The following is a 68,808-nucleotide window of genomic DNA, read 5'->3' on the forward strand; positions in this document are numbered from 1 at the left end:
ACGCCTTTCAGGGAGGCAGCTGCTTCTGGGAGAAGACGAGAGGGAGGAGCTGGAGGGTAAAAAGGGAAACACCAAATCCTCAGGGTCAAGGCCTTTTCAGAATTTGAGGGTGTGGTCTGTCTTTAACGCCAGGGCCCCTAGAATAGCACGGGGCCTGAGGCAGGTGCTCAATGTCTGCTCTGTCAGGGAGGGAACCCCCGTGGGAAAGTCAAGGGGAGCTGTGGGAGTCTCATGGGAAGCTGGCCCTCTCCGACTGTCATCTACACAGCATTGCTCCCACGGAGCCATAGAAACGGGGCGGCCCCAAGTGTCAGCAGCAGTGGGGACAGTCTCCCTGACTTACTTGACTGCTAAGGGTTTCACCTCTCTAGGTTTTTTTTTTAAAGATTTTATTTATTATCATTTTTAGAGAGAGGGGAAGGGAAGGAGAAGGTGAGGGAGAGAAACACTGATGTGTAAAAGAAACATCCATTGTTTGCCTCTCACACCCCCCACCCGTGGACCTGGCCCGCAACCCAGGCCAGGGACTGGGAATTGATCTTGTGACCTATCGGTTCACAGGCCAGCACTCATTCCACTGAGCCACGCCAGCCAGGGTGGCTATGCTTCAGTTTTAATATCTGTAAACTCAGTCAGTTTCTCACTCAAGAACACTGCACTTGCCCTTGTACTTGAAGATGGATAAAGGAACTTTTACCAAGCACATCCATTCACACAAGTCATCTCATTTGAATCTCACAGTCATCCTTGGAGGAACCTCGATCCCGTTTCGTGGATGAAGTCACTGAGGTCTGGAGAAGTCAACTAACCTGTCAAGGTCACAGAACTTGAAAGCATTCATGGCCTTGGGATTTCAAACTAGGGCCAGCCAGTCTCCAGGACACAGATCCCAGATGGGCCGGCCCCTCAGCGACTGGCTTCTCACCCAGGTTGGACAGCACAGGCCTTCGAGTCAGCCCCATAAAGTGGCCGAGGACGGCCCTGTGCCCCTCTCCCCGCCCGGCAGGGGGAGGGCTTGTCCCCGTGCCTTTAGACACGGGTAGTAAATCAACCGCCACATTAATTCTGGGCCATCAGCATCTCTCCCCAGAAGAAAGTCGGAGGCGAGGAGACTAATGTCTCATTGATCGCTTCAATTGCCGGAGGGGTGGGAAGATGAATGTAACCCCATCCATCAAGGTGGAGCGGGGCCAGTCTGAAGGCAGCAGAGATTACTTTCTGGAGACAACGGTTCATCACTCTCTGGACGAACGCCTGTGAAATTAGGACTGACCTGCCTTGTGAGGAGATAGACACATCCATCAGCAAAGAGAACATCAGGGAAACAAGCAGGTTCCCTGGCTTTTTTCTGCTTGTGCTTTCCCTAATACTTTGTCGGTTGGTTGGTTTGTTTGTTTATATATACACTTCGCCACAGCAGACCAAGATCCACCCTGGCCCGCAGGAAGCAAACATTTGTTGAGGGTGACGGTTGCCAGGTGCCGTCCTAAGTGTTTTATAATTACAATGCAGCAGCTTCCGCGGGTGTTCTTATTAGCACCTTTTTTCAAAAACTTTTTTTATTGTTGTTCAAGTACAGTTGTCTCCATTTTCCCCCACAGCTCCCCCCGACCCCAGCCATCCCCTCCTCCCTCCCTTGACCCCACCCCCTTTGGTTTTGTCCATGTGTCCTTTACAGATATTCCTGAGTTAGCACTTTTTCATGGATGTAGAAATGGACTCTCAGAGATGGTGAGTGACTCACCCGAGGCTGCTCAGCTAGCGAGGGGTGAAATCAGAGGCAGTGTGGCTCTCCCGAAGCTGCCTTCAACCCCACATGGGGCCTGCAGGTCATTCAGCCTGAAAAGGAGACCCCTGTGCCCTCCTTCCACTCCACTCCACTCCCTCCCTGGCCCACCCTTTAAGGAGCCCTGCTGGCCCCAAGGAGCGTAGACCCCAGCTGAAGGGCGGGAGCATCTAGAGGCCTGGGTCAGAGTGTCTGGACAGACAGCTGAGGCTCCAGAAGGGGTGGAGGGGTGGGCGGCGGGCGGTGGGCAGCGGCGGTCTCAGCACGCATGGGGACTGTCTCTGAGCCGTCAGAACTGGGACATCTGGAGCGTCCAGCTGCAACGCAGGCTGCGGTGGCCACTGAGCGCCTGTGGAAAGGTCACGGCCGCGGGTCAGGAAGCTTAGGTTAGGAAAGTCTGGAGACCACAACAGTGTGATTTCAAAACCTAGGAAGGAACAGGCACACCCGAGATCCTCAGAAAACAGAAGTCTACCGCTGAAGTCTGATTCTTTGCTTCAGCCGGGGGGCAGTTGCGCCCTCCCCTCCAGAGGAAAGAGCCCCCAGGCTGGTGGCGACAGCGCTGCCAACGCAGAGGTCACTCCGGGGGGCTGCAGTTTCTATCCTCCGTGGCCGGAAATAAGTTTTCTAATGAATGCCGCTCTGGGTCCGCCAGAGATGGCTGCTCTGTGGTGGGGCTGTTGGCGGTTTATTTCTGTGATCGATGCTGGTGACATTTAGAGTCTGTCAGGGAGCTAGTTCACGGACGCCCCACGAGGGGGGATGAATCAGCCCGGAAATGCCATTCCCCGGTCAGGGCAGGGTCGGAGAGGAGTCTGGAGCGTGGCTGGAAAGGCCCAGGTTCTTTACAGGCTCTTGTGGGGTGGGGGGTGGGGGTTGGGGGGGGTCATGGGAGGGGCTGGCCTGTCCTGGCACTATGTGGGGGGCCTGTGAGAAGGGCCAGGAAGAGACACAAGCTAGGAGGGGCAAGAAGGTTTTTCCTGGGCTTTCTCATGTAAAGGTATTGCACCGTGTTGCCCGTAGATTTTACTGTCTAAGACACGCGTGAAAGGAAGCTTTCTTCCTGCCATTCCCGGGGTCTGCAACGGGCTCCCCAAACTACCTCTTGTACCTACCAGCAGTCCACCCGTTCACCGCAAGGCTGATCTCAAAAGGGAAAAGGTTTTTGTTTTTAAAGATTGTATCTATTTATTTTCTTTTAGAGAGAGGGGAAGGGAGGGAGAAAGAGAGGGGGACGAACATCCACGTGCAAGAGAAACACTGATCGGTTGCCCCAACCGGGGACCTGGCCTGCGGCCTAGGCGTGTGTCCTGACGGGAGATCAAACCTGGGACCTTTCGGTTTGTGGGATGCCACCCACCCCGCTGAGCCACACCAGTGAAGGAAGGAAAGGGAAAGCGTTTTGGATCCCCCGCCTGGAAGCGATCCTCACCCCGACACCCGCAGCCCTTTGTACGTTACCGTTCAACCGTGATGTTCAGCCATTTCAGAACACGGCTTTCCTGAAGCACGAAATGGACAGGGCTCAAAGAGGTAGAGACTCCTGCCTGGGACAGCCAGTGAGGTGGCAAAGCTGGTTCAAGGCACACTTTGGGGAACTGGAAACTGATAAGCCTTTAAGGAAAGGCCTGAGTAAAAAAGGTTACAAAACCAACCTGGTTGTTCTTGTGTGTATGGGCAAATGACTTCTGCCAAGAGTGCCAAGATCACTTAATGAGGAAAAGACAGTGTTTTCAACAAAAGGGGTGGGGAAATGGGACATGCACATGCAATAGAATGAAGTTGGGTTCTTACCTTAGACCTTATACAAACCTGAACTCAAAGCGGCTCACAGACCTAAAGGGAAGCGCTACAACTGTAAAACTCTTCGAAGAAAACAAAGGGCAACCTTCACATGCAGGGTTTGGCGATGATTTCCGAGATATGACGCTAAAGGCACAATAGATACATTTGACTACAGCAAAATTAAATTTTTTAAAATCATAAGACACTTCCAGCAGAGTGAAAAGGCAACCCATGGAATGGAAGAAAGCATTTGCAAATCATGTATCTGATGAAGGGTTACTATTCACAATATATAAAGAGCTCCTACAATTCAACAACAAAAACGTCGAACAGCCTGATTAAAAAATAGGCAAAGAACTGAATAGACATTTCTCCAAAGAAGATATGTAAGTGACCAAAAAGCACCTGAAAAGATGCTCGACATCACTAGACAAAGGGAAATGCCAATGAAAACCACAACGAGATTCCGCCCCCCACACCCGCTAGGGTCAAAAGGGCGAACCAACAGTGTTGGTGAGGATGTGGAGAAATTGGAACCCTTGTGTTGGTGGGAATGTCAAATGGTTTAGCCACCGTGGGAGATAGTTCGGTGGCCCCTCAAAAAATTAAACAGAGTTATATGATCCAGCAATTCCACTTCTGGGTATATATCCAAAACAATGGAAATCAGGGCCCCAAGAGATATCTGTGCACCTGTGTGTATAGCGACATTGTTCACAATAGCCAAAAGGTGGAAGCAGCCCAAGCGTGCATCAGCAGACGAGTGGATAAGCAACATGTGGTCTGTGCATACGTCAGAATATTATTCAGCCTTAAAAAGGAAGGACATTCTGACACGTGCTACAACCTGGGTGAACCTGAAGGACATGATGCTAAGTGAAATAAACCAGTCACAAAGACAAATAACATGTGGGTCCCCTTAGATGGCGTACCTCGAGTAGCCAAACTCTTAGAGGCAAGAAGTAGAACGGTGGCTGCCCGGGCTGGGGGGGGGGAATGGGAGCTGTTTTTTAATGGGTTACAGAGTTTCAGTTTGGCAAAGATGACAAGAGTTTTGGAGGTGGATGGTGGTGCTGCAGAGCAATGTGAATGCACTTACTGCGCTAAACTGTGTATTTAAAAACCGTCAGGTCAGTAAACTTTTATGTTGTGTATGTTTTACCACAATTGAAAAAATAAAACAAAACCGGTTCATGTCCTACAGGGCAATTAAATCATCAGTCTTCGGTGTTACCTTTACTATTGGGTATAAATGGTTTACGTCCTTACTGGACTTAATCTGCATGTGACTATGTAACTTGAGGTCTTAATGAGGGGCAAATAGCCAATGCTGGAGGGGATGCATTCCCCCAGGTCATTAAGTAATCCTTGGGTGGGCTTGTGAAACAAAGGCTAAATGACGTCAAAGGACAGACTGTCCTCCGGGGGCCTTATTTCCAGCATAGGGATGGTTAGTATTATTTTTTAATATCACAGTCATTTATGCCATTGTTCTTCCAACTAGTCCCTTGAGGGAAGGGGCTGTGTCTCACTCATCTTTGCCACCTCCCTGGCTCTGGTTTGGTGACTAGAACGGAAAGAAAGAGCAACGTGGAGGCGCCAGTCAGGAGGAGCAACAGATGCGAGTTTCCACGTGTCCGTGGCCACGACCAGTCCCGTGATGTTTTGATATTCGCACCCATCGCATGAGGACCTTGCACCTGAGTCCTCAGCGCTGTGCGGGGCACTGGGAGGCGGTGGGGGGAGGGGGTCAGTGCTGCCCCATTGGGTTTCCTTCCAGCTCCAGAATGCGTGGACTCCAGTTTGGTCTCATCATCCACACAAGAAAGGAGTTACTCAAACTGCTTCCAAAGGAGTCGATGCAGACACGTAAGTGGGATGTACAACGAGTAAATGAAAGAACCTCTTTCAGGCGCACGCGACAGACAGAAGCATTTTTCTTCTTGCTTTTCTTGGAAGAGCCACACTCGATGATGCCGTGACTTCTGTGGCTCTGGCTCCTGGACTGGGGCATTGCTGTTCTGTAGCTTTGCTAGAGAGGGCACAGCGGTGGTTTGCTGGTGGCAGGAGCGTGCCATCCCACAATTGGGGATGGGAGCGGGTGGGGGGTGGGTTTAGTGGGCTCCAGAGGGAGAGTCTTCAGCCTCCCAGTCTGCCTTGGAGAACAGAGCAAGTTGCTGTCTTATTATGTATTCAAGAGACTCTTATTGCTGTTTTCAATTAATTTCTTGACAGCTCTGGCTGCTCTTCTTCTTGTTTTTCTTATGTGGGTCCGGGTGATCCATTAGGATTGTGCAATGATGCTCCCAGCTGGGAGCTCTGGGGAGCTCTGGCTGAAATTAACTTCAGTGCTCTGCAGCGAGGCTTGCTCGGCAGGAGGCAGCCACGGCTGCTTTTTTGGCAGGTGCTGCTGGGCCACGACTTTTCCCATGGTGTGCAAAGTCCCCACAAGCCTTTGGAGCCAGGCTCAGTCTCATCCCCGTGTCCCTCTGTGTTCCTTGACTGTGGGTGCCACCAACTTGCAGGCTAATCCATCTATCCGCCCCCTGCTGGCCCAGCTCGGCTCCCCACTTGCACCTGCTTGCACAGTGTTTCAGAGAGAACAGGCCCAGGCTGCGCTGGAAGACGGTGTCCCAGACCCTCCAGTATCAGTGCGCACTAGTCACGGCCACCAAAGGGGCTGCAGTCTGGCTGGCTGGAGTCCCGGAGGTGCCTGGTGGTCTCCACTCTCTATGCCTGAGTTGGAGGTGCTTCTGGGGGCTTTGGTGGCAAATGTTTCATGCCTGGGCTCCCCCAGGCCACCTCCCGTCCCCTCTACTTCCTCAGCTTCAGCAGAGGAAGCCAAGAATCTCTTCTGAGCACCACAACCGTCTTCTGCTGGCTGCCAAACACCCCTGCTCTGAAAACGATGACCAAATACCATGAAAGCCAGAGGTGTGGCTTCTCTGTCTGAGCAAGTACTGGGTGATTTAGGGAGAGGAAACAGATGCCCAGGAAAAACAAATAACTTTTCCAAGGATGCCAGCCAAAAAGAGAGAGAATGACTCTATCTGAGCACAGTCCGCTACTTTATAATTACTTAGAAGTGACATTTACCGCCCTGGCCACATGGCTCACTTGGTTGGAGCGTTGTCCCATACACCAAAACTTTGCTGGTTTGATTCCCAGTCAGGGAACCTACCTAGGTTGCGGATGTGATCCCCAGTTGGGGTGCCTACGGGAGGCTGCCGATTGATATTTCTCTCTCTTTACCTAGTTTTCTGTTACAAAAAGAACACACGCTCAAAGAGAAAACGCTGAAAATGTACAAACAAACCAGCAAAACCAACAAATAACCTCCCACCCAAGGTTGTCAGTGATTCTTACTTGCCGGGATGAAATATTAACATTGTAGCTCCTTCCTTCTTGGTCTTTTTTCTCCCTGAGGATGCGGACGCACACATGTGCAAAATGTAATCACATTGCCCCTTCTTTTTGGATTCCAGCTTTTTCCACTTGACAGTATAATGTTAACATTTCCCCACATCAAAACACAGTCTTCGGTCCCGTGCCCAGTAACACTCTCATCCAAGGCAGGCTCCGCCCAACTTTGCTTTCTCTTTGTCCGGTCACATGCCTCCTTTCTGGGGACCCTGAAGATCATTTCCAGCAGATCAGGCTGGTGTGCACCCCAGGGACTTGCTTTGTGAGTGACACATACCTACTTTGTCCGTGGGTCTGCCTGACTCCGCTCAGGGCAGGCCTGTTCTCTTGTTCAAAGCTCGTGCTGGAGAGAGAGGGATGGGGAAGGAGGGAGAGATCATGCAGCCGTGGTCGAGCGCCCTTCCCAGAAGGACGCTCCCGAGGGTGGTGTGGCCTGTGGGAGACAATTCTCGAAGTGATGTTTCATGGGCGTGTACATATGTCACTTAACCTCTGTCCAGGATGGCCTGGGTGAGGTGACCTCCCAAGAAAGGCAGGGCCTCCAGGGTTCAGCCCTGGCTTCTTTGCCAAAAGGTTAAACAAACAAACAAAAAAGGCAGTTTATTCCATGCCCAGTAGGGGTGGGAAAGCTGCATGGGTCGTACCCCTTCCCATCACCCACTGCCCACGGCTCTGGCGTGTGAGGCCTGCTGAGCGACCTGCCTGGGGGGCTGGCGTCGCCACTCGAGTTGGTTTCTGCGATGGCAGCTAAGACCCACCTGGGGCCTCCCACCGGAGCTGAATCTCCGGTGATCCCCAGCCTGTGGCAGTTATCTCAGCGATATTTTCCTGTGTAAGCGGATTACTTCAGAGCAGAGTCCCCGGTTAGAATATACGTGGTGTGAGGGCCAACACGTTCCCATCGGTACCTGTGACAGGCATCAGGTGGCTTCTCCACGGAGCGGAGCGGACCCCCACGTGTCTCTGGGCAGCCGGGACGATCAGGCTGTAGAACGAAACCCTTCCCCTCCTCTGGGTTAGTGTATGACCACAGGAAGGGATTCGTGCCAAGTTCCCACCAGATTGAATATTTGGCTGGGATGGGTGCGGGCAGATGGAGGAAGCTGAGCCTAAGAGAGCCAAGGGGGCTTTTCCTGGTCCTGCCATTTTCTGATTTAAGACGAGATGTGTCTCAGCACGCACTGTCACAGGCCACCTCCCTCCTGTCTGTCCTAATCCAGCTTGGGACTCTTCCCACCTCTGGGCAGGACAGCTTGACACGGGGGGTTGGGAAGCCCTCCTGCCCGAAGAGCAGGCAAGGAACCGTGACCCCGTGCCACACAGTGGGCCTGGGCCCTCGGGTCGTGTGTCCCTCAGTCACCGGCTTCTCAAGACCGCCCCTTCACAGAAGCCAGCTGTGTCCCTCCAAACCCTGCTGCCCTTGTCCCCAAGAAAAGGCATGTTTACTCATCAACTCCAACGTGGGGGCAAAAAGAAGGAAGTAGTGAACAGCCCTATGTTGGGGAAGGTCCCCAATCTGCCATCAAGAGGATTATTTGTTTTTAATTTAATTGCTTTTATTTATTTTAATGAAATGTTTCAAATGCATGAAAGTGCGTGGGTTAAAGATACTATTAAAGCCCTCACCACATACTCTGCAGCTCCAGAAATGGAAGGATTGTTCTCTAACGAGAAGGGAGCCATGTGGCTCCTGAGCGGGGCCAGGGGCTCCCGGGGGGCTCGCCGGCAGGATGTGGCTGCCGTCTCTTACAGGGGAAAGTGGCCGGTGCAGATTCATCATGCATGTGAAGCTTCGTCCATCAGTATTCTCACAGCGGCTCCTGTTACCACCTTGTTCAACCACTACACTGTGGGTGAGCCCCCGGCTCTGCGTCCTGACCGTGGGCAGGCGCCCCCGCAGCTCCGACGGACGCTCTGCCGCTCCGTCAGCTCCCCGTTCAGACCATCCCGAATTTTTTCCCCAAGTGTTTCCATGGCTAATCCTGTGCGAGGCATCATGGAGCTCAGAGGCTCTGCCAAACACCATTTGCTTCCTCCTGGCAACTCACAGACCACAACCCCCACCCCGGTTAATCTTTTGGGTTTGTAACAGCAGAGCGCAGAGGCGCGGGAGGGCGGGATCAGGCCTTGCGCGTGTCTTAGCTTTTCCAGGTGGTTGGGCTCCTTGGATGGGCAGATGAGAGAGACACACACCAGGCTGGGCTGCCTTTCAGAGGGTTGGCTCCCTGAGGGACCAGCCTCACCAGGGACCTGGGCTGTGCTCCACAGCCTGGTGGGCTGGGACCTTGACCCGTCTGCAAGCTGCACTTGAAGAAGCCTTGCCTCAGTAATTATTATTGGAACAACCGTCTGGGTGCGGCCCACGAGGACCCTGGCAGTAGTGCCCCCCAGAGCGCCCCTGACTATGTCCTTCTCCTGCTCAGAGCCCGTCCAGGGGCCCTGGTGCTTTGGGTTTGGTTAGAAGTCCATGTTTGAGGATGCAGGCCTTCCAGGAGCTCCTGCTTGCTCTCAGGCCCAGTCTGGTCTCTCCTTCTTGCATTGAATTTTTGCTCTAAACAAAACTGAACTGGGCTTATTTCTGCACAACACCCTGACATACCCCTCCCCTCACCAATCAGCTCTTTTCATTTCCAGGATGCTTTTCAACTTTCCCCACCTCTCAATCTGCCCACTCACTGACAGTGTTCTGGGCTCAGAAAGACACCAGCTCTGTTATGGGGAAACTGTCACGCTTGGCCAGGTGGCAGTCCCTCAAGCCCAGAGTCTGCGCCTCTCCGGTCGTGTGCAGTACACGTCCATCAAGTGAACGCAGGGGCCTGCAGCCGTGACTCAGCCCCAGGCCCTGGCTCCTACCCTGGGCTGACCTCTGCCCTCTGCTGGAGCCCCTGACCCACCTCCCAATTCTCAGGGGCAGGCCCCTAAGTGTCCTTGGCTTAGTCCCTCAAGCACCAAGGACTGCACACGTGTCGGCCGGGACGGGCTGGTTGGGTGCGGGTTCACACTTTGATGGGAGGCACATGGAAACAGTGGCCACAAGATCCTGTGAGAGGAACTGGAGGAAAAGTGCCAGAGGAGCCCACAGGAGGATGCTGCCCACCCACTCTGGTGGCTCTTTTTCAGCTCCTTCCCCAGACCCCCTCAACCTCCCCCGTGCCCCTCAGGCCCTCTGCTCCCACTTCTCATTCTCTAGGAAATGGCAGCCACATCAAAGTCTCTACTTTCCACTGAGGACTCCTAAGTATTCAGCGGCAATCTCTCTCTGAGGGTCAGAGAGGTTAAGTAACTGGGCCAAGGTCGCCAAGCAAGGAGCGGCAGAGAAGAGGCTGTCTCTGGGAGCGTGCTGTGCTTTTCCAAATCTGCTCTGTGCTCCTCAGCTCCACTCGTCACCTTCTTTGCCCTGTTCTGTGTCCTGGAGGCTGACCTCTGGGGACAGTGGCATCGATGGGGCCAGTGTCGCTGGCTTCCAGCTGGGCTTGGCTGCTGGGGAGCTTTCAGGAGACCAGAGGAAGGAGGAAAGTGAAACCAGGCGTTGATTCCTCTGGCACCTTCCCAGGGAGGTTGCCTAGGTTGGCTGTCCCTTGGCCAAGGGTCACAGATCCTCTTGAGAGACCTCTCTCTACAAGACTCTGGCCTGCTGGCCCAGGTGATTGTCCCTGCCCCCGCCCCTAGCCCCCTGGGACCTGGAGAGTAGAAGCCCCTCCACCCTGCGGTTACTGGCCCCAGCTTCCTGCACCAGCCCTTGTGGTTAGCCTGCACTGTGCCCACACCTTTGTAAAAATCCCCCCACAACCACGGTACCCCGATTCCGATGGGCCTCCTTTCCCTCCAACTCTGGGGCGTCTGCCCGCTCACCTGGGACTAATTAGGTTCCAAGGAGGCTGAGCCGCCCTGTTGCCTGTGGGAGCTCCTTGCCCCGCCCTGTTTGCCGTCTCTGCCACTTCAAAGACACCGCTGGGCTCCCGGGGAGGGGATGGCTTTGACATTTACAGGGGAACCGACAAGTTAATGAGCCAGAGACTTCTGGTGCCTAGGGAATCGTCTTATGGGAAAAAGAAATCATCCCAGACTGGAATGCCCAGAGATTTATTGGAAACATCCAGCCAAGGGCACAGACTACCCCTGTGCTTCCTTATGATGCTATCTTGTGACTGGACAGGCAGGGGGCTGTGCGTGTGTCCTTAGAGAGGAGACCCTGGTCATGCCACCTCCGATGAGGGGCCTCACCTGAGCAGGATGGCGAGGGGACTGGGCTCTCCTTTCCGGAACAGCCCCCCAGGTCTTCCAACAAGTCAAAGGCCACATCCTCTGAGAAAGTGAACTCACGTAGAACGCCACAGCTGAAGTGGGAGCTTTTCTGTCAGACAGGGCAGGGAGCCCTTTGCTGGGCCTCACGAGCCATGGGAGGTCCCCCTTCCTCCAGCACAGTCCCTGAGGCACAGCGTCCAAAAACCCCTTATTTGTAGAGGAGGAAGATGAAGTCCTAAGGGGCTGCGTGGCATCTGGCTTGGGTGCCTCTGGAAGCAGAGCCCAGGGCTGAGTCCTGGTGGCTAGTGGTTTATTCCGGAGGTGATTCTGGAGAACAGGAGGGAGCAGTGGGGGGAGGGCGGGCAAGCAGGGAATGCCAATAAGGAACGTGTTCTCTCTCTTGGTGGGGGCTGGATTCCTTCAGGGCCTTCCAGGTCCGAGCACTGTCCACTGGTTCCCTTCTCCCGGGTTCAGGGCTCCCCCGGGTGTGGTGGGCATTAACTCCTTGTGCTTGCAGGCTGAGGTCCTGCAGGGTACAGAAGGCCTTGGGGCCCCAAGGGGGAAGCAAAGTGGCCTTCTGCAGGGAGACCCTGTCAGCACAGGTGTGTCTGAGAGCACGTGGAACTTCCTGCCCTCTGCTGCTCTGAGATCGGAGATGGGCCCAGGGCACAGGACGTCTCTGTGCCTGCTGGTGGAGCCTGCTTCCAGGGACCTCCCGAAGTTCAGAGGGTCCATGAGCTGGGCCCAGCCGCCCAGGGCTTCACAAGCGAGAATAGCATTGGAGGTTTGCACACGCGTACGAGGATGCACACGATCCGACACACGCACAAAGCCACAGACAGTGTCCCCGTCTCTCTCTCTCACACACACTCTTTACTTGACTCTTAGCATTTGAAAGGATTATGGAAACGGAGACAAAATGAGAAAAGCAAAGACTATCTGTTCTGAGTTGCCTGCAGCCCGCGAGTCAGCTGGGTCCCTTGTGTCTGGGCGGAGACTCCGAGGCGGGCAGGGGAGTGGGGACGCTCTGTGTTGGGACAAAGGGAGGCTTCAGAGGACTTGACTGGGGCTGATGTCCTGGGGCGGCTGCTGGCTGGCTGACTACAGGGCGGCCTCCTGTGTGCTTGGTTAGTGGGGCCATTTGACTTTCTCTGGTCAGTCCCAAGTTGGAAGCAGGACAAACATGAGGGAAGCTGTCGGTTATCATCAAGTCCTGGCTGTTTGGGGCTGACTGTTTACAGGGGTGCTGTTTGGCTTCCTGCGAGTGTGATGCTAGCTGGCTGCCTCCCCGGCCGGTCACTGTGGGTAAGGGGCTGGCTTCCTGGGCTGGCAACGGGCCAGAGTTCTATTTTTATATGTGGTCTGGCCATTGTTCATTTGCATAGTCAGTCTCTTAGGATCTTAAAAGCTCCCAAAGGCAAGAATCGCCTCTCCGGCAGGTATAGCCATCGGGCCTCTGGGAACAGGTCTTGCCACAGGAAGCTCACCGCCTCCAGAGGGCCCGTCCTGTCTCCGTGGGGGTTGTGTTCCTCACACTGCACTAATGTCGCTTCCACACTTGTCCACACTTGAGTCCGGCGCTCACACCCTGGAACAACACAGAGTGAGCCGGCTGCTGTCCCTCCCAGCCGCCTTTCTCCTGCGGACGAGGCAGTGCAGTCTGGTGGTCAGGGGCGGCGTTTGAAGTCAGGGTGGAGTCAGGTCCTGGCCCTGTGACTTGGTGTCTGTTGGCCCGAGGGTGATTATGGGGCGTCGGGTCCTCCGCTGTAAAATGGGGCGATGATGTTCGCCAGGACCGAGCAAGAAACAGATGGGACCTCACACGTAGACAGCTCCATAGCAGGTCATGGCAACTGAAGGGGCCGCCGTACTGCCTCACAGGCTTGGTTACCCTGTTTCAAGACCTGCCCGCCTGCTAAAAGGGGCCTGCCGTGGGCAGGGGACAGGGAGGGTCCTGGGTCTCTGCCGTCTGGGGCTGGGGGGTCTGGGAGCCCATGGGTGACAGGGTGGTGGCGGGAGGACAACTCGTGGGCAGTCTGGGAGGAAGGTGGTCAGGAGATTAGCAGGCTGGACTCCGGGGCGGGACCTGGGGGCTGGCAGAGCAGGTGGCACAGGAAATTATCCTGTCCATCTTCCAGTAAGGAAGAGGTTAATGGGCAGTGGTGCTGAAGATGGGGGGCGGGGAGTCCAAGGGACAGGATCAAATGACTGCTGGAAGCAGGGAGATTCAGGAATTGAGCAAGCTCCTGGGTTCCCGCTACTGAGTGTGGCAGTGCCACCGCCTGAGTGGGCAACCCTGCACTGTGGCTGCCTGACGCTTCGGGCACCTTCCCTGGACGCGGTCAGAGTGGGCTGCACCCCGGTGCCCTTGCAGACGGGGCGGCTGCGAGAGGCCAGCTCTGTGATCCCACAGCCCACATGAGGCTCGGCCTGACGCAGCAGCAGGATGAAAGAGGCGCCACGTGGGCCTGGGTGTCAGCCTCAGATCTGGCGAGGGGCAGTCCTTTGCTCCTTCACTCGCGGCACAGCTCTGGGCGATGTCCTTGGGCGCTCAGCTCCTTCAGGACTCCGAACAATTCGACAAGCTGCTCAGTAGTCTTTGTTCTCTTCCCTTTTTTGTCTCCCCCAGCCAGACTGGATGCTGCTGTTTTGCAACTAAGAACCCTGGGGAATGTAAGCGGTTTGAAGGGTGCAGGGTGGAGAAAGGGCTAGAAGGTGGGGCACATGCGTGGGAGGTGCCAGTGGCACCAGGGGGCTGCAGGCTACAGGGTGCCCGGGTGGGGACACAGATTTGCCATCCCAAGCATCTGTGGGCCTTGAAGTTCATTTGGGTGCATGTGGTGGGATAGGAGAATAAACCTAGGGAGCAGCCTTGTTGAAGGGATGGAGGGGGACAGGGGAACCCCTGGAGGGGACCGAGGGAGGGGGAGGACCTGGAGAAAACGATGACAGGAAGAGTAAGAGAGAAGAATGCAGAGGAGTCGGCGTCTCTGTCAAAGGCCGCAGCAGTGCGACAGGCTGAGGACTCACCTGGCTGTTGGCCTGTAGGAGGTCAGGTCAGCTTAGAGGGAGTGGCTTCACTGGCCTGGCGGGGACAGAAGCCAGTCTGGAGTGGGTGTGGGGGGAGTAGAAGAAGGCTGCCGTCTGTGTTTCTAGAAACTTACTGGGTAGGGAAGGCGAGGAATGAAGTGCGGGATAAAGGAGAGACACGGAAGAACCGTTGAGGCCGAGCGGAAGGAGTTGCTGTGCACAGAGAGCTTGCTGCCCAGGGCCTGCACCTGCCAGGGTATGCCCTGCACCCATGAGAGTGGCCCCTGCTTACCACACACACACACACACACACACACACACACACACACACACACACAATCCTGGGAAAGGGTGACACGGGCACAAACCACAGCCGAGAGGGAGGCCCGGGCCCTTTGCCCAGCACTTCTAGCTTCTCACCAGCTTGCTTCTCCCTGCAGGGACACAGGTGCGTTCTTAGCACCATTTTTTCCCACTTTTCACCACTTGGCCTCTGACCTCCTTCCTCTGTTGCTTAGCCCTGGGCCCCCCTCTCTCCCTCTTTCCCTTCTGCAGGACGTCTGTCAGCCGGAGAGTAACGCTGACCTGGCCCCCGTGGCTGATGCCCTCCCGTACACAGGCACAGGGGGGCTCTCCGTTCTAGAGAGAAACTGGACCCACTAACCATTCTCTCTTTTTTTTTTTTAATTTTTATTGTTATTCAATTACAGTTGTATGCCTTTTCTCCCCATCCCTCCACCCCACCCCACCTGAACCCCCTCCCTCCCCCACCTCCACCCTCCCCCTTGATTTGGTCCATGTGTCCTTTATAGTAGTTCCTGTTACTGTTCTCTTAACTGAGTTACTGGGTGCAGATGCCCTGAAGCTCCCCAGAGTCTCTTCCGGGGTTTTCGCCAGGTCACTGTCTACCCCTCGTCTTCCTCTCGTTAAACCGACCCGTCCTCCAGCACCAGCCTCGGAGAGAAAGAAGATGCTCGCAGTGAGGGTTATCGGTCCCGTCCACAGCAGAGCCTCTTGCCCCCGTCCTCCGGGCCGCTCTGTGGGGCAGCCCCTCGCTGGCAAGGGCAGGGGGAGATGGGAGGTGGGGGGATGGGTGTTGAGAAGCAGCTGTTGGCTGGCATCGTCTGGTGGAAGGGGCTCTGTGTGAGGTGGGTGGTCTGTCCCTGGACTCCGGGGAGCACCCCCAGGCACCGCCTTCTCCCGCCCTAGCAGGGGTGGGGTGGAGGGAGTGGGGCGTGGGAGTGTGGGGGCTGCCTGCTTCTCCCGCTGTTTGCCTGGCTCTGCCAGTGTCGGGGTGGGCTGTGCAGACTCATCACTTTGAACATCACTTCCCAGCAGGATTTTGTATTAAGGCAGATGGGCCCATCTTTTTTTTTTAATTAAAATGTGCCAATAGGTCACCGACTTGCCATGCGCCAGGCATTGTGCTAAGCACTTGCCCCTGCATCGTCTCACTCAATTCTCCACAGGCGGCCAGAGATCCCTTCAAAGTGCAAATCACATCCTGCCCCTCCCCCGCCACAAGCTGGAGAACTAGGCCTGCCTCCCATCCAGCCAGGCCGACCAGGCTTGGCCCCACCCCCTCCCACTTCCCCTGCATCCCCACCCAGCCCCTCCCCTGCTCACAACTCCCGCCAGTTGCTCCTGGTGCTGCTCCTGCCACAGGGCCTTTGCACTGGTTCTTCCCCCAGGCTCCGCCCAGATCACTCCCTCACTTTATCAGGCCTTTGCAAGTGTCTCTCAGGCAGGTCTCACCCCATCTAAAATATCACCCATCTTCACGTTCTGTGACTCTCCTGCCTTTGTCTCTGCCACCACCCAGCACACCTAGAATCAACCTGGTTTTGTTCACAGCTCCACTTCCAGGACCAAGAATGGTGCCTCTGATAGACCAGTCATCACGAAATAGCGAATAAATAACTGAATGGAGGGGGGCCCACAGCACCTCACGGTGTCAATGCTACGATTCCGCCCAGGTTACGGATGAGGAAACTGAGGCCGAGAGAGGTTAACCCTGCTCTCAGGGCCATGGAGCCAGTGAGCCAGGTGCGATCAGAAGGCAAAGCGCCTGCCTGTGGGTGGGGTCTAGCTCTCTGCACTTGAAGCAGTGTCCCCACATGGGAGCCCTCTTCCCCAGGCACTCGAGAAAAAGGCATTTCATGGTGAACCTGAGCGGCAGACGTCACAAACTGGGTTTCTCCACTTGCTGTTTCAAACACTTGTTACATATGAAAGGCCTTGAAAAATCCTGCAGGAAAAACCTTGGTTGGACTTGGGGAATCAGTGTTTCCAGAAGCTTTGACTGTGGAAGTCTGTTTATTTACCTGTGTGGGTGCCACCTGTGAACATGTCTCAGGAAAGACCTCCGAAAATCACGGGGTCTGTCCTTGTGCAGAGAAGGCAGATGCCTGGTGGAGGGTCCTGGGACCTCTCTGGGTCATCTTGCAGGGGGAGGGCCCAGGCCAGGGGCCCGAAGTCAGCGTCCCAAGCCGGCATCAGACCCTGCTGTGTTTGCTCACCCACCTCCTGGCCACAGCCCAGCACCTACCTGTGGACTGGCTCACCTTTCTCCCTTTGGTTTCTGTACTTTGTGTTTGTCCTGAGTCTGTTAGAAAGCAGCTCGTCATGCATGCTTCCCAGAATACTCGTCCTTGTTTCTCCCTGTCTCCTGTCTCCCCACTGGCATTGGAACCTTCTAGAAGGGCACTGCCTCGCCCACATGTGTCCCACCAGAGGCCCACATTCCGCTGAGCTGACTGGTTGCCCAGACAGCTCTTGTTGGCTCCGGTGCAGGGAGGACCAATGACCCTGTTCGCTTGGTGGTTTGGCGCAGGCAAGGATGGATGGCCAGGCTGCAAAACCCTTCATTCATGACCAGAGTCCTTTCCCTGCCCTGGCAGACAGGGGCGCCCCGGAGGCAGAGGGGACACAGCAGTGGGGCATCCATGACGGCCTGGTTCAGCGTGATTTGGGAGGTGTAGAGCACCTGCCACGGGCCCCAACGCATCCATTTATATCGGAGTTGATGGTGATTTGATGTCATTAGGGATTCAGGTCTCATCTTTGCGTCTGAGATCATCTGAGGATGGGGAAGGGAGGAGAGGAGGCAGGCGCCCGCAGGCAGCCCACATCCGACCGGGTAAATCTGCAGGGGGAGGTGCCCAGAGCCTGGCCTTGCTGGTGGGTGGACGAGGCTGCGTCGCAGGAAGCGCGAAGCAGTGAGTGGAGTGGACGGTCACCATGAGAGGGGCCACGCAGGTCTCTGTCGTGCTGCTCCTGGTGGCAGCGTCCGACTGCGCCGTGATCACCGGGGTAAGTCGGCTGGCGTTTCCCGGGGTTTCTGGAGGGTGTTGGGGTCCCCATGGGAGTGAGTCGGGGGCCTCGGGGGGCAAGCCGAAGGGAAGGGGGCTGAGCCATCCCCTGCCAGTGTTCCTGCTGTTCACATGCTTTTCCCATTACTCAGACCTCGCCCTGCTAAATGGATGTGCTTCGCAGAAGCTGTGTGTTAATCAAATCCTGTTTTCTGTGGATTAGGAGAGCGTTGAAAATTCTGTGTGTGAACCTTTGCTGACACGAAGATTCCTAATAGGTGCAATAACCCCTTATAAAAGGGATTAGCATCTTTTAATTTATCCTTTGTGCAAATCTGGGTTTTCACATACAGTCTGGTCCATGTGTTAAGTTCAATTCACCCGTGCGTTGGCTTCACTGAAGGCAGGGACCTTATTAGCGTCTGCTGAGCGCGGTTAACCTCTGCTTTCTCTGCTCTTACCGAAAGCTGTCTTGAAACTCTGTCCCTTCCTATGCTCGTGTCTTCACTCTGTGCCCCGTTCTGGTGGGAGCCAGGACAGCTCCGACAATCGGCTGAGTGCACCCAAAAGCAAGCGTGGGGCCACCCGGAGCAGCGCGGCCTCACGGTGGTGGGTGTGCGTACACACCGGCCCGCACACATTAGTGCCCCAGACACACAGGTTGCGAGTCTCTCCCAGAAGAGCCACTTTACTTGGGGCTGCCCTCAGAGGAGCACACGCTGTGTCTCCGTGGTGGAACCGTTCTTGTTCCAAAAGAAAGTGAGTTTACCTGAGAGCTTTGCAGATGAAAGCCACTAGGACAAGAAAGGAAATTCACCTGCATTTCCACCTCCTCCAACTTCCCCCCTGGGGAGTGAAACTGCAGGGAAATGCCCAAGAACTCCTGGAATCAGCTTAGTTTTCCTGTTGAGAGGAAGGAGAGCCACTTTCTTCTCCTTGTTAAAGGACAGAGACTGGGTTTCAAAGGACAGGTATGAAAGGCAAGTGGATGCTTTGGAGACCCAGAGTGGAAATGAAATTGCTCGTGCAGGATCGTTCCTAGTGCAGCAAACCCCGAAGCCTGGCCTCCTCCTGGGCTTCGCGGGTCGGGAGGGGAAGTCGAAGGGGAGAAGCTGGGTCACCCTGCCTCTGCCGAGAGGGGTGGGAGCCAAAGGTTGACCCCATGCCCGGGTCACCTCGCACTGTGAGCTGGGACATCTGACCCAGAGTGGAGGCAGGAGGCAGGTCTGAGAGGTGGGAAGTGCCTTCCTTCAAGTTATCACTTTGAAAAGCACTGTGAGAGCGAAACCTGGTGAAGAGGAAATGCGTGACAGACAGGACATGGGAGGAGAGGGTAGAACCCACGCTGAGGGCAAGTCAGGACCTCCCAGTGCCTCCCCCCCCTGCATCCCCCGCATCTGACTCTCGGTAAGAGGCTGGTTTCTACCATCTACACTCCTCTGCTTCCCAGACCGACCCGCCCCACATTCAGGCCTGGGTGGTCCTTCCCCCCCAGAGTGGGACAGTGATACCCTGCCTCTGGGAGGAGGGTCGGGTGGGGTCTACTCGGCCCTGACCCTGAGCTTTCAGGGGCCCTCTGGTGTGTGAGACATGCGCTCACCAGCCTGGAGACTAGCACCGCCAGGTGATGGCCGCCTGCAGCTCCTCAGGGTGATGAGCAGTCCACACCCCCCACACAGCTCCCCCATGCCACTCCCCCATGCCGCTCCCGGGGCGGAGCAGGCGGGCAGTGTCAGGTCCTGCCACCTGCTGCGGGCAGCAGGGGGTGCCCCGAGGCCTGTTGTTGGGAGAGAAGAGTGAACCCATGCCCAGCTTTGCAATGCAGCCCCACAAAGCTGCAGAGCCCTGGAGGTGGAGGGGTCGAGGGGTCAAGTGCTTCTCTGTTGCGGCCCCCTGAGTCAGGGTCAGCTTGGAGCTCGGTTTCCCCTAATCCAGGTTTCTGTTTGAAGTGGGCTCACGGGGCCTTCTTCACACACTGTCCCTTCCAGACACTCACAGGGCCGCTCAGCCCCAACCTGGGAGCTTTGCCTGGAGGGGTTCACTCTTGTTGAGAGGGGCAGCTGCTCCCTGGGTACCAGAGCCTCAGGTGGAGCTGGGCTTCTGGTGAGAGTGCGGGGCACCAACGTGGGGAGGGCAGGCACTCACTGGGTGCTGCTGGGTCCAGGGAAACTCAGCACCAACCTCCTGGGAAACTGGGGCCCTCAGGGCCTCTTCCCCCACTCCACGAATGTGAGCTAATTCAATCCCACCAGTGTCAACTGTGCCAGAGAAGCTGTCTCCTAACCTCTAGACTTGTCAGAAGGGGAGGACTCTCCCTACTGAGTGGCCTCTAAGGAGCTTGCAGCAGGGTGGGGGTGGGGGGGTTCTCAGATCCAGGTTTGAGGCCCCACTGAGCCCTGAGCCCCCGCTGAGAGGGGATTTGGGGCAATAATGCAAGGTCCCAGGTGTCCTGTGGGGCTTAGGGGGTGGGTGCCACTTTCAACACCTCCCCTCAATAGTTTTTGGATGTTCTTTTTTGCTCTGGTTTTTCTTGGGTGTCACCAATGAGCCTTAATGGCCCCTTTGTCGCCCCCTGCAGGCCTGTGAGCGGGATGTCCAGTGTGGAGCCGGCACCTGCTGTGCGGTCAGCCTGTGGCTCCAAGATCTGCGGATGTGCACCCCGCTGGGCCGGGAAGGAGATGAGTGCCACCCTGCAAGCCGCAAGGTGCTGCAGGGACCTGCTGGGGCCACAGTCAGTGAGACAGAGCTGGGCTGGAACCTCTCTTCCCACTGAGTGCTTTTGCCTTTTTAAGCCTCTTTCCAACCGTAGGTGGAAGGCTCTGTTATTAACCCGTTTTACAGATAATACAGTTGAGGCACAGGGAGGCTAAATAACTTGTCAGTTGTCACACAGCGGGTAAGTGGCAGGGCTGGGATTTGAACCCAGGCCGTTGGACACTAACTACGCTCTTCATCACTACTATGTAACCCCCTTGAGGAACCTCGGTGGCTGAGCACTCGTCTGGGTGTGGGTCACAGCACAGAGACAGCGTGGGTCCTGTCTAGCTGCTCCCCAGCCCCAGCACAGTGTCACGCACATAGAGGACGAATTACAAGTGATATTCAGTCAAGGAACAAATGTGTGCGTGTGTGTGCCGGGTCAGCAAGGGCAGGCAGTGTTGGGGGCTGTGGGGTTTTAGGGTCGGGGGTGAGCAGCATTGTGTTGTGGCTGATCCTATAGTCTCAGGTTCAAGTCCTGGCTCCTCCAAAAATTAGCTGTGTCATCTGGGCACGCTGCCTGGCCACTCTGTGCCTCAGTTGGCCTCTCTGTCATAGCTGTCCTTATTGGGCTGGGGTGGGGGTGATGAGACAGCGGTCAAGGCTGGAGCCCATGTCCCTTTGGTGAGGGCGTCCCCCTTCTTCTCTCCACAGATCCCCTTCTTCAGAAAGCGCCAGCACCATACCTGCCCCTGCCTTCCCAACCTGCTGTGCTCCCGCTACCTGGATGGCAGGTACCGCTGCTCCATGGACTTGAAGAATATCAACTTTTAGAGCTCGTCTGGTCTCGGGAAGCCCACCAGCTGTCTTGCTGACGCAACCAGGATGGTCTCTTACGGACTTTTATTTTACTTCTGCCACGTGGCCCCCGTCCCCGCCGCCCCCAGCTGCCTGCATTGCCACTCCCGTCAGCGCTTACCCCCATCCCTCCTGCCCAGCACGTAGTCCACCTGCCCGGTGACGTGGTTCACTGTGCTGGCCTGAGGGTGTCCCAGCTGTGGCTGTGGCCTTGGAGGTGGCGAGACCGGTTCTCTGCTGCCTGAGGGGCTTAAGTAACAGGAAGAATGTTCCCTCCCTTGTGCTTGCCTCACCTGCCCTCTGCTCTTCAGAGCTGAAGTGTCCTTCCCTCCTTGCATGTGCTCTCCCGCCTGACCCCCTCCCAGGACAGAAGTGGGGTGCCTGCTGGTCTTGGCCGAAGCCTCCTGTGGGGGTCACCCTGCGGTCACCTTCCTTTGATCCAGTGGCTCCCTGGATCACAGGCCCAAGGTCACAGGCCCAAGGTCACAGGCCCGAGGTCAGCCCTGCCTGGAGGGGAGTGGATGGTGACCTCGAGGCAGATGTGAGGAGCCAGGGAGTTTGGGGGACCCCCAGACAGCAGCCTGTCCCCTGGGCCAGAATCACAGGGGGCCTCCAAGGTCCCTGCGTGCACACTTTGCCAGTAAACAGGGACATCCCCAATTCCCATGGCCCCCTAAGAGTCAATGGTGGGGTTTAATCTAATCAGCATTTTAGGAAGTAATTAGGGAGTTGCCTTAAACAGCCCCTTTCCCAGGCTTAGCCCCTGGGAGCAAGTCTGGGGGGAGGGGGAGGGGGAGGGAGAGGGGGAGCGGCCAGCCAGGCTGTGCAGGCCCCACGCCCAGGGAGGGCTTCTAGCTCTGGGAAGCAAGGGCATCTGAAGTTCACAGCAGGCTGTCTGGGAGCTGTGTCACTGGGGCCCATGCTCTTCTAGACCCCCAGCCCCACTGAGCACCTCCTATCTGGGCCCGGCTCCCTGGGGACAGGGCGGTGACACCACAGGCCATGTGCCCTGGCCTACTGGTTGCAGAATAAGAGCACAAACAAGGGATGACTGGCCGTGGTGTCCCTGCTGTGCCTGAGTAGGGCCTCGGGGGCAGGCCGGGCTGTGTCCAGGTGGGGGACAGGTGCCACTGTGGGCCTCCTCCCAGCCAGGAAGGTTTCTGGGAGAAAGTGGATGTGTAGCTATAAAAAGAATTGACTGATAAGTAGAATATTTCCATAATAAAGATGCATCTTAGAAAAATTTAATTCGGATTGGGTAAAATGGACACCCCTCAAGACAGGTCTTTTAGGACTGTGCTTCCCCATTCACCCCAATCCTTTCTCTCCAATTGCTGGAGTCTGGCGCCATCTCGTGGCTAAAGTGGGGATGGCACAGAAGAGCTACATGGAAAAAAATGGAAGCTTCAGAAGGACGCCACCTTCTCAAAGCAGATGGGGACCAGTCCCCAGAGAACCCCAGGAGTTAGACTCACTCGGAGGTTTAGAGGGGCAATGCTTCCACCTGTGGAAAGAGGACCGCCATTCTAAGGAGAGCAGGAGAAATGCTTAATAGCCCCATTGGGTCCTGCCCCACCCTGGGTACTTAGAACCTACTATCACCTTTGAGAGAGACACCTCTCACCCCTCCCCCAGGATTAGGAAAGTGGAGGTGGGCAGGGTCAGACAAGGACGTTTGGGTGTCCCTCCTCATCTAACTGTGTGCTGGTCACCCCCCTCCGCTGAGTATCCAAGTTCAAGATCAGCCTAGATTTTAATTTCTCCCACTGTCTTTTCTTCCTGAGCTCCACGCAACGGAATATCACTTAGCCACAAAACATGGAACCAAGCACCTTGAGAACACACTGCTAAAAAGCCAGCCCCCAAAGTCCACATCCTGTCTGATGTTTTTTATGTGAAACATCCATAGTAAGCAAACCTACGGAGACAGAAAATAGCGTGTCCGTTGCCCAGGGCCAAGGGCAGGAAGACGGAGAGCGACTAGTAAGGGGTACAGGGCTTCTTTCTGGGGCAGCAGCAGCATTCTAAAACAATGTCCAAGTCCTAAAGACCGCGGAGTTACACATGTTAAACGAGTGACTTGGTATGCAATGTGAATTACATCACAATAAAGCTACTTAGAAAAATGAATATTAAAATCCACACATTGAAAACTTGCTCTCCGTCAGCTGGCAGGGTGAGGCCAATGCCCCCTGGCTGGAGAGAACGAGGCCTGAGGCTGGGACCTGTCTCCATGCCACCCAGGGCCAGACAGGGTGGCCCGTCTTTACTGGAACCAGGGCTCAGCTCCGGAGGTTTGGGGCCTCCAGGCACCCGGGAGGTCCTCTGGTCTGGGTGTAATGGGGTGGAAACACTGTGGGCTGGCAAAGAGCTGGGGTCCCTTCTCGTTCACATGACCCTGACTTGGTGGGGTGGGGAGAGTGGTGTGCCAAAGACGGCGTCTGCCTTGTGCAGTCTTCTCCACCAGCTACCTTGAATGGCACCCTAACCCCTTTCCGTTTATTGCGACCACATCTTAAAATGTGTGTGGGCTGGCCCCGGCCGGGTCGCTCAGTTGCTGGCAGTGTCGTTGCCCTGTACACTGAAAGGTTTCGGGGTTCCATCCCCAGTCGGGGTGCATATGGGAGGCAACTGGTTGATGTTTTCTTGTTTCTCTCTTCCTCTCTCTCTAAAAAAAAAATCAATAAAAACACGTTCTTGGGTGAGGATTAAAAAAAAAGCAGGGCAGCCGGCTGTACTCAGAGCCCATGGAGCTGCACTGGAGGCCTCACAGGTGTGTGCTGGAGGCAGGCTGTCTCCTGCCAGAACACTTTTAATTTTTCCATGGGGGGAGCACGGCCCATGTTGGCGGGGGAAGAGAAGTTCCTACGGTAGCTGTTTGGGTCTCTTTCAGAATTGCACCCTGAACTGATGAACCTGGGGAGGAATAAGTTTGCACGATGCACCAGCCCCTCCTTGTTCCACCCCCCCCTCAGTCCTCCTGAGGCTCCTCTTGACCTTGACAAGCTGCTACTGATGCCTTTCACTCAAAGTTTATAAAGAAGGGGCCCGGAGGGAGCTATGGCCAGCCACAAGCCTGAGAGAACCGTGCTGGGGCCTTAAGAAGACCACTTGGCCCAGGCTGTGGAGGTATGGCCTTCTGTCCAGAAGATTCTTTCATGTCTCAGCCCTTGCCTGCTTGGAAGGCTCTGCTGCCTACGGGTCACAGGGATATCTCTTCATTTGTGACCTGCAGGAAATGCATGCGTGTGGTTCTCAAAGGGGATCAGAGCTCCTGGCACCCTGCCTTGTATGGGGCAGGAGAAATCTCTGGCCTAGAGGGACGGAGGGACTTTATCTTGAGGTCAAAGATCAATGAGGAGAATCAGCTGGGTCAAGACAGAGAGAAACTCTCACGGGTAAGAGGCCGTGGGCACAGTTTGGACGCACACAAGACACAGGGCAGCCTGTGACATTCCACCACAAAACAGCCCAACTACCAAGCAAACACGTGTGTCAGGTGGCAGCGTGACATCGTCTTGCCATTTTGCATTTTGCTCGGTTGACCTTTCTCGTGGAATTAGCTGCAAAGTCACCCTGGCGAAGTTTTCCCACGGACCGGGGACCCGGTGGTGAATAGCTTTACAAGGCAGGGACTTTGACCAAGTGACCGAACCTCTGCCCCAGTTTTCCCACCTGTAAAATGGCGCTAATAACCAAAGTACCTGCCCCCCAGGGTTGCTGTGAGCTAGTGCATGTGAAGTGCTGAGGTTGGGCCCGGCACGCACGAGATCCATTGGAATGTCTCGTACTTTTTTTGTTTATTTATGACGACATCGTGGACAGGCAGCACTGGGATTCCTGAACTGGCTCATACACCAGCATCACCTGGAGTCACCTCCACAGTGGGGTAAACTGGCCAAACTGCCAGGAAGGAGCGAAAACCTCCATCTGGTGATGCTTCGAATGCCCAGAATTCAAACACGGTGTGAGGAAAAGTACTGCGTGTCCAGACTGCGTTCTGTTATTCTCAGGAAGTTTGGAAGCACAGGTTTATGTGGACAAAGCTCCAGAACAACTCCGCGTGGGAACTTAGGCCAATCTTATCTAGGTGCGTCTGCACCCCTTGCTTACACACAGGGGTCGCTGTGTCGTAGCGAGGTGGAAATGTTTGCTCCCGATCTTAACCCTGCGCCATTCAGTTTCTTTTTCTAGAAAAAGCAGGAGAGTGGGCTCTGACTTCTCTCCCAGCTCTTCTCAGATTGTGTTCAAATTAAAACTGCCCGAGAGCAAATGTCCCCTCAGACAGGTGTCCCCGGGACTGGTGGCTGTCACCCCCCAGAGCTGGAAGTCCCAGGAAATGTCTGTTTCCACACTGTCCAGAGAAGCTCCGGAGGAAGGGGTTAAGGGGCTGATTCCCGGGTTCAGATTCGGCGGGGCTTGGAGAGACCCCCTCCCAGCTGTGACAAATGCAGTTGGTCATCTGCCCCCCTGCCCTGCCCCTGCCTACCTGGAGAAACACGGCTTTACCCATTCACCCCCAGCTCCAGAGGAAATCAATTAAACAGAGAACAAAAATTCTAATTTTCTTTCCAAGGGTGGAGAGGTTAGTTCCCAGCAGAAAGTGCTCCAGAAGACTTCTGACCAAGATGGAGGCGTAGGTAGACACACTGTGCCTCCTCGCACAACCAAAAGGAGGACAACAACAATTTAAAAACGAAACCAACCAGAACTGCCAGAAAATCGAACTGTACGTAAGTCCAACAACCAAGGAGTCAAAGTAGAAACACTCACTCAGACCGGTAGGAGGGGTGGAAACGGGCAGCTGGGCAGAGAGGATTCGCGGCAAGGCAGTGACTGGAGGGCCGGGCGGCGCCACGTCACAGCGATGTGGTTGCCCTGCCCCAGTGAATGCTTAAGGCTCCGCCCCTTATACATAACAGGTGCGCCGAGACCAAAAAAATGGCCCAAATGAAAGAACAGATCAAAGCTCCAGAAAAAATACAACTAAGCAACGAAGAGATAGCCAACCTATCAGATGCACAGTTCAAAACACTGGTAATCAGGATGCTCACAGAATTGGTTGAATATGGTCGCAAATTAGAGGAAAAAATGAAACCTATGAAAAGTGAAATAAAGGAAAATGTACAGGGAACCAACAGTGACGGGAAGGAAACCAGGACTCAAATCAACAGTTTGGAGCAGAAGGAAGAAAGATACATTTAGCCAGAACAGAATGAAGAAACAAGAATTCCAAAAGATGAGAAGAGGCTTAGGAACCTCCAGGACAACTTTAAATGTTCCAACATCCGAATCATAGAGGTACCGAAAGGGGAAGAGGAAGAGCAGGAAATTGAAAACTTATGTGAACAAATAATGAAGGAGAACTTCCCCAATCTGGCAAAGGAAATAAACTTCCAGGAAGTCCAGGAAACTCAGAGAGCCCCAAAGTTGGATCCAAGGAGGAACACACCAAGGCACATCATAATTACATGAGCCAAGATTAAAGAGAAGGAGAGAATCTTAAAAGCAGCAAGAGGAAAGGAGACAATTACCTACAACTGAGTTCCCATAAGACTGTCAGCTGATTTCTCAAAAGAGACCTTACAGGCAAGAAGGGGCTGGAAAGAAGTATTCCAAGTCATGAAAGGCAAGGACCTACATCCAAGATTATTCTATCCAGCAAAGCTATCATTTAGAATGGGAGGGCAGATAAAGTGCTTCCCAGATAAGGTCAAGTTAAAGTAGTTCCTCATCACCCAGGCCTTATTATATGAAATGTTAAAGGGACTTATCTAAGAAAAGGAAGATCAAAAGTATAAACAGTAAAATGACAACAAACCCACAGTTATTAACAACCGAACATAAGGGAAAAAAAAACCGCCCAAAACAAACTAAGCAAACAACTAGAACAGGAACAGAATCACAGAAATGGAGATCACATGGAGGGTTATCAGCAGGGGAGTGTGAGGGGGAGAGAGGGGGAAAGGTACAGAGAATAAGCAGCATAAATGGTAGGTACAAAATAGACAGGGGGAGGTTAAGAATAGTATAGGAAATGTAGAAGCCAAAGAACTTGTATGTATGATTCACAGACATGAACTAAAGGGCAGGAATGCAGGTGGGAGAGGGTGTGCAGGACGAAGGGGAATAAAGGGGGAATAATGGGACAACTGTAATAGCACAATCAATAAAATCTATTAAAAAAAAGAAAGAAAGAAAGTGTTCCAGTCAAGCTAGAGTGTGGCCTTAATGTAAAACAAGGACAAGCAAGACCAGAGAAGGGGGGCGGGGGCATAAGGGGTATGTGGCTGAGCCTGGGTCTGCAAGGATTAGATCTCAAAGTGGGGATGGCTGTCCCCATGTGCACCTCAATCATCGAAGTGGCAAAGTGGAAAAAGGATACAAAGGGAGGGGCCACCCTGGAGGAGAGGAGGAGGCCCCTCTTAGGGGCTGTCATTTCTGCTCACAGAAGGCCAGCACCTGGGGGCTGGAAAGCCCTGCAGGTGAGGAAGCTGCCCTGGCCACCCGAGGCCCCAGTCAGGAGGCAAATACGGGTCCAGTGGGCCCAGCTCCCATGTGGGGCCCGGCTAGGATGCTCGATCTCTGGAGTGGATGTTAGGGAGTCGTGGCTACAGAGAAGGGGGCCCGTGCCCCTGGGCTAGGGGCTGCCCTGCTCTGTCTGGGGCCTGCTGGCGTGGGTGAGTTGGTAAGGAGCCACAAGGGCAGAAGTAGCCCACAGCCTGAGGGGAAGAGAGTCACACGATGAGACTGGTGCTGTCAGGCTTGTCCTCCTGGTCTCGTTAGTCCCAAAGGAGGGACACTGAGCAGAGGCCCCTGAGTTGGGGTCAGAGGGAGGAACTGCGAGTGTTCTCAGGCCGCTGAGCCCTTGGGAGGCCGGCTCTCAGCAGGGCAGCTGGGTTCCAGCTGGGGAGCGGTGGGAGCACAGGTCAGCGCCTTGCTTCTACTGCACGATTGGGTGGGTCAGACGGCCCGGGCTCTCACAGACAAGGCGTCTGTGGGTGCCTCTGGACGTGGGGAGTGAAGGCTGCCCGGGGCCACTGCTATCTGGACAGCTTACACCCTCCTAGGAGCCCCGGATGGGGGAGACCCGTGGGGACAGCCTACCCGCACAGCGATTGGGTCTGCGAGGGCTTTGCTGTGTGGCCCCAGCGATGCCCTGAGCCCTTGGGGGGCTGGGGACAATCAGAAATGGGGCCGAACGCTGTCCCCAGCATCTCCCAGCTTTCTTCCCAGACGCTGCCCTCCCACGCCCCACCTGCTTTCCCCCTGCACGGTGGCTCTGTCCTCTCCCTGCCCTCCACCCCGTGGCCCAGCCCCTTCCTGTGGCCCTGGGAGCAAAGGTTCAGATACTCAGCCCCCTGAGGATTGGGTAGCTCTCAGTCTGTTCCCACGTCTGATGTGTGGGGACGCTGATCCTGCCACCTTGCAGGGTTGTCATGAGGGGTACCCCTTGCACTGCTTCCCCAGCCTTCCCTGGTCATGGGCATCGCCTGGGTGCTTGTTAGGTACCCAGAGGGCTGTCCTCGACCTCAGAGCTGCTGGACCCTAATGGGTCTGGCACACTATCTTTAAAAAAAAGAAAAATTAAACCCCTCCCCAAACAGAGTGTGCAGGACTTCACTGCACAGTGCAGCGGTCTTCGTTCCGTAATCCCACCCCCAGAGTCCCTCTGTTTAGTTCAAGGTGAAGATTTTAACTTGGGCTATTTATAACACCAGCGGGTGTTAGTTTCAAAGCCCTCACGCCAGATGTCGACTTGGAAGTTGAGAAACAGACAAACGTTCTCATAAATTAATGTTGCCAGTGATTAACACTTGATATTTTTAACACACACTCATCTCAGAGGAAAAAAAAACTCTTTGATTCAGGGCTGGGTTTGTGCATTCCTCCCCTTGGCGAGGGACCACCGAGCTCTTTGGGTGTAGCTGCAAGCGAAGGTCCAACGGGAGGAAATGAGTGGGTCCTGAGTCGGAAGATCTCGTGGGCGTCCTGCTTTTCCTTCCCTCTGCCGATCCTGCTCCTGGTACCTCGGACTCCTGTCCTGGCGGGTCCAGGCTGGATCAGGGCCTGGGAGCCAGACTTTTTCTTCCTGGCTCCGCCGGTAGGTGAAGTGGCTCCTGGCAGAGACTGCCACTAGGGGGCATACTGGAGCCCACGCCCTGGGGGGCTGGCCTGCAGACCTGTCATGCTGTCTGCACAGTGTAAAAATAAAGGATTCCTCTTTTATAAAAGTTGGTGTATTTACCCCCAGAACCGCATTTCCTGTATCTCTTGGACAATGGACAGTCCTGGCGTCCCTGGGCCGGGTTCCCACAGTGACACTAGCTGACCGTGGTGGTGGCCAGCTGTTGGTGGTGGTTTGGACACACCGAACCCACCACTGACGGGGCCTCCAGCACACCAGCCTCACATTGCCATCTGGCGGCTGGGGTTTGCAGCTGCCCCGAAAGTCCTTTGTCTGTTTGGTGCAGAGTCGGCGTGCAGTCGGTGTGCATCAGGCTTAAACAATTTTGGAAGTTCTGCGGACCACATGGCAGCCTTCGTCTTATCTCTGACGATCACACCACCCGCCCAGGACCACCGTCTCGACAGCAAAGGAAACCGAGGCACCGAGCAGTAAAGGGGCGTGCTCAACGTCACTCCACCTTGTGGGGGCCCCAGGATTTAAGCTCAGGATGGTCACACCTGCACTTCCCAGCCGGAGGGGGCTGTCTCTTTGGGTCACCTCTGCAAGTGCTCATCACCCAGGGTCACCGACTCGACCTGTCCCCACCCGACTGTGGGTTCCCCAGGGTTGGAGATGACATCAGCTCCACATGTCTGGGTCCAGCGTGAGCCTGTAGAAGGTGCTCCAGACACCCAGTCGAGCTGGCTTTGCCCTTTTCCTGTGGCGCTCACACAGGCTAGGTGCCTAGAGCAGCTTGTCCTGTGCCGTGACTGTGTTTTAGCCGCTCTCGTGGGTCAGTCCCAGGGCACCAGGAATCCGGGGCAAGTGGAGTCGTCCCCGACTGGTGCCGGGTGACCAGTAATGAAATCTTATCGAGCTTTTCTAAAAGCCTTTGCAGGTCTTGGCCTGTACCCCCTGCCCCCCGATACACAATCATAACGCGCGGTGCATTGTGGGGCAGCGTTCCTGATAGCGGGCACTTGAATGCCGCTAGAACGATCCTAATCTTGTGAATACACACAGAGCAGCCCGTGCCAAGGGACCTGTGGTCTTGGTTTTGAGCGTCACCTTGCAGTGGGAGAGGCGGCTGAGCCTCACTTCCAGCGCTCATTATCCAGGAGTGTGGGTGGCTGGGTCAACCTGGGTCACTGGTGGCGTGGAGCAGAGCTCCTGCACAACGCTGCCGACCCCCAAGGGCCCCAGCCCCAGATGGGCCCACCGCCCATAGGTACGGCTGTCCCAAGCGGTGTCCAGAGGCTGGGAGGAATGAGCAAGGGGCAGAGCTGCCCTGGACTTGACACTGTGAACTGATGACATGTCCGTCGTGTGCTTAGGCCTGGTGCCAGGGCAGGGGCCTTGCGACCATGCAAACTCTTCCCCATGACGGGCAAGCCTCTCTGAGCCTCCCTCTGCCCGTCTGCGGACATAATGAATATGCCTCACAGTGGTGGAAACAGGTTTGCTGTTCACGGGCTTTAGCCCAACACCTATTGAGCATCTACTACCACGTGTCCTGCTTGGGGCTGGTGTGTGGCGGGAACCCCACTCAGAGACGCAGGCTGCTGGGACAGGCAACCATCCTCGGGGAAGAAAACAGGAAGGAGAGGTACCATTTAGTGTTTCTTCCAGCTGCTTCCCAGGTCTTGGCAAAGGGTAGGCGTCATGGAGACAGCAGGGTGTGATGTGGCCTCTTCCCCCGCCTGAAGAACAGTGGGGGCCTGGCCATTGGGGAAGGGATGTGGGTCTGGCAGGCTCCCTGCCTCCTGTCCTAAAACACTCAGTTCCCTTGATGGCAGGCCCCCTGAGGCTCCCTCCTGAGGCCTTCCCAAGTCAAATGCTGGAAACTTCCGAGTCTGTCCCTTTCCATGCCCCCACCTGTGTCCAGGGACCTCTGCACAGGACCATCTGTCTGGCTGCCTGGCCTGTCCTCTCTGTTCCAGGTCCAGGTGTTCCTCCTCTGTCACCACCAGGCCTCCTCACAGGGCCTGCTGGGGTCAGAGGCCGGCACTGTGGTCTCCCCTCCCTACACTGTGGTCTCAAAGCCCCTGCCTTATTATCCTGCCTTGACCTTGATTTCTGGTTTACAGCCTCCCCTCACCCCTGGGAGGTGATGTCCCCACCTCCGAATGGCTCAGTCTAGTTTTCCTCCTCACCCCATTCTCGGGTTGCAGGCCTGAGTGGCTGTCTGGCCTGGCCCCTGGCCCCTCTAGTCATCAACCCCTGCACATGGGCTCCCCAGGAGTTGAACCCCGGCGTGGGACTCAGATGCCAAGTCTTGGCCTCACCCATTCTTCCCCTTCCCCTCTGTGGGTGGCACATGCTGGCCTCCCCCATTCACCATTGTGGGCCTCCCAACAGCTCCTGGGCACCAGCATCTACCCCTCCCCTTCCCAACACTCTCCCAGCGGGGAACCAAGGGCCCTGGCCCTGGGGGTGCGGGAATCGTGGGGTTGCCATCTCTCCTGGTGACAAATTGAACACTCTCTGCCTCAGATGCCACTTCAGGAACAGACTGAGTGTCCCCTGGAAAACGGGGGACATTCCTGGACAGGGCCGGCTGCTGGCTCCTGTGAATCAGGCCCAGGCGTGGGGGGAGGGCAGCGAGGGCGGGAGTGGGGTCCTTTGAATCAGGCCTCTTTACAGACCATAAAGTGGAGCGTGAGACAGGTTTCTGCAGGCGGCCCCACCTGTGTTAGCTCAGGGAGTCTTGTTTGGAAGGGGAAAGCGGATCGGGGAGGCCTTTGAAGTCCCTGCGACGTGGAATGGAGTGGGGGGGCCCTTATCGGAGTGGGTGCTGCCTTAATGTGTTTGCGGAGTGGCCAGAAGTCAGGGCTTGCAGCCAGAGGGAGCCTGGCGCCCTCCATAAAGGCTGGGCTGTGGGCACGGGCCGCAGCAGCGTCCTGCCCGCCGTCCAGGATGAGGAGCCTCGTGGTGTTGCTGGCAGTCCTTGCTCTGTCCCAGGGCAGTGGGGTCACCAGGTGGGTGTCAGGCCCCAGAGGAGGGCACGGGCATCTCAGGTGTCCACACTGGGTGGGCCTCTCCCTGGCCATGCCGCCATCGGTTCCCCTGGGGAGACTTCGGGGGGAACACGGCGGGCCCCCAGGATATACTCTCCCTGTCAGTCTTTCTGTTGAATTTTGGGACCTTTTTCTCTCTGTCCACTTCAGGGTAGGGGGCGGGCAGCCTGGGACGCTAAGGACACAGCTTCTTCACTGGGCTGCCTGCGATTTGACCCCTGGCTTTGCCACAAACCTTGTGCCCAGTTTCCTCGTCTTTTGTCCCGTCTCGTGGGGTTGTGGTGAGGAGCAGAGAGTTGATACTTGCAAACTGCTTTGAACCCCGCCTGGCGCTGTGTGAGAGCTACGCATGTATTTCTGCCACAAAACCAAGTTCTCAGATGCAGCAGGTCTTTTGTGGGCAAAGTTCTCCTTCTGAAACAGTAACTGATCTTTATTGAGCCGCTTGCTACCAGGCGCCAGACACTTAACGAGGCCTCCCCCACACTCTCCCGAATCGTCACTGGGGTAGGTGGATGTTGCTATTTGCGTTTTACAGACGAAGAAACTGTTGTTCAGGGAGGGTCGCACGTCCACATAATTAGGAAAGGTGGAGCCAGGACTTGGTCCCACATGGACTTGAACTGCTGACATCACACTATCTCTGGTTTCCAGGTTCAAGGTCCCTTTGAGGGAGGCTCTCTGGGGTCCTGGGCTGGGATGGGACAGCTCAGCAGAGTCACCGCTACGACTGTGGGTGGTCCTGAGTTGATCAGGGACCACAGCCCAGCAAGCGGGCAGCGCTGGGGGCCTGGGCATGGGACAGAGGAAAGGGCAGCCGTGGGCTTGGTCCTCGGAGCTCTGTCCAGGCTCCTTCCGTTAGGGCGCACGTCCTTCTCGATCCCAGAGAGAGAGGCTGAGGCACATCCCGAGAGCCTTTCACTTGTAAGTCTGGCCCCCGCGGAGGCCACACAGGAGGGCTGGGGGCGCGATGCAGACAGGAGGCCGTCCCGGGTGGGATCCATTTGGGCTAATCCACTGAGAAAACCCACTTCTGTAGGGGTCTTAACACAGCGGCCCTTTATCATTTCCTCTCTAGTCCCCAGGCATCCTTCCAACAGCCCCACATGGGGGAGCTGGCTAGGACAGGGGGCTCATCAAGCTCCACTCCTTCAGCCTCCCAGAGAGGAGATGAAGCGCCAGAGAGGTTAAGCCCCTGGGCTGGTCGACCACAGGGCGTCTGGGGAGAGTGGCTGGAAAGGAAGGACTTTATCCGTTCTGCGGAGGATGGGGCTGAAGCTCTGAGGGCTCCGGGGGGGCTGCCCAGTTGCCACAGACCAGCCTCTGTGGTTTCCCCTGTTGACCTGCCACTACCATCCGACACCTGCGCTCTGCCGGGAGCTCCCTGGGGACCAGGCTCTGTGCTGGAGCCCTTTAAAGGATTTCTACCCACCTCCGGCTCCTCAGAGCGCAGAGCAAAGGGCGGGAGTGTTGTCGTAGCCCTCGCTAGAGCATGGGGACAATGCACCCTACTCACTATTGTGTCCCTGTGCTCTGTACAGTGTCTGGCGCATAGTAGGTGCACAGCAAGACTTTGGAGACTGAGTGATCATGTGCTGAGTGTCTTTTAAACCTCAGAGTTGCAAAACTCATTAACTGGTTATAAAATGTATCTATCAAGTCGCCCATCAGCGCTAAAAAAAAGAGAAAGAAACAGAAAATAGCATGCATTGCCTTTACTAAGGGTAGGCATTGATTTGTGAGCAGAGGGAAAACATATTATCTTCTTACTTTGGGTTATGAGAAATCAGTGCGGGAGTGGCTGACAGAGCCCCGAGCCTTGGGGTACTTCGCAGAGGTGGGGCAGCCCTGGGGCGCTGGCCACCCTGCTCGCTACTCCTCCCGTCTCCTCAGGATCCCTCTGCACAAAGGCAAGTCCATCAGGAAGGCCCTGAAGGAGAGTGGGATGCTGGAGGACTTCCTGAAGACACACCAGTATGCCATCAGCAGCAAGTACTCCAAGTCCGGACAGGTGGCCAGCGAGCCCCTGCTCAACTACATGGATGTGAGTGGCTCCGCCCCCCTCCCAGTGACGGCTATCACACAGGGTGTGGTGGACCCCCCACCCCCGCCTGGGCCCCCACCGCTTTCCCCTTTTCGAGGAGTCACGAAGACCCAAGGGCTGTGGCCACCGCGTCCCGGTCCCTCGGTCAGCTCTGCAGCGCTGGGCTCTAGACCTCGCTGTCGGAGGGGTCTCAGCTCAGACGAGCTTCCCGCAGACAGTGTCCCTTGGTTCCATCGTCCGCTCCCAGGTCCAAGCTTACACCTGCCTCTCCTGGCCCCGGGAGCCCGTGTCTCCTTCTGGACTCGGCAGGCGTGGGGCAGCTGGTGGCCAGTCCACCACTGCCCAGGATGCGGCAGGAAGGCCCCGCGTGCCTGGTTCCTTTCTGGAGCCAGGCTCTCTCTCATCTGTCGTTTGTGGTGGGAAACAGCCCACTTTTTCCCTTCTGTGCTCGTTTCCCCATCGAGGTCTCCCTGCGCCCTGCCTGGGCTCTAGTTACGACTCACAGTAAGAAGGGACTGATTGCCAGGGGGACTTGGGGCCTGTACCTAGCTGGTGCCCACCCCTCTGTCCCTGCTCTTGGCAGGGTGGCCAGTGTCCCTACCAGGCAGGACTTGAAGTTTGGTCTAACATCTGCTTCAGTGCTGCCGGGCTTGTGGGAGGGTCATGCCAGGCGAGGCTGGGGTGGGGGCTTAGCGTGGGGGCTGCAGACCCCGCCCCAGTGAGCCTCCTCTTTCTTTCCCCTCGACCTCCCCGGTCTCTGGGCTGAAGCACATGGCCTCCAAAACTGGACAGGCTCCACCCTCAGCACCCTCTCTCACCTGCACTCTGTGCCTTCTGTCTGCAGTGCCAGTACTTTGGGAAGATCTACATTGGGACCCCACCCCAGGAGTTCACCGTAGTGTTCGACACCGGCTCCTCGGACCTCTGGGTGCCTTCCACCTACTGCAAGAGCGAAGCCTGCCGTGAGTGACTGGCCTTCCCTGCCCGCCCCTGCACACTTGGGCCCAGCAGTGGACAGGGTGGCCAGTGGGCCATGTGAGGTCGCGGGAGAGCTTTCTCTGACAGTCCCAGCCTCCCTGTGCATCCCGTCTGCTTGCTCAACCCTGGCGAATGGCCACAGACGGGGAGGTGTGTAGATCTTGGCTCTGATGTATAGCACAGCAGCTGGAAGTGAGGGGAGTGTGGCTTTGGTTTTGTCCCTGTCAGGAGCCAAGATGAGCTGCTCACTCTCATGGGTCCTCGGTTTTCCTTCTATAAAATGGGGCTGCAACACGCCAGGGGCACCGGGTGAATGGAGTGAGGAGGCCTCTCATGGCTGAGAAAAAATATATGTTATTATTTCTTCCCTGACAATCCTTGGAGGCCTGTGCTCTCTTTGGCCCCATTTACCAGATGAGGAAACCAAGTTCAGAGGAAAAAAGGGGCTGACCTGGGATTATAAAGCTGATAAAAGTGACATGCCCCGGGAAACCTGGGGATGGCTGTTTTTCTTTCTTATTTTGGTTTGGAGGCTACACAGGTTGCGCTTGGCATCAGAGAGGTGGGTCGAACAGCAAACACTAATTTTCTTTATGAAAAATCTGTGGGCTGAAGGGAGGACAGGCTGCTTGTTTTCGGGAGAGAGAGTGGCCAGCGTTTAGGCTGTATTCTGACAAGGCCCAGTGAGGCCCACTCACCCTGGTGTGTGCTTCAGAAAACCACCCCCGCTTCAACCCATCTAAGTCCTCCACCTTCCGGGACCTGCGCAAGCCTCTGAGCATCCACTATGGCACCGGCAGCATGGAGGGCGTCTTGGGCTCTGACACCGTCATTGTGAGTGAGGCCCCGGGCCAGCCAGCACACACCTTTCCCTCCCCACCTGCTTTGCTTTCCCTGACCCCTGGCTCTGGCAGGCTGCTTTCCCCTTGGGCCGGTGCTGGGAGGTCCTTTGCTGGGGGGCCCTTTGCATCCTGTCCCTCCCTGCCATGGCCCAGTGGTGGGTAAGAATTCTGAGAAGGATTTTGGCCGCCTTCACTTGCCCATCGTGGGACGGGGAGCCTCAGGCCCCACTCAGAGGGCTCCGTGGACGTGAGGGCGACTTCGGGCATCCAAGGAAGAGAAGGAAGATCAGTGTGGGGGAGTTAAGGGGCCAGAGGAGGGAGCGGAGGTGTAAGAAGCAGGACCAGAGCACAGGAGGGGACTCTGGGATGAAGGTTCCACCCTGAGAGCCATCCAAAGCCTCTGGGGGGCATGGCAATCGGTGACATGAGTGGACATCCATGTTCAAAGATCACTCAGGCTGCCTGTGGGGAGGGTGGGTCACTGCGGACAGCGAGGAAGCAGGAGCCACTGAGGTGGCTCAGAGGAGGCTGGTGACAGGTCCCCTTTCCAGAGAAGTGGGCAGCCCAGTAGGCTATTTTGGAGCTAGAGCTTCCTCAGCAGAGTGTCAGTGTTTGATGACTGGACACGCGGTGAGTGATGGGTACGTGTTCTGCCTGGAGGTGCAGGCACTACTATTCCATGAAACATGTGGCGAATGAGGCTGGGAGAGGTCTGGTCCCAGGTCACATGGTACCTGAGGTCTTTTACATGTTAAGGACACACATCCGGCTTTTTCAGATGCAAAATGCGTGTTTGTGCTTCCTGTCCACCCACAGCTGTTCCCTGGGAGATGCCCCAGGAGCCGCTGATGGGAGGCCTGCAGGCTGGCACAGGGCCTTGGAGCATCCCAGAGCCCCTCCACCTAGCGGAGGGCAGGCTGGCTAGCAGAGCATGACCTGGGGCCCTGCTGCGTCTGGTCCAAGGCCCCCTGGTGGACGTCTCTGCCTCTCTTGCAGGTGTCCAATATTGTGGACCCTCAGCAGACCGTGGGCCTGAGCACCCTGGAGCCTGGGAATGTCTTCGTCTACTCCCAGTTCGATGGCATCCTGGGTATGGCCTACCCCTCTCTGGCTTCCGAGCACTCGGTGCCCGTGTTCGACAACATGATGAGCAGGCACCTGGTGGCCCAAGACCTGTTCTCCGTTTACATGAGCAGGTAGGGGCTGCACACCGCTGGGCCCGGCTCCTGCAGCCTGGCGGGGACCATGGACAGTGCCCACCCCTGGGGGATGCTGCGACTCCAGGGCAGATCCCAGAATCCGGGCACATCCACCCTTGTGTCCAGAGGTCCTTGACGTAGTCATTGATGGAGTGAGAATCCCCTGGGCTGAAATTTGACTTTCATTTTTGGCATTAAAAAGAAAACCCCCGAAACGAGCCAACTCTGCACAGGGGATTGTACACTTTTTCCCCAAAGCGGCAGGCCCCGGTCGTCATCTGTTGACGTCGCTGAGACTCGCAGACTTTGTGGAGCCCTAACCTTCTCCTTTCACAACTCGGGAAACTGAGGCCAGGATGAATAACCGCCCTGGGAACTGGTGGCAGAGCCATGCCTGCAGCCCCGTGTTCCTGACTCCAGCTAAGGGGCCCCCACCTTCCCCGCCTGTCCCTGGGATGGTGCTGCTGGGCTGGACAGAGGGGCGGGGGCGGGACAGGGAGAATGCTGATGTCAGGGGAGCCCAGGCCAGACTGGTTCATTCATTCATTCACTGACTTATTCACTCCATCGATGTCTGTGGGTCCTTCCCGTGTGCAGGGGAACTTTTTAGCAGGGGACACAGACAACACACAGTGACACACTTGATCTGATGACAAGTATGGAGAGGACTGCAGTGATGTCTCCCTGTATTAAAGGCTGAATAATAACGGGGAAGCCCGGTCTCACCGAGGATGGGTGTGGAGAGGCCGGAGGCTTCGCTGAGGCCTGAGGGGGAGCCATCCAGATGGGACAGGGACAGCAGGTCTTAGGCAAGGGGACAGCCTGTGCTGGAGCCCAGAGGTGGGAGAGAGCTGGGCGAGGTCTAAGAATGGGGACGACAGAGTGAGAGCAGGTGACACTAGTGTGCCATGTCTCCCGGCTGTGACACAGAGTCTCAGAAGGGACAGAGGGGCTTCGGCTGAGGTGGAAGGTTTCATCCAAAGTGTGTGGGACTTCGCGGATGACCCTCTCTCCCAATTGCAGCGAGGGCCTTGGGGTAGTAGGCCTGGGTGACGTGGCGGGGGCACAGGGTGACAGCTGGGAACTGAGGGCTCTCTGAGTGGAGCCTGGTGGCCCCGTGGCCTGTGTGGTGGCTTGGCTCCTGACATCCCCTCATCCACCTTGGGGCAAGTTGCTGCAGCCAGGGGCCGAGGGCCACAGCACACCTGTCCTCCATTCCAGGAACGGCCAGGGGAGCATGCTGACACTGGGGGGCATCGACCAGTCCTACTACACGGGCTCCCTGCACTGGGTGCCCGTCACAGTGCAGGAATATTGGCAGTTCACCGTGGACAGGTGGGTGCGCGGCAGCCGTGGGCCCCTCTGGGGGGTGGGGGCGGGAGGCCTGGTGTGCATAGCTCGGAAGCCCATCCCATCAGAGTCTGAATCAGACGCAGCCCGGCCCGTGGCCTTGGACAGCCACCCCATAGGCCAGCCGCACTGGTCACGCTCACTGCCTGCGGGGTGTTGACTGAGTGATAACAGGACTGTCTCATCTGGTCCTCTCTAAAGCCCAGGGAGGTTGTGTCCTCATTTTCTAGTTTTCTAACATGGAGTTTGAGCCTCGAAACCATCCCTTAAGGAGGGCGAGGGAGTGGCTGTTAATGTGCCTGTTCTGTGGATGAGAAGCCTGAGAGAGGGAAGGTCAGGGAACTCACCTGAGACATGCAGGGAGGAAACTCGGCTCCTCAGGCCACGAGCGAAGTGCTCATTCCACCCCGGATGCGCATGCCTTCGCTGTCTTATCGCAGTTCTTGCCCCACGGAAGGTGGGCAGTCTTGATTCAGCCACTGAGTTGGGTTCCAGGTCTTTTCTCTGAGCTCAGGAAGTTGCGGGGACTCCAGGAAGGGGCCCAAGGGAACAGGTCCAGGGGGTTGGCTGGTCTCCCTGCCTGAGGGTCCTGGCAGGAGAGGCCAGAGGGGACCCAGAGAAGGAGGGCTGGACGTGGGACCATCCTGTCTACCCTCTGCAGTATCACTATCGATGGCACGGTGGTGGCGTGTGTCGGCGGCTGCCAGGCCATCCTGGACACGGGCACCTCCATGCTGGTTGGGCCCAGCAGTGACATTCTCAACATCCAGAAGGCCGTTGGGGCCAGAAAGGGCCGGTTTGACATGGTGAGGCTGGGCCCTCACGCCCTCCCAGACCCTCCTGGGGAGGGGACCCAAGAGGAGGGAGCCCCAGATGTTGGGATGTCTCGGGGGGTCTTGTTCCCAGGACCCGTGTAGCCAATGGAGCCTGACCTCCTGTCCCCCGAGCCTGAGGCCAGCCCCTGGGTTGGCTGACAGCTGGTCCCCCTCAATGTGACTCTTTGAGGACTGTGACATGGGACCAAGCCCCAGCCTGAGTGCCTCCCGGGGGTCCTCTGAGAAAGCAGGCCCCTCCTCACCGCGCAGCTTCCAGCGCGGAGAACGGGCCCTGGCCTGGGACCTTCTCTGTAGCTTCCAGTCACACCTGTCTCCCTTTGCAGAGGACTTCCTTCCGGCCTTTTTAAAAAATAATTTTCAATTATTTATTAAAGTCCAGCTGACATACAATATTAGTTTCAGGTGTACAGCACAGTGATCCCACGTTTCCATATCTTACGAAGTGGTCACCCTGACAAGTCTAGTGCCCATCTGTCACTGTACAGAGTTATCATGATATTAGTAATAGTACCACATTAACTTTGACTGCTAGTGGCGATATTGTAATAACACAGACTGTTTGCTCTGAGCTGGGCCCGGCACCCCGTGACTTATTTGTTTTATAACTGGGAGGTTGTACTGCCCCATCCCCTTCACCTTTTTCAGCCCCCGCCCCCAGCAGCCGTCCATTTTTCTGTGCATCTGTGAGTCTGTTTTGTTGGTTGGTTTGTTAGTTTTACACGAACTGCAAGAGCCTGAGCAGCATGCCTACCGTGGTCTTCGAGATCAATGGCAAAAAGTACCCACTGCCGCCCTACGCCTACACCAGCCAGGTATGAGTCTCAGCAGCAATGCCCCAGGCTCGCCCTGCCCCGCCCCCACCACCCTGGAGGGTCAGCACAGTTGGTGATTAGGGGCGTGCAGGATGTGTGTAGACCACCTGGCCTTCTGAGGGGGCCCTGTGGTCCTTGGGCCTCCCTTGTGGCTGCTACAGCCTTGTCCTGGGAGAAATGGGGCAGGCAGGGCCGTGCCTTCTGTCCCGTGGGAACCTCCGCCCACGGCTCTAGCTTCTAAACCCAGGGGCCTAGAGCTCTGTCTGGGATTTTCTCAGAGAGCCTGTGTTTTGTGGGGACCCAGACACCATCCCCACTGATCTGCTTTGACCTCGGCCTAAGCACCCCAAACTGGCCAGGCCAGGGGCTCCCAACCTGCTCTGGCAGGTCCACAGGGCAGCAGGTGCTGAGGCTGGGAAGGAGGGGTGCAGGCAAGAACAGAGGAGGAGTGGGGTGAGGGACACCCACTAGCTGAATTTGGACTCCCTCCCCGAGTTTTTGGAAGGGCAGTGTCTTCACCTCCTGAGTGAGATGAATGGGACACTGGCGTCTGCCTGCCATGGCAGGTGCTTCCGAGGACAAGAGGGTGGAGCGGATGAGAGGGTGATGGGGAGTGGGGGCAGGCCGGCCCGCAGGCACACGGCCGGGCTTACCAGTCTCTCTGCACGGGGTTGCCTCTCTCAGGACGGGGACTTCTGCACCAGCAACTTCCAGGGCGAGGACGGCTCGGAGCACTGGATCCTGGGCGACGTCTTCATCCGCGAGTACTACAGCGTCTTCGACAGGGCCAACAACCGCGTGGGGCTGGCCAAGGCCATCTGATGGCACTCTGGCCGTGACCCTCGCTGCCCCGACACACGCGTGCGCCCACGCCTGCACGCCTGCACGCGCGTGCACACACATCAGTTCTCAATAAATACCACGTCTCTGCAGAGCCTGGCTTTCCTTGGGGCTGATGCCCCGCCCTGTTGTGGGGTGCGGCGGTCACGTAGTGTGTCTGGCCGAGCTGGGGCCCCACTGTTGGTGGCGGGTGGGAGACACTGTGGATGGGGGAGACTTTCACCAGGGAACTGGCCGTTTCAAGCTCAGGTTGGGTAAAGTCTTCCCTTCCTGTTCTCCTCCACGAGATCTTTCTGGGGAAAGGGCGTGACGGGGAGCGACGCTTGGGACGTGGGGCTAAGCAGAGAGCACTGGCGGAGAGAGGAAGACTCCGGCCTGTGAAGAGAAGGCCTCGCTGCCTCCGGGAGAAGTTAGGGAAGTGGGCAGAGGGGGCAGAGGGCGTCCGGGAAGGTCTGTGGGTCCTGAGGTCACCATGACCTTGGGGGAGAGCCACAGCCCGCCAGTCCACGGTAGGTGTCAGAGGCTCCAAGCCTGATCCGACAGCGCCTGGAGAGTGTGTCCCTTGCGCCAGGGGAAAGGCTAGTCTTTTTCCCTCACAGGGGAAGGTGCAATCCCTCAGGCTTCTGTCCCTTCTGAGTCCCTGGCCACAGGGGCCCTGTGGGCAGCTGCGGAGCAGATGAGGCACACGGGCAGCCCAAAGCTGCAGGTTTGCCCGGCGCTTCACAAAGGAGACAGGGCTTCCTGAGGAGGAATGAGTGTGTGTGAGTGTGTGTGTGTGTGTGTGTGTCCCAGCAGGAGCTGCGGAGCGGGGGTTGGGGCCTCTTGTGGGGTCTCTCTCAGCTACGCCCAAGGACAAAAAAGAGGAGGGGCCTCGGGCAGCAATGCCATCGGAGGTGCCAGTGCCGGCCACAGGCACGGGGACGCTGGCAGGGAAGGACAGGGCTGGACTGTGGGAGGAGCTCAGGCTGTGGTCTCAGGTGAGCCGAGGAGCCCAGGGTGGCTTGGGGCTGAGGGTACAGGACAAGGTCGAAGGCCTCCCAGGATGGTGGGTGGAGGCTTACAGGGTCGGGAGGCTGGTGGGCACCCAGGAGGAAGCCCTGGCCTTGGGCAACGAGGGCTCTAAGCCTCACTTTCTTTATCGAAGGCCAGTACCGCGTGCCTGCCAACAATGAGACAGAACTGGGCCACTTTCATTATTTTTAGGCTTGTAGATTAAAAAAAAAAGTGCCGAACAGGCTCACAGAAGTCGTGTTCTATTTCAATGATTTATGTATGCTTAACAAATTGTATTTTAAACATCCGAACCTCGACTGGAGATAAAAAGTCTAACCATGATGACTTTCATAAACCAGGAGCTTGAGCCAAATGGCCCCTCATCACACCTCGCCCCCCCTGCCCACCTGGCCCTGGTGGCCACCTCTCTCCCGAGAAGGCAGCGACCACAGCATGAGGCCACTCCCTCCGGGGGCTGACGGGATGTGGGCAGCCCCACACTCTGCTCCCGGGGTTTCCCTGGCTGTCGAGAAAGCTCTGCCTGGAATGTTCTCCACTCCCTGACCCCTTTGACCTTTAATTGTCCTTCAAGCCTCCCCTCAGCCCAGATCTCTTCAGGATGTTGTTGACCAGGCTGGGGTCCTCCTGTGCTCAGTGTCCTAACCCTTGTGTCCTTGTCTGGCCCCCTCCTGGACGCTGTGCTTCTCTCATCTGGTGCCCTGGGCACCGAACTCATGGAAGACCCAAACTCAGGTGTGGTTGGAGGAACAAATGAATGAATGAATGAATAATTCACTCAGGGGGGTCCCTGAGAGCCACACTGCTTGCTGCAGTCTCCTCTTCCCTCTCAGGTCTCTATAGCAGCGCCCCCTCCATCCCTGAGCCCGGAACACTCCCCGTCCTGGGACATGTTCCTGGGGCTCAGTGCATTCTGGGAGGGCATAGAAGGTGAGAGAAGGTGGCCGAGCTGTCCCCTGGGTTTTAGGGTTCTGAGAATGGCCCACATTTGGCCCTGTCCCGGCGCAGCTGTCTGCAGGGTCTGCGAGGGGATGAGGGAGCGCTGGGAGGTGCTGTCGGCACATCTGTCTGCTCATGAAGAGGGGCAGCGGGGAGGGCCCTGCAGGGCTGGGCCGACTCACTGCTCCATTTCCCCCAGTGTAGAGAGAGGGCAGCCCAGGAGCCTCGTGGCCATTCTCACTCTCCTGTAGCCCCCGGGCTCCTGCTGCTGTGTGGCTGCTGTCACGGACACAACCAGCACCCTGCAGGGCTGGCCCAGGGCCTGCCCTTCGCCTGGTGCTCCGTCCCACTCTCTGTAGCCTGCGACCTGCTCCCCATCCTCTGAGGTGACACCCCCATTCCACCTGGCTCCCACCTTCCCACTTCCTAACTGCTCAGCAGTGGTCCCGCCCGAGTGTCTGACAGAGAGCACCTGTGTCTGTCCCCTGACCCTCAGGACCCAGGAGAGCTCCCAGCCCCCGAGGACGTCAGGCACAGGCTATGGGGAGCTCGTGCCTCGTGTCCCTCGATGGGAGCCGGCAAAGCTCCACTTGAGCGGCATGCATCATGAGTGCTGAGGAAAAGCGTCCACAAAGACACACAGAGACACATGTAACACACAAACACACGTGTGCACACATACAGAAACACACACACATAGACACACATGTAAACACAGGCAGACAGACACACACACACATACACTGTCCCACCCGCCCTGCCCCGCCCACAGTCTGCCTGCGGAGGCGCTGGTGGGCGGAGTCCTCCGCCTGGAGCCCCTGCCCCCCTCCTCCCCGCCCCGCCCCTTCACTCCTTCTTCCTGCCAGTTCCTCTGGTGCACGGGTGAGAGGAAGCTTTTGGCCAGAGAGCAGCAGCTTGGAAAGGAAGTCTTTGAAATGGAAATGTTATGACAAAATGATGGATTGCTTTCTGCGCTGCGCAGTTTGTTTCTTGCTCGCAGCATGGAGAGAATGGAGCTGAGGCAGGGTGCCCGGGTCAGGGAAACCTGGACAGTGGAGACTGCGCAGGCACTGGCAGTGGGCACCTGGGGCGAGGGAGAGCCCACGGCAGGCGGAGGCACGGGCCTGGCTGTTGCCAATAGCCCTGCTTGTGCCCGGGGAGCCCGAACGGCGCAGTTGCAGCAGCCCCCAGCTGAGGGACATCTGGTCTGGCTTGCCACGGCCACACCTGCAGGGCTGGCCCCTGAACGGTCGCTCCTACTGTTCCTTTTGCCTGCTGCCCCTCTCCACAGCCCCTGACCTGGCCCTGCTCTTCATCCTTCAACACCAGCTTCAAGGTCACCTCCCCTGAGGAGACCCCTTCTGTACGTGACCCCCACTTCCCCCAGACCCTTGGGGCCACGGGAGAATTGCTGGTGGGCTCCTGGCCCCTGGGTTTACTGGGACGGGATAGAATGGTCACTGGCCTTACTTATTAAAAAGTGTGTCTCCAGTACCTGCTGTGCGAGGCGCTGTTCTGGGCAGCGTTCATCAGACAGCCCGACAGAGGGGACCGCAGCCTCTGCAGTGCCTGCGGGGGACGCGGGCGGTGGAGGCACTCCATGTGGGACACATCGCCTGGTTTTAAGCATCGTGGGAAGAAGCAGAGGCGGGTGGAGATGACCGGAACGCTGAGGTGGGAAGGTTTCAGGAAAATTTGGGCAAAGACACGAGAGGGTGAGGCATGCAGACTGGAGGGAGAGACGAGTTACAGGTGCAGTGTGTGAAGATTAACCTTCACTTCATAAACAGAAGCTACCAGTAGACAAAAGGGGTACATTATCTTTTGTCTACGCCTCTCATCGTTCTAAGGAGGTGACCCCGTTGCTGAGGGCAGGAGCCCATAAAAATCGTTTTGTATCCTACAGAGCACTTGGTGGGTAATCCATTGCTCAGTAGGTGCATTTGAAGTGAGGGCTGCGGGAACTCAGGGCTTGTCCTGGAGCGCCCTCTGGTGGTCAGATCTCAAACGCCCGCTTTGTACGCCCTGTTTTACATCCTGCCCGGTCCTCCTCCCCACCGGGGTTCCCAGGGCAGTGGCCCACAGAAGAGATTTCGCTGAGTGCCTGCTATGCCGAGGCGCAGGGCCAGCTGCGGCAGGAGGCACAGACCCAGAGGGCATGGCCTCTGCCTGAAAGGCCTCACTCAGTGGACGTCTTGCTGGTTAGCCTTTTCTTTCTCAGTCCTTGCTTTCTGGTGTCCTCCCTCTCTGATCGTTCTGCATCATCCGCGATACCAGGTTTGGACTGGAGCTGGCGTGACAAGGATGGCCTGTTGTAAGTGCCCGAGGGGCTTAGGAGCAGCATTACCCTCGAGTCGGTGGAATAGTCCTGCACCCCCCGGAGTTACAGCCCCAGGGAGCTTGGAGAGCAGCCAGAACCGGGTGCATGAGAAACTCCGTGCAGTGTCGCGGAGGAGGCTGGGTGAGACGCCTACGAAAGCCGCCTCCCCGTTCTGTCTGGTGGAATTGTGCCTCCTTTGCAAGCACTGCTCCTGGCCTGGCCCCCTCCTCTGAGCAGGCAGCCTTGGTTTCCTCAGCGCCAACGCCGAAGTTCCGGCTGTAGGTGCTGAGCCTCTCCCATCTTTTGTCCTTGATCTCTCTCCTCTGGCGCCAGCCATGGAACCTGAGAGGCCCTTTCTTTCCCAGGGCTCCACTGAGCACGGAGACCAGAATAACTGTCGTAGGAGCTTTATTTTTAGGGCTGGTGAGAGGAAAGAAGGAGCCTCTGGAGACAGGCCTCTCGTGTGTCAAGAGGCACCCTGGGTGGGAAGCAGCCACACCTCCTGAAGCTCTGAACTACAGTCAGCCTGGGAAGTCCTGCAGGCTCAGCCACACATCTTAGCTGTCCCCATGTCTGCTCCCCAGGGGACATTTCTTGCGAGAGAGAGTCATTCATAAGCAATGAAGGGGACTGTGGGTAGACTAGGGGTCCAGATGCTTGGGCTTGTGTCCCTGGGACTCCCTGAGTCACTCTGGTGGCCAGTCTCTCGGCCTCTGCTTCTGAGACAGTGAGGCAGGTGGCCCCAAGCTGAAGGGGTGCTGGGACCTGAGCCCCAGTACCTGGCCTGTGGCCTTGGTGGGTTTGCATCACGTGTAAAAAGTAGAGACTCTCCAAGTTCTTTCCCAAGTCCAGGAAGTCCCAGGCCAGTAGGGAGAGAATGGACTGGGACCTGGGGACTTCAGAAGTTGTTATCTTGGGCCTGAGAGTCAGAAGAATGGCCTGACTGACAGGTTGGTGCAGAAGGGGCCGTGCAAATATTCTAGGTACTTTGGTGGCTCTGGACTTGGCCTGGATTCCAAGGCTTTATTTAGACCCAAGTAGAGAGGAAGGGCTTCTTCCTGCCTGGGGGCTACTCCCTGGCAAGGGTCACCATGCACCTGTGTAACCCTCTCTTCTCTGCCCACTCTGACTTCCATATCTTCCTCCCTGTCTCCAGTGGCGCGCTAGTCAGTTCAGGCGGCCATAAGAAAGTATTGCCTAGTGGGTGGTATAAACCACACACGTTTATTGCTCACAGCTCTGGCGGCTGGAAGTCCAAGACCAAGGCATCGGCGGGGTTGGTTTCTCCTGAGGCCTCTCTCCCTGGCTTGCAGACAGTGGCCTTCCCACTGTGTCCTCACGTGGCCTTTCCTCTCTGCCTGCGTGTCCCGGTGTCTCCTCCGCTTATGGGATTAGGCCCCTGATTTTATGACCTCAGTTAATCTTAGTTGCCTTTTTAAAGATCCTGGCTCCAAATCCAGTCACTTCAGGGGTTAGGGCCAAACTGACATGTAACTTAATGACAGTATTGGCTGTCCCAGCAATGGGATCTTAGACCAGTCAATCAGGAGTCACCTGCCCGAGAGTTCCCTGCCGTCCTCTAAAGGACAGGGACTTTGCAACAACCAGCCTGCTTTCCGCCACCATGACTTCCTTATTCCCACTCCCGTCTGCCTGTAAAAGCCTTTCGTTTTGCGCATCTCCTCGCAGCTCCTTTCTGTTTGCTGGATTGAAAGCTGCCCAATTTAAATTGACTTTTGCTCAAGTGAACTCTTTAAAACATTTTTTAAAAATATGCCTCAGTTTATGTTTTTAACAGTTTGCAGCCCCCAGTGTCTAGGGCCCTGGAGCTGAGGACTCTGGACCACTGCTGGGGACAACTTCTTTCCTTGATGAAATAAAGGCTGACCCTCTAGGCTGGATGTTGTTCAGAGGCTCTCTCCGCAGGGGCTGGACCTCGCAGGCAAGTCACCTCCTCTGCGGGGGTCTCTGCGAATGCCCTGCCTTCCCCACACAGTCCTGGGAAGGGTGCCGCTCCTTTGACGCTCTGGCTCGAGTGTGGGCGCTCGACTCCGGCGCATGGGCTCTGGTGACTCAAAGGGGAGTGACTGCACCCAGATGGTCAGGTTTAAGAGCTGTGGTGTCGACCCACTCCGTCTCCCAGCTGAGTCTTATTTATTTATTCAAGTTTAGAGAGAGGGGGAGGGAGGGAGAAAGAGGGGGAGAAACCCGATTGATTGGCTCCCTCTCATATGTGCCCCGTCTGAGGACTGAACCCAAAACCCAGGCACAGGCCCTGAAGGGAACTCAAACCAGCAACCATTTGCTTTGCAGGACGATGTCCAACCCACTGAACCACACCAGTCAGCTCTCCTAGTTGATTCTTTACAACAGATCCCAGCTGTATTAGTTTTCTACTGCTGCTACAACAAATGAGCACAAACTTAAGTTCTGGAAATGACACAGATGTTTTATCTCAGCAGGGCTGCCTTCCTTTGGGCGCTTAAGGGGACCATCCCCTCATTGTCTCTCATTTCTACAGGCTGCCCGCGTCCTCTGCCTGATGGCCTCTGCACTGCAACCTCTGATTCCGTTGGCACATGTCCCCTTGGCACTCTGACCCCCTTCCTCTGTTTTATTAGGACCCTGTCATTATACTGGGTGCACCCATGTGTCCAGGGGTAAACTCCCACCTCCAGAGCCTTAACCTAGTCACACCCACAAGGTCCCTTTTGCCAGGTTAACATAGTCAAAGGTTTTGGGGAGCAGGCTGTGGGCATCCTTGAGGGGCCGCTATTCTGCCACCCATATCGTCTTACTGACTTCCACCCTGATGCTCATATTCAGACAGTTCCCCCCTTGAGGTCTAGATGCAAGACTGGGTGGTTCTAGTGGAGGCAGGGGCTCCCCCTCCACCTGCCCAAGCCCCTCCTCTCCCAATGACTGGCACTGAGAATCCACTTCCTTTAGAGCACACTGTGTCCTCTTCCTCCGGGGCCGAACTTTCCCTACGGCAGCTGCAGGACAAGTTCCTTCTTAGAACGCCAACCGGCGTCTGCAACATCGGTACCCCTCCCTCCAAACCACAGCAGGAAGATCTTGAAAAAACTCTGAGAGCCAAGGACTGAAGCTAAGACATCACAGCCAGACACTTGTCCCCAAAGATCCCATGCCCTGCCCACCCAGACTACTGTCTTCTTTACTGAGAGTTCTTTCCAAAAGAGGGAAGGGGAGTGTTTGGCTTGTAGATGTCTACGTTGGGTAGAGGGCCCTCCCGTGGGGGAAGAGAAGGAAGGAACTGCCTTCAAAACCTGAAGCTGCCCATGTCTGGGGTCCCATGAAGTCCCAGTTGAGACTTAAGGTGACTGGAGCTCTGGCTGACATCACGGGAGACTCTGAGACAGTGGGCCCAGCTGTGCCACCTGGTCTGCTGACCCTGGACTCCTGTGGGATAGTAAATGCAAAAGATAAAAACATGGATACAAAATAGGATGGAAATAGAGGAAGCCTAGGATGAGAACCCGGTTGCAGGTGGAAAACCCTTCAAGGGCCGCAGCTGTGCCCAGAGTCTGGTGTGTGGCAGAGGCTCAAAAAATGAAAGAAGGAAAAGAGCGAGCGAGAGCCCTGGCAGGTGGCTCAGTTGGTTAGAGCATCATCCTAATGCCCCGAAGTCTTGGGTTTGATCCCCGGTTAGGGCACAGGCAAGAAGCCTGTCTTAAGCTGCTCAGTCTGGAGGTGATTTGTTATGCGGTGATAGCTAGCTCATGCACACTGCAGAGCATCGTTCAACACCAGGGAATCACAGTGGCATCACACTTCAATTCAGTAAATCCAGCTGAACACCGACTCTGCTCCAGGCACGTAGTATCGGGGTCCCGAGGCTTCAGTGGTGGGCCGGGCCAGACCCCGCCCTCCAGGAGCTCCCACGGGAGGGGCAGGGAGACACAGCGCGGGCAAGGTGAGAGCAGAGCAAGCTTCATGGGAGAAGAGGTGTTTGGAGTGGCTTGAGAGGTGGGAAGGATTCAAAAGGCAGGAACCCTCCTGGGCTCAACCATGCAGGCCCTGCTGAGACAGTGCTGTGAGCAGAGGCAGCTTGGGGCAGACCTGCAGCCTGGCCTCTGGGTTCACATCCCGACTCACCCACTTGCTGGCTGTGGCACCTTGGGCAAGCTGCCTGATGGCTCTGTGCCTCCGTTGCCTCATCTATTAGACAGGGCTCAAGTAGGTTAGCACTGTGCCTGGCGTATGATAGATGGAAGTTATTGTTCTTTTTCAAGGGACATAATCTGATCTTTGTGCCATCTCTAGTTTTCTCCCTTATTCTTTTAAAGTTTTTTAAATAAAGTTTTATTTATTGAGGGTTTTTTTTTTTGAGAGAGAGAAAGGAAGGGAGAAAGAGGGAGAAAGTGAGAGAAATAATGATTTGTCGTTTCGCTTATTCATGCATTAATTCGTTGCTTCTCGCCTGTGCCCTAACCGGGGATCAAACCCAAGACTTCGGGGTATCAGGATGATGCTCTAACCAACTGAGCCACCTGCCAGGGCTCTCGCTTGCTCTTTTCCTTCTTTCATTTGTTGAGCCTCTGCCACACACCAGACTCTGGGCACAGCTGCGGCCCTTGAAGGTTTTTCCACCTGCAAGCGGGTTCTCATCCTAGGCCTCCTCTATCTCCATCCTATTTTGTATCCATGTTTTTATCTTTTGCTAAGGAATTTCATATATCACCTTATTTAATTCCCACAATCACCCAGGCAGCCTGGCGTTATCATTTCTGTTCTATTTGCAGGTATTATTTCTGTTAACAGAGAACGATAGGGTGGTGGTGGGAAGGAGGGGCTTGGCCATGGCCCTGCTGGCTCAGGAGAGAGAGAAGATCCACCCAGAATTCCTGATGAGGTTTGCTGTCACCCTCTCCTCGTGCATCTGACAGACGACACCTCTGTGACAGTGAAGCAGCATTCATTATCTGGTGACATTTCGCAGGCGACTTCCTTCCTCTGCTTCCCCTGAGAGGCAGTAACAAAAGTTTGTCTGATCTTCCTGTTGCCCACCTCCTGGTCCCGGCCGCCCCCCTCCAGGCCCCTGTCCCTTTTCATCCCTGCGTTTGAGTCAGCTGCTCTCCTGCCTCCAGGATCTGCTGCCAGGCGACACAGTGGCCTCTGGGGAGAGCAGGGCAGCTTCCTTCCTCACTTCAAAAGGTCTTTGGAGAGCTTCCCTGCACGGGGCGAATGCATTTTATTTTCTAGAAGGCTGGACAGCTGAGAGGGGCAGGGGCAGGGGCAGGGGCACCTTGGATACCCCCTTCCATCCCATCCCCAGGATCTCAAAAGGAGGGAAAAAGGGGGTAAAGGGAGGGGCCTCGTCACTGGTATGAAGGTGGCCTGAGCAGGACTCCCCGGAAGCAGGCCTCTGCGGGGGGCCAGGCTGGGTCAGCGTGTGGGGTCTGGCAGAGTTCAAGCTGCCCTGGGAGGTGGGCCTTCCAGGACGCCTGTGGAGAAGGGCAGCCTTTTGAAGGCTCAGGGTTCCCCTGGAAAGCTTGCGAAGGGGGTTGATATCAGATCTTGCAGCACACAGGAGTCTGCGTAGATAGGTGGGGAGGGGTACCCCAGAGGCTGTTGCCCTGGGTTTCTGGGAAAGAAAGAGCTGACTCAGTGCTGGCATGCAGGGCACAGCACCCCACTGGTGGCAGGGGCAGGGGGAGCTCCTGCAGCCTCACACCCTGGCACAAGCCTGAAGACCTGACCTGCTTCCTGGGCATCGTGCAGAGTGGCGTAGTAGCCGCAGCCCTGTGTCCCGCAGGGCTGTGTGGGGCTGGGCGTGTTCCCGGGTGGTGTGTTGTGGGCTGTGGTTTGGGTCTCGTGGAGTGGAGCTGTGCAGTGATCTGGGGCCATTGTCACCTGTGAGGTGTGGCCAGATGTTGAGTATTGGGCCCAAGGAAGGCAGGGGCCTCCTTACTGGAGGACAGAGTGGGGAAGGAGAGAGTGCAGACACCCTGCCCTCCCTGTGGGGATTTCCAACTCCATTCCCTCCTCCTGGGAGCTGGGTGGGCTGAGCGGGGCCCTCTCCCAACAGGGCAGTTCCTCAGGGGGCCTGCCACAGCCACCCTCCTTGGGGAGGCCTGGCCTCCGGGCACATGTCCTAGCACCCTGCTACCCCCTCCCCAGCTGCCCCACAGGTCAATTCCTGATGACTCAAAGGGAGCTGAACCCCAGGGCAGTGGCCTTGACCATTTTCCTGGGGCAGACCTCCAGGGGCCCCGATGCCGACGCTTCTTCTTCCTCTTCACAGGAGGCCCCGCGATTGGGGCCGCAGCCTGTGCCAAAATTCAGGAAGATGCACCAGGTGAAGAGCACCCGGAAATGCTTCTGCTCCAGGAAGGAACCGAGGAGCCGGGGCCAGGCAGATACGGTCTTCCCAGGGTGTGTGGAGACGGGGGATCCCCAGGGAAGGGCGCTCCTGCCCGAGTGTGCTGCCTGAATTCTCCGAAAGACAGAGCCCTCAGCACTCCTCACCCCCCAGTTCCATCACACCCATTGGTGGAAAGAGCACTAGACTAGTAGGTAGGAGATTTTGGTCCCAGCATTGACCATGTCACTATCTCTGGTGACCTTTGGTAAGTGGCTGTCCCCTCAATTGTTCATCTGCATAAGTTTTATAATACCGAATGGACTTAGCCTTGTGCTCTAGGGGTCCACCCCCCCCCCGCCCCCGCCCCGTACTAGGTTCGCCTTGCCTGCCACCAGGGAAAGACATCTCTCAATGCCAGAGATTGGTGAAAAGGAAAAGGGATTATTTGTTTAAAAAAGTTATACAGACTTAATGTCTTCATTAAAAATACTAAAGTCCTTTAGAATACCCACAGACGCACACAGTCCTTCCTTCTCCCCTTTGCTCAGTCCGGGGTACCGTGTCTCAGGAAAAGAAGTAGAAGCCCATGGTTCGGGCAGCCCCTCGGTTCTAGCACCATCCGCTGTGTTGCCACCACGATCTCCAGGTAATCCAAAACCATGTGGCACCTTCTCATGGCCCACCAGCAAGAGTCCTTTCACCCCTTTCCTTCCAGGCAAAGTCTCTCCTGCTTCCTAAGCCACGTGGCAAAAAGGGAGCACCCTAAAGCTGCACGAACCCAACTTTCACCAAAGCCGAGTGTTCCCAAAAAGTCCCTCATGGCTGCCGCTCCTGGGTTTAAATCCCAGCGCCAATCTTCCTCTGCAGCCTCATTTCCGACTCCTCCCACAATCAGTTACACCTGCCAGCATTCCCGTGTTCTTCCAGCTTTACTTGGCTGCCATAGTAAGTCTGGGCAGGTGTGGCCCCATGGCATGGAGCCAATCATCTGCAAGCTTTTACACAGGTGCTGTACCCAGAGGGAGTTGCCTCCCAGTTACATCATGGGTGGAAGTCACTCCCATCCCCTGGGCTCAAAGCATGGCCACAGCTATTTAACATATCTATAAAACCAGTTAAAGGTTATAGACATGTTAAATGACCGTTCTAGAGGTTATCTGCAAAACTGTTGCTATGCAGAACAACTCTCAATGGCCCTGCTCCATTGTCCCATCCCCCAGCTCAGACTTGTGGGGGTGAGGACATCCTATATATATATATGTATTGTTCTAATAGTTCCTGGACACCCTGAGTTCTGGACCCCATTACAAATCCCCATTTGGGGGCCCCCCTTGGCTGCACCCTGTTACATTATGAGAATAATAATAAAATGTGTTCTATTGGTTATTTTTTTATCCTCACCTGAGGACATGCTTATTGTTTTTAGAGAGAGAGGGCAGGAGGGAGAGTGAGAGGAAGAGAAACATCAATTTGTTGCATTTTGCACATCCTAACTGGGGACAGAACCCCAAACCCTGACCAGGAATTGAACCTGCGGCCTTAAGGTTTACAGGACAGTGCTTCAACCAACTGAGCCACACCGTTCAACTGTTTATTTTGTGATACAGTGAGATAATGTGGGGAAAGAGCTTTAGAAAATGTGCACAATGCCACACACAGGTAAGGTATTATTGTTCAACCATCCTGAGTTCTCACTCATGGCTTGTGGCAACCCCTGGTCTTTCCATGTGCTTCCTCCAAGGAAGAGCAAAGCCAGAGCTTCCTCATCTTCCTTGTGGAACTGAATCACCTGGGATCTGGTTAAAATGCAGATTCTGAATCAGTGGGCCTGGGCGGGGCCTGGATTCTGCCTTTCCTGGTGTACCCAGGTGAAGCTGATACCGCTGGGCTCAGAACTGCAGGCGAGTAGCAAGGACCCAAAGTACCCGCCTCCCGGGAGAGGAGAAGGAACTCCCCCTGGGGTGGGCTGACAAGAAACAACTTAGAAAATGCAGTAGCAGAACACATTTATTAAAACAGCTTACAGTCAAAGATGGCCTGTGGGTCACAAGCAATACATGTTGGTCTTTGGGACAACAGAGAGCAAAGGCAGGGGGAGAGAGAGAGGCAGAGAGACACAGGGGCCAGGAAGCTCGGGACAGGTCACTCCCTAGACTTTTCTGCAGAGCAGCCACCATTGGTCTTGCTGAGAGAGCCCGTGCTGCCCATCCTCGAGTCCACGCTGTTGAGGATTTTGTTGATCTCCCGCGGAATGCTTTGCCTCTCCTCATTTTCAGTCTCCCGGTGGTAGAAGTAGTTGAAGTTGGAGACAATGACGGGCACCGGGAGGGAAATGGTCAGGACGCCTGCGATGGCACACAGAATGCCCACAATCTTGCCCCCTGCGGTGGTGGGGCACATGTCGCCATAGCCCACCGTCGTCATGGTGACCACTGCCCACCAGAAGCCATCAGGGATGCTGGAGAAGTGGGACTCCGGCTCGTCCACCTCCGCGAAGTAGACGGCGCTGGAGAAGAGGATGACCCCGATGAAGAGGAAGAAGATGAGCAGCCCCAGCTCCTGCATGGAGGCCTTCAGCGTCTGCCCCAGGATCTGCAGCCCCTTGGAGTGGCGGGAGAGCTTGAAGATGCGGAAGACCCGCACCAGCCGGATGACCCTCAGGATGGCCAGCGACATGTTCTGCTGGGCGGTCGGTTCTGTCTCCTGGACCAGCTCTGTGATGACGGTGGCGAAGTAGGGGATGATGGAGATGATGTCGATGAGGTTCATGATGTTCTTGAAGAAGCCCGTCTTGCTGGGGCAGACCACGAACCGGAGCACCAGCTCGAAGGTGAACCAAAAGATGCAGATGGACTCCACCATGAAGAAGGGGTCGGTGAACAGGGTGTGGGACAGGGTGGTCTTGTTGGCGTTGAGGCTGGGCTCTCTCACTACCTTCAGCTCCCTGTCCTCTCGGAACTCAGGTAGTGTCTCCAGGCAGAAGATGGTGATGGAGATGATGACCACCAACACGGAGACCGTGGCCACGCCGCGGGCAGCACTGGAACTCTCCGGGTACTCAAAGAGGAGCCAGAACTGCCGGTGGAAGTCATTGGTGGGCAGCGGTATTTCGGGGTCTTTGATGAAGCCTTCATCATTTCGGAACTCGTCCATGGCCTCGCTGCCCAGCTCATAGAAGGTGATCTCATCGGCGAAGACGTCAATGGGGACGTTGGCCGGGCGCCGGATTTTCCCACCAGATTGGTAATAATATAGGATTCCATCAAAACTGGGCCTGTTCCTGTCGAAGAAATACTCATTTCTCATGGAGTCGAAGAACTGCATCCTTTTCTCCCGATCCCCCAGCAGGGTCTCTGGGAACTGATTGAGGGTTCGGAGCTGGGTCTCGAACCTCAGCCCAGCTATGTTGATGATCACCCGCTGGTTTCCTTCGTTCACGGCTGCTGGCTCAGGCTCTGGGGGGTCAGGCAAGTCGCCTGGGAGCTTGCAGAAGGCTGTCTCGTGGCCAGTGCTGTCACTGATGAGGACCCTCCAGTTGGAGAAGGGGCTGCTGCCAGGCCGGCCTTTCAGGCCTGTGGGGTTGAAGTCTGTGGTGTAGCCTGGCTGTTCCTGGATTTCGTCTGAGTTATCGAAATCCACCAGAGCGACCTCCATTTCCTTCCAGCCACATGTATCCATCCTAGAGGACTCAGGGAAGCGGCATGAAGACGCACAGTCTTCCCCGCCTGCTGTGAGCTGTGGAGAGGAAGAAGTTCGTCATATCGGAGGTGGGACAGGGGACAGCCGGCCCTTGATCATTGATATCAAGCACTTGTCAGTGGATTAAGGAATGGTTTGTGTTCAGCTGGGGAAGAAACCGCATGGCTGTAGGGGCAACATTCCGCCCGTGGGATCGGGTTTCACCCGGAGTCTGCAACTCGAAGGGATTGCGCAGAAAGAGCCTGGGAAATGAGAACTTCCGCCAGCGAGGAGGCTCTCCGTACATCACAGCACACAGAGGCCACAATGACAGAGGAAGCTGACATGTCTTTTATTTAAAGATTAAATTAAAATTATTTGGAAGTTAATGTTTCCTAATAATAAGACTTTTTTTTTTTTTTTGCCTAAGTCCAGGATGTTTATGGGGAATGATTTAAAAATATTGATGAGTTTTAAAAATATCATCGTAGGCAGGTGGGAAGTAAGTAATTGAGTGTGTGTGGGGGGTGGGGGATTGGTTACGCAGAGCGTGCCCGCTGGGCTTGGACACCCACAGACAGACCAGGGTCCCTCCCTCGGGTCCGCTCACGCTCGATTTCAGCCTCAGTACACTGAAGGCAGGCTGGTGGGGCTGAGGGTCCTAGCCCGGGGAGCAGTTTCCCTGACAGACCACAAGGACAGCCTGCAGCGCTGTAGTCTTTCCAAAGTGAGTCCACACTCATGCTCGCTTGTCTCAGAACTATGTGACAACAATCCACTAAGTGACAACAATCATGTGAGCCAAGATTGGAGTTGGCTCCCCCTGGCTGCCCTCCTGGCCCCTGGGAGGAGCTGGGTGCTCTGGGTGGGTGGGGTGCCCTGGTGAAGGTGGAGCTGCGGGGCTGGAGTCTTTGGGGGCCCCCTCCCATCACAACAAGCAGGGTCCTGGAACGCACTCTGCCGAGAGTGGAGTCGTTTGTGGCTCCCCCTGGGTCCTGCACCTTCTCCTCTGCCTGGCAGTGTAAGGCTCCGACGGACTCACAGGTCCCCAAGACTGAACCCTCCTCCATGGCTGCAGGGAGCATCACCTTCGGAGTCTTCTACCATGTCTGACTCCACCCCGAAGCTCGGTGCTTGCCCGGCACAGCGCCAACTGAGACCGTGCGCTGGGGGAAAACAACCTCTTTCCCCCTCTGAGCATTGTTGTATTTTCCTCCCTCCAGGCCACTACTCATGCAGGTCTAGTGTCACCTGAAGACGATACTCACCCTAAGAATGCCAGGAGAGGGTGACCTTGCTCTCCTGAGAACCCCCTAGGCAGGGCTTTGACACGTTGTCTGATCCCCGAGTCCTCTCCCAGAGCTCTGTCATCTTTGCACAGGGCGGCAGGCTGGTCCATGCATAGACCCAGTGAGGCTGACACCGCTACCCCCACGCCCCGACCTTCGCTCGCTCCCCCTCCCCTAAGACAGGCCTGGGTTTGAATCTCTGCTCTGTGCTCACTGGGCTTGTGGTCTTGGGCCAATCACCACTTCTGTGAGCTCTGCTGTCTTCCTCTCTCAATGGGTCTAATCACACCTTCCCTCAGGGTTCTTGGAGGGAGAAGGAGATGATGTGTGTTGCAAATAGGTTGCCTGGCACACAGTAGGCATTCCTAGATGGAGCTGCTCTCATTTCCTGTCCCCGTAGGTCTTGGGAAGCTTCCCTGGCTGCCTGGTGTAGTCCCCAGAGGCCCCAGCCGCTCCCCGTGCTCTGTAGCACTTCCTGTTTGCGACCTGTGGCTTTGTGGTATGACAGGCACTTCCTGCACGCAGGAGGACTCCGTCGTGTGCCTCTCCCAGGGCAGAGGTTCCGCAGCCATCTGTGCGAGGGCCAGGCTGTCCAACTGGCCTCTCAAGGTCACAGAGCTACATGGAGCATCTCCCGAGCCCCTCCCCGGCCGTTCCCACCACTGGCCTCTGGTTGCTTAGCAACCTCGACCCCCCTACACACTCAGGTGATGGGGTGCTGGGGGGAGCCATTTCCGAGTCTGAGGATGGATGAAAGAAGTCACCATGCAAAGAGAGCACACGGGCCTGGAGGCCCCAGGGACGGGGACCGCACACTGTGCAGAGGGCCAGCTCAGATGTCACAGGGCTGGAGGCAGATGGGGGACGAAGGCAGGAAGGCAGGCCTGGTGCATGGTGGCTTTCCACTGCCTGCTGTTGAGGGAAGGAGAGGACCGTGGAAGGAGGAGTGAATGGAAGGCTGACCATGGGCTGGCCTAGGACTGGACAGAAGAGGACCGTCTGGGTGACCCAGGCCAGGTGGCCTTCCTGATACCTGCCTCCTGAGAGTGTGGTGAGGAAGTGACGCCACATAGGAAGTTCGCAGCGGAAAATGGGCGCTCAGTGAATGCTGGTGGCGTGTATTGGGGGTGCTGTAGGCCGGCGTTCGGGGTGGGGTGGCTGTTTCTTTGTTCCTTCTCCTGGAACTAGTAAAATGTGGAGTGACACAGCTACTGGTGCCACAGCCCAGACCTGCAGAGGCTGTCCCTGCCCTGGCCCAGCCTCCCTGGATGCCTGGGGACTGATGGCTCTGGGGCCACCAGAGCCTGGGGATGCCTTGAGTAGCTTGAATGCTCAGCCTCTCTGTGTGTGGTGAAGCTGCCTCCTCGGGGTGCCCTGTGCCCTGTGCTCAGGCTGGCCCAGCGCTCCCACACAGGGTCTGAGTGTAGCTGGGGCTACAGTTTCCCAAGGAACTGTAGCTCAGTTTCCCCAAGGAACAAGTGAGGAGACCGAGGTCTAGCAAGGTGTGAGACTGCCCACAGGTCCTTCCGTCACTCGGTGATGACATCGTGACTTAAACCCAAGTTTCTAGTTCCAAAGCCAACCTTCTTCCCGGTCAGTCCCACCGTGGCAGACCCACCGCCGCACGTGGCCTATTCCCAATCAGCCCAGGACTGTGCCTGGGACACATGCGCACAGGGACATGGACACACAAACGGCCACACAGACGTGCGTCACACACAGACACGCACTCAGACACGCCAGCCAAGATGGCAGCGGGTGTCCACTCATACTCACGGTCACCTGCTGCACATTACCAAGACACCAGATCATGCACACAGATGTGTGCTGTGTGCAAATATGCAGACACTTGTGGGCTCCGTGCACACACCTGCAGCCCCAGACCCCATCCTGGTTCACAGATGTCTATCCAGGTGGCCCGACCCTCCCCCATCTAGTTGGCCTGCCTCTTGGAGCAGGAGGAGGTTCTGTCACTGGAGCAAGTGAAAGGAGGCAGGGAGGGCTGTGGCCTTCTTCCTTGTCAGAGTGGGGTGGGCACAGCGGGGGGCTGTCTGTCACTGTCCTTGCGGGACTGCTCAAGGGCAGAGCCCTCGTCCTCTAGAGACAGAGTAACAAGAGCTCCTTTGTTTCAAACCTGAGCAGGAGCAGCAGACACTGGAAAGAAGGGTCACAGGATTATTTGCTCCAGGGGGAGCAGCGAGGTGCACAGTGCAACTGCTCTTCCTCACCGAGGCTGGAACAGCTCCCTCCTGACCCTGCGGAAGCACTTCTGCTCTGGGAGGCAGGACTCGTGGGGCTTATCCTGGACCCCCGCCCTCCTGTAGGCTTGTAACTCTAGTTATAGCCTTGACTCTGGAGCCCGCAGGCCTAGACCTGGGCAAGTCACTTAACCTGTGCCTCAGTTTCTTCCCCTGTAAAACGGGGAGATGCCTCAGGTCACAGGCTGTCGAGACGAAAGGAGTGAATGTTTCTGCTGCGTGAAGGTTGGCCCCAGTGTGTTCAGGAGCCCGGGCCCAGCTGCCCTGGCAACGGCTGCCGGCCTTGGCCTGGTTTTGAGAGCCTGACTGGGACTTCCTTTGGCACTCCTGTTGTGTCTGACCTCACGCTGTCTTCTTTGTCCCCCACTTTGTCTCCCTCCAGCACTGTTCTCTGTTCAGGGAAAGGCATCCTTCTCCCCCATCGGTCTCCAAATCCTGTGGGATCGGCCTCCATGAGGTCCCATCTCCCCACCGCTGCCTGGCCCCTCTCTCGCACTGCTGGTCTGCACAGACCTATCCTCCTGCCTGGGTTGCTGCCGTGGCCACCCCACGTGGTGACCAGGTGCTCCTGCTCACAGGTGCATCCAGTCACCCCTGCACAAGGCATTCAGCACTTCCTCCACATCCAGATCAAAGCCCCCACCACCCTCAGCCCGGGACTGTGTGCCCCTCTTTTCCCACCTAGCAGTGGCAGGACCCCAGCCTTATCCAGTCTCTGCAGCCAGTCTGGGGTCTGTGGCCCCATGCGGTGGCCTTCAGGGGGCTGGAGTGGGGAGGGGGGCCCCCGATCCATCCTGCAGTCACCTACCACACCTGCACCCTCCCCTCCCTTTCTGGCACAGGCAGCCCTGGGCCAGGGACTCAGGTCTTGTGATTAAATGTTGACACTGAACAACAAAAGGCCAAATGCCTGCCTCTCCTCTCTGCAAGCACCCCCAATCTCGAGTTATTTTCTTGGGGTCCCCTCCCTAAGGAACCACCCTGAGGCTACGTTCCAGGATGTAGTATATTAAGCTGTATGACCCTGGCAAAGTCACTCCACCTCTCTGTACCCTGGTTCCCAGGGTAATAACAGTATCTACAGAGAGACTGGGGGACGGATTGCTAGCCTGAGCCACCCTGTAGCTACTGTGCGGCCTTGCCCAGAGAAGACCCTCTGGGAACGGTAGTTGAATCATTTGTTGACGGGAACACGCAGGGCGGTGTGGGGCGGGTGGTGGAAGCTGCCCGTGTGCCCAACAAAGCCCCACGGAAGCCAGGGTCTGCCCTTCGGCAAAAGTCCTCCTGTGTCTGCCTCTGGGCTTGGGCTTCCACTGGCTCTTATGGGAGCCACTGAGCAGCAGGGACGCTGGGGCCTCCTCAAACCCAGGAGGGCTCCAGACCTCCATTTCTGGAGCGGAAATGGGCAGAGTGGGTGGGGGTCTGAGGGCAGCTTTCTTCTGGAGCAGAGACAAGGCCCAGGCTTCATTGGGGGATTGAAACTGGTGTTCTAGAAGGCTCCGAGCCATATGAGCTAGGAATGCAGACCATGAGAATAACGTGTCTCCCTAAGAGTATGCTGGGAACCGAGCCCTTCTGGGTAGCTCGTGCTTGTTGCCACGCTCCCAGCTGAATTTCCCCAGAATGCTTCGGGGGCTGTGGGAGAAAGGTGCGTGGGGCCCTTTGAGATGGCGGTTAAGATCCAGGTGCAGAGACGGAATTGCAGGCCAGAGGGAAAACGTGGCCAACAACTCACCAGCGGGCGGTGGAGGAGAAGGTGCTCCTGGCGGGGCCTGTGGGTGCTCCGGCTGGGTCAGCTGTCCATGGCCGAGGACCCGCTGGTGTCTGGGCGGGCAGGAGCTCTGGCTTGGAGAAGGCTGCCAGCTGATGCCTGGATTCAGACACCCGATCCCGCTGTGAAACAGGATCGCCCTTGCTGTCTCCCTTTCTCTCCAGAGGAAGCCTGAGAGGGGATCGATCAGGGTTGGTGGGCAGGTGCGGGGCACGGAGTGCGGGGTACAGGTCATGGGGGCAAAGTGGGCAAAGTGACGTCGGGACAGGGCAACGCTGCACCTTCACGGGGGCAGGTGCACAGATCGGACACTGACCCAGGGCCTGGGCTTGCTGGTGATTCAGGGGCCATTTCCTAAAAGCCGGTGGGCACACGTAGGCCCAGAGGGCAGAGGTGGCGCTGGGCTCGCGCCTCCCAACATTACCTCCAGCTTGTAGGGGACCTGGCCCGTACGTAGGTGGTCGAGCCCGTCCTGGCTCTGCTGGGCTCCTCAGTGATGGGTCCCTGGCACTGAGATTCTTGTGACAGGGACCTAGGAGTTGTCTGGGCCTCTCCCACATGCCTCTGAGCCGGGCCAGAGCAGGGGTGCAGCTGGGGGTTTGCTTAAGTCCCGCTGGATCTGAGGGACAGAACCTGGCCTGACCAACTGGGCACAGGACCTGTTCTCCAGCTCCAACCAGACACCCTTCAGGTCCTCTGGGAAGGCCGTGGGCCGGAGGAGAGCTAGGACCGGGGAGGACACTGCACAGAGAGGGCCCCTCGTCCCCACAGGGGACAGCCCTGTGCTCTCTGGCCTCACCGACCCGAGGGGCTCTGTTTGGAGAGGCACAGAGCTGAAATAGAACCTCACTGGTGTTATAAGATAGGACATTGCACTTGACAACATTTCCCAGCTGGTCACCCTCTCACCCCACAATGGTTCAGCGCAGGCTCCAGAGCCGATTGCCTGGGTCCAAACCTAGGCTCAGCTACCAGCTGTGTGACTTTGGGCACAGTACCCGACCCCTCTGGGTCTCCGTGTCCTCGCCTGTACCACGAGGACGAGGACAACAGCAGGTGCCTCACCACAGGGCTGCAGGGTTTGATGGGTACACGCGGAACCCGTGGAGCAATGCTGGCCTGGGGACGTGGCGCAGGGGAACGCGGGCTTTGGCTTTCAGGGCGCCATGCGGCGGGGCCTTACCTCCACGGGGCCTCTCCTGGCGGGTGTCGGGCCCTCCTGGGAGAGAGACCTTTCGCTGCTTGTCATGGAGGGCTGGCTAGGCAGCCTGTAGGCATGACGAGGCGACAGAGCCCCAGCTAAACAATACAATATCACAAACACCAGCATTAAAATTAAAAAAAAAATTAAATTAAAAAATTTTAAAGGAATCTTTTTTTGTTGTTCGATTACAGTTGTCCCAATTTTCCTCCATCACTCTCCCCTTTCACCGCCCACTCCCACCTGTTCCCATAGTCAATCCCCACCCACTGCCCATGCCCATGGGTCATTCATACATGTTCTTTAACTAGACCCTTTCCCTTCTTTCCTCTCCTTCTCCGCCCCCTCTGGTCACTCTCAGTCTGTTCCTTGTTTCCATGTCTCTGGTTCTATTTTGCTCACTTGTTTCTTTTGTTGATTAGGTTCCACTTACAGGTGAGATCATGTGGTATTTATCCCTCACTGCCTGACTTACTTCACTTAGCGTAATGCTCTCCAGTTCCAGCCATGGTGTCATGAAGGGTAGGAGCTCATTCTTTCTCTCTGCTGCGTAGTACTCCATTGTGTAAATGTACCACAGTCTTTCGATCCACTCACTTACTGAAGGGCACGTCGGCTGTTCCAGCACTTGGCTGCTGTAAATAGCACTGCTGTGAACCCTGGCGTGTGTCAAAGCACCGGCATTTCTCTGGGTAGCAAAACCAAGAGAAAACCTCCTGATGGCTGCAACACTATTTAAAAAATCACCTTTCTCATTTTTTTCTCTCTTCCCGACATTGCCTCTTTTTTCTAACTCTCGCTGGTACAGGAATCTGTTATTTGTATCCCAAGAGTAAATTGAGACAAAACCACAAATGTCCCTGGTGTGTGCGAAAGTCCCCAAGTGGGGAAGGTGCAGGAGACTGGCCTGGGCGTGGGGCCCTGGGGACACTCACAGCGGGTGCCGTCTGTTAGGGGCTCACCCTGCCAGGCCCAGGCTCTCGTGCTTCAGGCAGGTCCCTTCTGCTCCTCCCCGCAGCAGCAACAGAGGGTGTGAGTGTTACCCCAAGTTCGGAGAGACCGTCACAGGGACGTTTGTTTGCTCAAGGTCTTCTGGTTCCGGAGAGGGCAGAGCTGAAAGGTCACCCAGACCTGCAGGATCCACCTCTGCGCATTGGGCGTGCAGCCGTGCTGGCCGCAGGTGGGAGAGGGGCGGGTGGGTTTCAGTGGGACTCACTCTAGCTGAGGAAGTCAGGGAAGCATCCCTGGTGAGGTGGCATTTGAGCTCAAGGAGGAGCGCTGAGGCTGAGAAAAGGACACACAGGTGACGAAGGCAGTCCCCGGACAAGGGGCCTTTCAGTGTGATGGCGTGAAAGCCCAGAAGAGTGACTTGCTGAAGACGAGTGTGGGGTGCTGGGAGAGAGGGTGTATGTTGGGGAGGGTCCACACAGGCCACGCAGACTGTAGAAGGGTGCTGCAGGCATCTGGGGCATCTGGTAGGGTCCTTACCCCGTTGGGCGACAGGGAGGCAGAAGGAGCTGAGGTCCAGACACAGGGCATTTACAGTCCAGGGCAGGCGAGTCATCCTCATCACTTCAAAGGAAATTCTGCATGAACGTTCGACCCATAATACAGATAGATAGAAGCTGCTCTGCCCGAGGCAGAGGTGGGGCAGGGGTCCTGTGCCTGCTTGCTGCACCCCTGATTCCCCTACTCCTGGGAACCTCCCCAGGGCCTGGGAGCACAGCCCGACACCCCTGGCTACAGTCTTAACTGCTCTCATGCTTCTCCATTGAGGTCTGACCTCCTAGTTACCCTAGACCCCCTCCCCAGACACGTCCTCTGGCCCCTTCTTCCCAGCGTGCAGGTCAGTGACGCAGTCCAGTTTGGTCCCTGCTCATGAACTTGATCTCTTTGCTCTCTACTCCGACCTCCAGCTCTGTTACCAACACCAGCCGGGAGCAGGTGCTGGGGCCGGGGGCCTCCACCTGATCGAATGGACACTGAGCCACGACAAACAAACTCCCTTATCACATCCTGGGGCTTCTCAGGCTCTGGTCTGGACTTGCCCTTCTGACCTAAACTCCCGCGCTCCAGTTTCTGGGGCAAAAGGACAAGCAGGGCCGTGCACACTCAGGGGAGCCTCCTTCACCCCCACTATACACCCTGGGACTAGACCTGGCAGGGAGGGGGGAGAGAGGTGGCTCAAGGTGGGGGAGGGTGGGCCAAAGGGTGCAAGTGAATAGGAAACTGCGTCAGGCCTGAGTGGCCCAGGCTCACATTTCCACGGTGAGGACCCGCTCCATGTCTTAGCACCGAGGACAGTGGGGCAAGCAGGTTCTCCTCCCACAAGCCGGATTGCTCAGCACCTGGTGTGTGCCCCACACTGTGCTCCATCGTGGAGACAGAGATGTAGTGGAGGGGGGGTGCGAAACAGCAAAAAGGTGTGGACCTGTGACTGTAAAATGGAAATATCAGGAGCTGCCTCCCAGGAGGCAGAGAGGACTGGATGACTACTGGCCGCACAGTACCTAGCTCTGAGCTGGCTTTGGGGGAGCAGTGGGGGGTGGGACAGAGAAGTATGTGCTGTGGGAGCACAGAGGAGGGCGAGAGCTCACTCTCAGGAGCAGCCTGGGCTGAGTCTCGTGGGACAAATGGGATCTCCTGACACAGAGAAAAAAGTATGAAGAAGGGCATTCCAGGCAAATGCAAAAGAGCACGTGCAAAGGAAGGCTGAAGCACGTGAAAGCCTGGCTTACCTGCAAACTCCAAGTTCAGGAATGTCCTGCCAACAGGAGGCACAATGTTCAGGTCCCTTCCGGGCAGCATCATCCAGTGGAGAGCTGCTCGGGACTCAGGCAGGCCTGGGTTCCTAGCGGTGCAGCCCGGGGGCATTGCTGAACCTCTCGGAGCCACGGGTCCACACCTCTTTGCTTTTTTCCTTCCTGAGTCCCTCCGCTGTACAGGGGCGTTGGCCGTTTGCCTAGCCAGACTGATGTCATACGAGGGAGAAATGGAGTGATGCGGTCACAGGACAGGCCCGCAGGAGTTTGCTCCTGCCTCTTCTGTGAGGCACAGAAACAGACCTGAAGTTCTGGAATCGGGAGATGTCAGGAGAGGTCTGTTGCAGCCCCTTCTTAGGGCAGACAGCTCCTGTCCCTGCAGCACGGCCAGGCGGCGTCCTGACTGTGCAGGACACTTCTGGACTCAGGCGAAGGTCACTGGCCCCTGTGACACTGACTGTGGCCATCTATTCCCCTCACTGAGATGCTGGCCTGGGGGGAGAGGAAACAAGGACGGTGATTAGGAATCATGACCACGGGTCCAGAAGTGCAGAGACTTAGACGGGGCCTTGGATGTCAGTGATCCTGACTTCTGAGTGATGCAGACACAGAGGGCTGTGACATGCCCAAGGTTCTCCCAGGGAGTTCCTGGCAGGTCTCCCGATTTCCCTGGGTAGGGCCAGTCTACAGCAGCCTCTGGCTGAGCAGACTCCAGCGGAGCGACAGCGCAGGGAACCGACCAGTGTCTGCGGGCTCTGCCCCTGGGGTTAGGGCTGTGTGTGTGGAGGGTCTGGCACTGACTGTCACTTGCATCCCCCTTACTGCCCTGGACCCTGGAGGTGTGGGATGGACCCGGCAGGACTGAGTGCTGTGCCTGGGGCCTTGTCCTTGCACAGTCAGGGATGCTGGGCCAAAGGGACAGACAGGAGCCGGCTGGTGAGACCAAACGCACGCAGGGGAGTTAGGCTGGCAGTAGCTTCAGGAATGTCATGCTGAGGAACCCAAAGGGTGTGTGACTCCAACTAAGAGGCCGACATTGGAGGCTGGGCACAGGTGGCTACCATGCCCACAGGGTGGAGCCCAGAGCCCCATGGGGTCATGGCATTGGGTGGAGCCACCAGGCGAGAATCAGCAGCAGGGCACCTCTCAGCCCTGAGGGGGCAAGGATGGGCAAGAGCAAGGAAGGCCGCCAAGCTGGAGGAAGGGGCCACGGGTCTGGGGACCAGGCAGGGCTCAGCTGTGGCCTGGTTAGTAGGGTCATAGGGTCCAGCTGTGGGGAAGGAGGCTGGCACCATGTGGCTGGTGGGCAGGCCGGGCCAGGGAGGGGGCAGTGCCTCCAGACCATGGCTCCTGGTGGTATCAGATTAGAGGCGGGACTGGATGAGGGGAGGGCTCCCCGAGCAGCCCTGCACTAGCTGGCTGGGTGACCTCGGCCAATTCCTTTAGCCGCCCAGAGCCTCGGCTTTTCATCTGCAATGTGGGGACACAGCCCCGTCCTGCCCACCTCACAGGATCTTTGGGCATTAACATGAATGCCGCCCAGCCTGGCACTGAGGTGACCAGCTAGCTGTCTCCCCTCTCACACTGAGGTCCTTCCACCTGTGAGGCCCCCGCCCGGTGACCTGGCTCCCTCTGCGTCCCTCAGGGCTCGGGACCCGGCTGTGGCCTGCCGTGCAGACGGAGGGAGAGGCCAGGCCAGAGGCAAGGCCAGGCTGCGGGCTGGCAGTCCGCAGGGCTGGGAGGAGGGAAGTCTGGTGATGGATGAGGCTGCCTGCCCTCGCCCATCTGGCCAAGCCATTTGCATAAAAACAAAGACAGCTCCAGAGGCTTGAAATATTGATGCCCAGAAGCTTTTCAGAGTGGCTCTTTGGTCTTGCCCAGCGAGGGCCTGGTGGGAATGGTGTGTCCAGCCTGTCCACGTTTGTTCCAAAAGGCTTCAGGGAGAGAGTGCCCCTGTCCAAGGAGCCACCCGGGAGGCCTTGTGGACACACATTAGTCTTGGGTTTCAGGTGGTACTGACTTTAATTAAACTGGTTTGGAAAAACACACATTGGATCAGGTTCTGAGAGGCTCGGTTTCTAGTCTGATGAAGTCAGATGGGAGTTTGGTCCCCTCAGGAGGCCCCGCCTCCCTCTTGCCCTCGCAAAACAACCCACTGACCAATCTCTCAAGAGTGACACCTTTCAAGAGGGGGTGGGGGGGTGGGGTGGAGGGGAGGCCCTGCCTGCCCTGAGGAAGCTCTAAGGTGGGGAGGGTGTGATTGTGAGGGGTGCATTCTCACCAGTATCCTGGAGGGGGCGCTCTAGTGATAAATGCTCACGCAGTCCAACTAGGGTAGGGGTGGGGGGCTGAGTCCCAAGTGGAAAGGGGAGGGTGCTTTAGGGCCAGGCACAGCACTTTGTGTTTCTGTCCTAGGGTCAGGTCCAGGATTGTGTGTATCTCTAGTTTGGCTTCTCCCAGAAGGTGGCAGCGGTCGGGGGTCGGGGGCGGTGGTAACACAAATCCCTTCTTTGCTGCGTCCCGCAGGTGTCTGGCCCAGGCCCCTCCATCTCCATCTGCCAAAGGTGCGCGAACACTCAGCTCCAGCCAGATTGCGACCTCCAGAGCAGGCGGGTCCTAAAAGGTCTCTCCGTGGGAGCACCTCCAGGCCGCAGGCCAGGGCTTAGTCATCTCTGATCCTCCATGCTTTGCACCCAGGAGGCACCTGAGAAATGCTTGCTGAAATTAAGGGAGTGTTGCAGCGTGGGCAGGCAGGGTCCAGGGCTGGCCAACAGGGTGAAGAGCATGGGCCAAGAGCAAAGTCTGTTGGCTCCTGGCAAGGGGCTTGGTGCGGGAGAGAGGGCTTGTCCTCTGCTCTGGGTGGTTGATGAGAACCAGTAAGCTTCCTCTCAAACCTGGACTCCCACCTTTCATCAGAGCTACAGCAGGTCAGCATATTGGGTTGTTAAAAAATGTTTTTAAATTTTATTTTCCTTTTATTTAAAAAGAAACACATTCCCAAGAGAAAAATGGTAAAAACATAGAAAAGTGTATAAAAACCCCCTATGATGTCCTCAATAAGTTGAGCCATTTCTTAACAGTCTTATTCTAAATATGGCTGACTTGGCTGGGGTAGGGGTTGGAAAAGTAACCCCGCATTCTGTGAGCAAGTGATGCTAACCTGCCCACCCCAAACCTCACGGAGCGAACCTCTGGACCTGGCATTTTCCACTCCACTGGGTTAGGAATAGAACTCTTGCCTGTTCTGGGGCGGGGCAGCATGGGCTTTGTGAACGGGCTGGAGAACCCTGATGCGTTAGGGTCGTCCTCATTACCTTTGTTTGCTGCCCTGGAGCTGACAGGGCCTCCCGATCATGCTGGCTGCTCTTCCCCCAGCTGGAGGGTGCAGAGGGGCCGGAGGAGGGGAGTGGAGTAGAGTGGGGGCAGCTCCCTGGGAGGTTGTCTTGCCCGGGAGGAAAGTCGGTTAATCTAGGCTTCTTCCAACACCAGAGAGTCCATCACTTTCTGAGGGCTCGTGACGTGCTGGACATTGCTCTGAACGCTTTATAAATGCTACCTTATTTAATCCTTCATAACAACGCTTCCTATTTATTCATTTATTAATCCTCACCTGAGGGTATGTTTTCAGAGAGAGGAAGGGGGTGGAGAGAGAGAGAGAGAGAGAGAAAGAGAGAGAGAGAGAGAGAGACATCGGCCTGTTGCCTCTGGTAAGTGCCCCGACAGGGATCAAACCCACAACCCAGGTACATGCCCTGAGCGGGAATCGAACCCGAAGCCTTTCGGTTTACTGGATTATGCTCCAACCAACCGAGCAACCTGGCCAGGGCCTCATTTATTTTTTTCATTTAACTTTTTATCAAAAATGTACTGGGCATTACTGTTGTCTCACTAGAAGCTGGGAGTGGTTTCTGGCTGCCCTCCATGCCCCTCTCCCTGTTCTGAGCAATCACCCATTCCTTTAACCCCCACTTCCCTGGCGTCTCCCTTTCTGCCCTCCTCCCTCCTCGCCTGTCTGGCCACAGATGCCT

The 68,808-nt window shown here is 56.5% G+C and overlaps 3 protein-coding genes across 3 annotated transcripts; 2 read left to right on the top strand and 1 right to left on the bottom strand.

The window, feature by feature from the left end:
- Positions 1-17,507: 17,507 nt before the first annotated feature.
- Positions 17,508-21,198, top strand: PROK1 (prokineticin 1). Its single transcript, XM_024570054.3, has 3 exons — positions 17,508-17,581; positions 20,159-20,284; positions 20,992-21,198. Exons 1-3 carry the CDS (start codon positions 17,510-17,512, stop codon positions 21,109-21,111), a joined length of 318 nt encoding a protein of 105 aa, XP_024425822.1. The 5' UTR covers positions 17,508-17,509; the 3' UTR covers positions 21,112-21,198.
- Positions 21,199-32,125: 10,927 nt separating this feature from the next.
- Positions 32,126-41,315, top strand: LOC112313827 (chymosin-like). The gene is made up of 9 exons (XM_024570453.3): positions 32,126-32,283; positions 34,216-34,366; positions 35,211-35,328; positions 36,060-36,178; positions 37,183-37,382; positions 38,607-38,720; positions 39,397-39,541; positions 40,285-40,383; positions 41,068-41,315. The coding sequence occupies exons 1-9, from the start codon at positions 32,222-32,224 to the stop codon at positions 41,203-41,205; spliced, it is 1,146 nt and encodes a 381-aa protein (XP_024426221.1). The 5' UTR covers positions 32,126-32,221; the 3' UTR covers positions 41,206-41,315.
- A 12,625-nt stretch (positions 41,316-53,940) lies between these two features.
- KCNA10 (potassium voltage-gated channel subfamily A member 10) lies at positions 53,941-55,523 on the bottom strand. The gene has a single exon (XM_024570512.2). It carries the CDS (start codon positions 55,497-55,499, stop codon positions 53,964-53,966), a length of 1,536 nt encoding a protein of 511 aa, XP_024426280.2. The 5' UTR covers positions 55,500-55,523; the 3' UTR covers positions 53,941-53,963.
- Between the last annotated feature and the right edge of the window lie 13,285 nt (positions 55,524-68,808).

This window comes from Desmodus rotundus, chromosome 12 (assembly GCF_022682495.2).
Source record: "Desmodus rotundus isolate HL8 chromosome 12, HLdesRot8A.1, whole genome shotgun sequence".
In the NCBI taxonomy this organism is placed as follows: Eukaryota; Metazoa; Chordata; class Mammalia; order Chiroptera; family Phyllostomidae; genus Desmodus; species Desmodus rotundus.

Coding starts and splice junctions, on each gene's coding strand:
- PROK1 (XM_024570054.3), top strand. CDS start 17,510: ATGAGAGGGGCCACGCAGGTCTCTGTCGTGCTGCTCCTGGTGGCAGCG. Junction 17,582..20,158: donor ACTGCGCCGTGATCACCGGG/GTAAGTCGGCTG, acceptor CGCCCCCTGCAG/GCCTGTGAGCGGGATGTCCA. Junction 20,285..20,991: donor GCCACCCTGCAAGCCGCAAG/GTGCTGCAGGGA, acceptor TTCTCTCCACAG/ATCCCCTTCTTCAGAAAGCG.
- LOC112313827 (XM_024570453.3), top strand. CDS start 32,222: ATGAGGAGCCTCGTGGTGTTGCTGGCAGTCCTTGCTCTGTCCCAGGGC. Junction 35,329..36,059: donor CTGCAAGAGCGAAGCCTGCC/GTGAGTGACTGG, acceptor TGTGTGCTTCAG/AAAACCACCCCCGCTTCAAC. Junction 37,383..38,606: donor TTCTCCGTTTACATGAGCAG/GTAGGGGCTGCA, acceptor CCTCCATTCCAG/GAACGGCCAGGGGAGCATGC.
- KCNA10 (XM_024570512.2), bottom strand. CDS start 55,499: ATGGATACATGTGGCTGGAAGGAAATGGAGGTCGCTCTGGTGGATTTC.